At 35.4% G+C, this 72089-nt stretch overlaps 4 protein-coding genes, 1 long non-coding RNA gene and 1 pseudogene across 6 annotated transcripts; 3 read left to right on the forward strand and 3 right to left on the reverse strand.

The window, feature by feature from the left end:
* Positions 1–3636: 3636 nt before the first annotated feature.
* LOC116120423 lies at positions 3637–5643 on the reverse strand. Its single transcript, XR_004126540.1, has 4 exons — positions 5454–5643; positions 5297–5363; positions 4112–4251; positions 3637–3960 (listed from the first exon to the last, which is right to left on the reverse strand). It is a non-coding gene; the product is annotated as an uncharacterized LOC116120423 (long non-coding RNA).
* Positions 5644–15543: 9900 nt separating this feature from the next.
* LOC116120424 (ATPase family AAA domain-containing protein 3-B-like) lies at positions 15544–21285 on the forward strand. Its single transcript, XM_031406375.1, has 8 exons — positions 15544–15963; positions 16355–16450; positions 17524–17634; positions 17712–18021; positions 18327–18417; positions 19060–19390; positions 19897–20045; positions 20416–21285. The coding sequence occupies exons 1-8, from the start codon at positions 15658–15660 to the stop codon at positions 20927–20929; spliced, it is 1908 nt and encodes a 635-aa protein (XP_031262235.1). The 5' UTR covers positions 15544–15657; the 3' UTR covers positions 20930–21285.
* A 376-nt stretch (positions 21286–21661) lies between these two features.
* Positions 21662–25783, reverse strand: LOC116120425 (NADH dehydrogenase [ubiquinone] iron-sulfur protein 6, mitochondrial-like). Of its 2 annotated transcripts, XM_031406377.1 has the most exons (4): positions 25630–25783; positions 22147–22231; positions 21910–22055; positions 21662–21790 (listed from the first exon to the last, which is right to left on the reverse strand). In XM_031406377.1, exons 1-3 carry the CDS (start codon positions 25741–25743, stop codon positions 21946–21948), a joined length of 309 nt encoding a protein of 102 aa, XP_031262237.1. In that variant the 5' UTR covers positions 25744–25783; the 3' UTR covers positions 21662–21790; positions 21910–21945. The 2 variants fall into 2 exon arrangements, with proteins under 2 accessions (XP_031262237.1, XP_031262236.1); XM_031406376.1 differs by having other exon boundaries at positions 21662–22055.
* A 1382-nt stretch (positions 25784–27165) lies between these two features.
* On the reverse strand, positions 27166–37883 carry LOC116120429 (annotated as a pseudogene).
* A 1224-nt stretch (positions 37884–39107) lies between these two features.
* On the forward strand, positions 39108–48512 carry LOC116120430 (ABC transporter A family member 2-like). Its single transcript, XM_031406382.1, has 12 exons — positions 39108–39500; positions 44721–44846; positions 45058–45217; positions 45335–45558; positions 46055–46172; positions 46280–46356; positions 46480–46569; positions 46787–46930; positions 47019–47327; positions 47409–47489; positions 47744–47920; positions 48038–48512. The coding sequence occupies exons 1-12, from the start codon at positions 39108–39110 to the stop codon at positions 48302–48304; spliced, it is 2166 nt and encodes a 721-aa protein (XP_031262242.1). The 3' UTR covers positions 48305–48512.
* A 20093-nt stretch (positions 48513–68605) lies between these two features.
* Positions 68606–69213, forward strand: LOC116120431. Its single transcript, XM_031406383.1, has 2 exons — positions 68606–68937; positions 69042–69213. The coding sequence occupies exons 1-2, from the start codon at positions 68606–68608 to the stop codon at positions 69211–69213; spliced, it is 504 nt and encodes a 167-aa protein (XP_031262243.1).
* The last annotated feature ends 2876 nt before the right edge of the window (positions 69214–72089 follow it).

Below are 72089 nucleotides of genomic sequence, written 5' to 3' on the forward strand. Positions count from 1 at the left end.
ATATCTTTCTTTCTGGCAAGATGCTTTCCTTTTCCATGTTTATAACACTTTCTTTTCTTTTCTTGAGCCTTATCATTATTGCCTCTTCTTTAAGATCCACCTTGGAATTTACGCTTAAATCCCTTCCCACCATTTGAACTGGAACTAGTCATATACACATCAGTATCTGCCTTATTAACATTAAGGCAATCTTCCAGTTCTAAATGTCGTGTGGCATCATTTAAATTTTTTATGCCCTCATTATGGGTAAGGTGTATCTTCATGTGTTCCCTATTTTGAGGCAATGATCTTATGACGGCTTGAACTTGTTGTTCATTAATTAGGACATGACCTGCATCTCGCAACTCACTAATCATGTTTGACAAGTGCATTAAGTGCACTCTTATAGTATGTTCAGGCTTTTTCTTATATGTGTCAAACTTGATTGTAAGTGACCGGAGTTTGGTAATGGATGTACCTCCAAACTTTGTAGCAAGGGTGGATCACATGTCCTTTGCTAATTCATATTCCAATACTTTTTCATGAGATCATTGTCCATGCTGCTCAACATAGTCTCTTCTATGTTGAGTCGTGGCTTCTTCTTCAGGCTCTTCTATGGTTGTGGTAAGAGCTTTAAGAACCTCTTATTCTTCTAAGACATATTGTATTGTTATGCTCCATATCTCATAATTTTCGCCGTTAATTTTTTCTCTTTTATTAAGTTCGGCGATAATTTTCTTAGATGCAGATATCATTTCTAAAACAATATATACACGGAGGATAATGCAAGTTATTCAATGCTCATAAAATACATATATTTCCTTAACATCAATTAATTATATCAACAATTATCTCATATTAGATTTAGAATCAACTATTCACTTTTTTTTTTTTTTTTTTTGTCAACAATCATCATCTAGAATACTAATATCTAATTATCATTAATATAATTAATTAAGGAATTCTTATAAATGATGATTTAAGAATATTTCTAAAAATGTAAATAAAACTAATTTCATTGCACAAATGGAGTTCAACATGTGTCGACATAAAACAAACAAATTTCCAAAAAAGTATAATTGTAATGTCACGACCCGCAAACTGGGAAAGATCTAATAATCCTTATTCTAAGTTTTATATCTAACTTTTAATCTATCTTAGACAAGGGAACTCCTAATATCTTGTGATGCCCTTTACGAGTTGAGACTCCAATAGATGCACCAGCCATCTTTTGGGCACCCCAATCTATGTACTCCTTGAAAAGTTTGTTAACTAAACGTCTCCAACCTTTATTAACATTTTTAGGGTTTTGATCTTCCAACTTGTTCCAAACCAGATCGAGGAGACCAACGAGACTAGCTAGGGTGATTAATAATATGTTTAAAGACATTGTATTTCATCTCATCTCTTATTAATCCTCCTCGCTAGACAATATCCTACATCATTTCATTCACATGAATGAAATGATTCACTATTTACACCAGCTCATCCTTTGTGTCTTTTAATATTAAAGTGTGAGTTTGTAGAGTTCAAATTATGTTTATTATCCTTTCCTGCTGAGCGGGTGTTTTATTAGCCCTCACACGTCTATAACATAACATTTTTTCTGTGACAAATAGAAAAAAAAAAAATTTCTACTCATTTATCAAATAAAGTTATTTACACGTATTTATAGCTTAAAAACTAAAAATATACCAGCAATTTTATATCAAGTATGCATTCTATTCTTTTAAAAAAGAAAATCATATATTGTTAGAACCTATTCACACACCGCCACGCGTTGGTATCAACTTGCCACATGCTAGCTACAGTCCCCACCAGCCCGCACGTGCCCCCACTGTAGGATCGTCAACTCATCCTAACTTTCAGGTTGGGTTGACCCGTTTATCCTTTGACCAGGTATTGGGCTTGGGCTATTTTATAGATAGTAATCTCAACTCTAATATAAGTTAAACTATTCAAGATTGAATAACAAAAAAAATTTAGCCCAATGGTCAGTAGGTTGGGCTTTCATCCAGGAGATTTGGGTTCAATTCTCAGTAGTAAAATTTTAACTTTTTAAATATGATATACTGAAAATTCAATCCAGACTTAAATAAAAAATTCTAATCAATTAAATGACAAACAAGTCAATTTGCCATATGGAGTTAAATGACAAACAAATCAATTTGCCCATATGGTTCAGGGTTGAGTATAGGAATTAAAAGCCTACGTTTGAGTCTTCAGCATGGGTTTTTTTTATTTTTTTTTTTAAATGACATATCATTTTTTAGGACTTAAATAAAAATGACATGTCGTTTCACTCAAATTCAGTCATCTTCAACCTGTGGTTGAGTTTGCAACTTGATACCCGTCCTGAAAAAATAACTCACTACGAACCTGAAACTTAAAATGGCATGTCTCAGTCATTTTAACTTCATTTTTTGCAATTCAAAAACCATTCTCTTCATAATTTCACAAGAAATTTAATTTTTTAATTAATTTTACTAGAAAACAATTCCTCAAACATAAATATGAAATATTTAGAACTGAACAATAAGCGTAAATATAATTCAACGTATTTCATCATATCATTTCTTAACACTAAACAAAAAACAAGAACTATGTTCTGATACCATTGTTAGTAAATTAAAAAAAACACATATTCCTAATTTATCCCAAAATCATATCAACATATCATTATTGCAATCACATTACGTGTATAGAATTATACTGAATTGCAAAAGTAATTAATCACAGCATAAATACCTCTGGTAAATATCTCAAATCACAGAGATCATTGGAAAGCAATTGGAAAATATTGTTCACCGATTTGTGAAAGGAAGAGAGAAAGCAAGTTACTTCTTTTTGCTAAAAACAAAACTTTCTGTACGCAAACTTTTCTTCAAACCTCCCTGCAATTTATACATGAGTAGTTGTAGGGAAGTTGTGTGTGGTAACTACCAAGTAGTTACCTTGACAGTTGCCACTAATTGGATATAGATACGGGTGGGTCTCATCATGGGTGTCCCACCCATATCTAATAAAATTTGACAAAAACTCATAAAAAGAAAAGAATTTTAGGTTTAAAAAAAAAAAAAAGTATCATCTCACCTAGGAAAAAGATAATAGGCCAAAACCAATACTCCCACCCATTGCCTTAAAAGACAATTTAGAATCCAAAAAGTTTAAAAATGACAAACACTCACTTTTTGTCACGTTTTATTAGTAAATTTCATCTATTGAAAGATTATTATGAAAAAAAAAAGACTGAAATGTCCTTGAAAGTTTGATTCCATATTTATTTACTAATTTATGTCAATTCAACTTATTCAATTATGTAAATACCCACCTCCTAAGTTAAATTACGAGTATGCCATCAACTATTTATAGGTTTTGAAATGACCAGTTTGTCCCTATCATTTTGTAATACTGAAGTTGCCGTTGGGACTTTTGAAAATTGAAACATGTCAAATGACCAATTCGTCCCTGTTTTGCCAGCAAAATTTTAAAGTTGGTGGAGAGTTGAAACTTCTTGTGCAGTCCCGGACAAGAACAAGAACAAGAACATTTATGGTTGAAGGTAAACAACATAAAAGAGCAAGATTCATTTGTAATGAAGTTCTTCATGAGTTACAAAGAACCAAAACTACGAATTCAATACAGCAAAATGTCTTAACAGTTAAAATATACAAATTACAAAGAAAGCAGAAGCAATTTGCAAAATGCTTCTGTTACCAACTCTTAATTGTTGCGTAAACAAACCTAGGACAGGCTAAACCACCCAAAACAATGCCCACATAGCAGGCTATTCTCAAATCAAATATTAAACAGGCACCAACTCTAATTTTTTTTTAACACAGTTTAATTCCTGAATGCTGCAATCCCTGAAGCCGAAGGCCATAATATCTGAAAGAGGTGGATGAGATGCTTGAAGTGTGATGCCCACCTGATAGTGCCAATTAAATTTGACGTCAACCTAGTTAGTACTATGCATCAAACCTGGAAAAAGGAAGCACATGTAATAAGACACTCAACAGAATAAATTGCCAAAACAAACTCAATAATATCAGAGAAATAATAATTTAAGCTAATATAAGAAGTTATTCTTTTTGAAGACAATGGTAATGAAGAGAAAAGAAATCATTATTACCAGAAATAGAACAATGCTTAGACTAAAGTCCAAACACCACATCTATCCACCAGATTTCCCCTTTAAGATCAAGCAGCCCTTTCTCCTTCATGCGGAAACGACCAGAATCTAATCCATGGTCTCATCTCTAACATTCCTTTCTGTACGCAAAAATTGTCATATTTAATGTAGTGGATAAATGTATTTTACTTATTTCACATAACCATGTCTTTCTGTCTCCAAAAAGGGAACAACCATCCCATTCCATGGATTTTTATCCAAGAATAAAGCGCTGTCAATAAACATGTGCAACACAATAGCATGGGTTAACATAGGTCTCCACCATAGCAACTATAGAAGAGTTGCCTAATTATGTCCTCTCATATGGAGAGGTGAAACTGCCAAAAAAACCACATATCACACATGTGCTAAACTTGATAAATGTCAAGAACAAAAATAAAATCACACAGCTTTATATAAATTACTGAAGTGAATACACCCTCTAAATTGTTGGAGTTGTCGACTACTTCAGCAGTAATGGGTAACGGAGACGCACTCGGGGGTCCCCCGAGCCCGTAGGCGGTTTTGGGCTTTTCTATGTATAACCGCTGTAAGATTTCTTTTAAGTTATTAATTCCTTTTTGGGTTGGGCTTAGGAATAAGAATCCTTGTAAAACTAGGTTTAATCTCTTAAACCTAGTATATAAACATACTTTTCTCTTGTTATGAGTGTGAGAGCAATTCATTCATTGTAAACGAGAGAGGTGAGGCATATTGCAATAATATTGACTCAGTTGGACGTAGCCCACATTGGGTGAACTAGGGTAAATCGCGCGTACTATTTTTCTTTGTTTACTGTTTGTTTTGTTTTACTATTATTATTTTGTTCATGTTGTTGTCTCTATTTCGTTCATAAATAAGAAAGAGCACATATCACCTAAGCTTTAGCCAGACATTAGAGAAATCATATATGAATAAAAGAAATATCACATATGTTCCTGCACGTTGCCCTTGATCTTAAATCATGCAAAAATAAGCTGCTACCCTAAAATCCTACTGGTCTAGACTTTGCTCCAAATATTAAGGTTCCAAGATTAAACAATTAACAGTATGCTTATAAGCAAAAACATTATTTACTTAAAGAAATACTCAAAGATTTTTGCTCAAGTTATGACATCTTACATGGAGTGCAGCTCAAATTATTACCTGTATAAGATGCCAAGCACGATGCCAGGCAGATCTCGAAAAAACTGGAGCCATACTTCCCACAAATCTGCAAAATATAACAAAAATTAGACCAAAAAAAAAAAAAATTTATTGTCAGCATCAATATTTTGATGCAAGATATCTTACAACATATTACCGTCAACATATATCCTTGGAAACCAACTAGAAAGATGGATTGCGAGTGTGTTTGTGCACTTTATCGTGTATCGAAGGAGAAAATAATGTCAAGCAGCGAGGGAGGCAATGCCCAACACTGCAAGGTTCACAAACCCCACCCACTCCCTCCCCCCACAAAGAGAAAAAGAAAGAATGGGAAAAATGAAATCTATAGAATCCGGAGGGTTTTCTCCTTCACTCATTGTCGATCGTTTGCCTACCATGCCGTTGCTATTCACGGCCCTCACTCCGCCACTTTTGCCGGTTTTATGTCGTCCTCCACTATCGCCGATTTTTGTTTATCTTCTCGTCGTTGATGGTTTCTCGCCGATTCCCTCCTAACTGCTCCTCCTAACTGCTTCAGATATAGAGAAGGAAGACGCAACACACGAAAAGGCAAATGACTTTTCGTTTACTCTTTTCTCCTTGCAAGGACTGTGCAGAGTCTAGGGCTGTAAGCGAGCCAAATTTGGCTCGACAAAAGTCGAGCCGAGCTCGAGCGGCTCGAGTACCCTCTCGAGCAGCTCGAGTACCTTCTCGAGCCGAGCTACAAACCACCCACTACTCGGCTCGTTAGACTCGTGAATATCGAAAAGGTATAAGTGCTATTTTTTTAAACATCAAGGCGTTATATATAATTTATTATATCCAATATAAATTATCCCACTTCCTAAACCCTATCTTCTTTCTCCAGCGCCATTTTCTCCTTCCCTTTTCTTCATCTTTTTTCTCCTTTGTCTTTTTTCTCCACCATTTTCCTTCTTCTTCTTCACCTTTCTTCTTACTTCTCCTTTGCTCTTCCATCTCTTTCCTTCTCCCTCTTTGCTTTTCTTTTCTCTCCTCTTCTCTTTTCTTCTATCTCTCACAGTCGATGGAATTTTGAGTCATATATTTATGGCTATTTGGCTTTGGATCTGATGATGGTTGGTGATGATTAGTGGGTTGGCTTTGTATTGGGGCTATTTTAAAGGATTGTTGATGGATTGCTTTGGATTGAGGACTCATAAACAAGCAGTTCGCGAGCTAAATTCGAGCTCAAAATATTTAACGAACTAGAGCTTCAAGCCTGGTTTTCAGAGCTCATCGAACTCGAGCTCGAACTCGAACTCGTTAAATTTTCTCGAGCCAAGCTCAAACACCGTAGTGTTCGGCTCGGCTCGGCTCGTATACAGCTCTAGTGCAGACACATGTCAAGCACTAACTAAATCTTCCAAGAGAAGTTAGCTCCGCTAACCAAGACAATATTTTAAAATTGATTCGGGTGCGCTTTAGTATTTTGAATAATACTTTAAAAAAAGTAAAAAGTTCGGTGTAATAACGACATATGATTTTAAAATTAACAAAAACACTTCTTTAAGTTTGTTAATTTATTAATTTATTAAACACCCTTGTAATAAAAATATTAAAAATTATAAAAATACCCTCACTCACCCATTAAATACCAATTGTCAACCATCATCATCGGAGGGTGGTCGAAGTCACCATATCGACACACAATCAACTGGATCTGGTCGGTCGTGCACCGAGATGACTAGCTAAAAAATATCAAATATACGACTAGATCTTGCCATTGACGATCAGATTTGGCCTCGTTTGGTTGTCAACGATAGCCAAAGATATGGTCGTCATTGACGACTAGGCTACGGCCAAAGATCTGGTCATTGATGGTCAGATCTTTGGCCATAGATCTGACCTTTTTCAACTAGATCCACCATGCATCTGGTCAGAAAAGGATACATCAGTGCATTATCGGCCAAATTCAGTTGGTGGTGCGCCATTATACGAGATTTTAGCCACCTTCCAACGGTGGTGGTTAGAATCTAGCAAATGTGGGTGGGTGGGGGTGTTTTTGTCAATTTTTAAACTTTGTTTTGGGGTGTTTAGTTAAATTAACAAACTTAGAGGTTTTAGAATTAATTGAATAAAATATAATAGTATTTTCAAAATAGGGAAACAAATGTGTATTTTGGAAATTATAGGAATATGATAGGGAAAAATTGGGAAACAAACACACCCGAAGATTTTACTACTAAAGGAGAAATTACCACACTGTCCTTCAGCAGATGGAATTTACTAACAGAACCTGACAGAAGTAATTGTTTGTCATTTCCAAACTTTTTGGGTACTACTGTAAACCCCGCATCAACGTTCCAATGCTAGAAGGTATGTAATTCTACCCTTAAAATGATTTTTCATCAATAAAAGAGTAAAATGGTCATTTTGCATGCATTATGAGACGTGAATATTGTAAAGTGTTAGGAATTGATGATACTAATAAGAAATATGATTAAAAGGTCATGACGGAGGTTAATAGGGTTAAACGGCATAAATGGTTCCCAATGGGTATAATGGTTTTTTCACAATAATTTATAGGAATCAAGTATCCATAAAAGTGTATTATGGGTAAATTAGTTAATTATCTTATGGAATTACTTGATCACCAAGTAGAAAAGAGAAATCAAATGGCATTAAAGGAGTATAATAATTATATTATAGTAAAAATGACCAAAATGCCCTTATATGCAAAATTTATACCAAATGACCCTTATATCTAACTTTTGATGGCCAATCCCACTTGGGAATTAAAAAAATGAAATGTTTATAAGTTTTTTTTTTTTTTTGGTTAAGTCGGCCAACACTCTTAGAACACCAAAATTCAGGCTCTCTCTCTCAAAATTTTCATAGGATTTCAAGTTGAATTTCGAAGGAGATCATCATCCACACTTAGAGAACTTCAATTTCAGAGTTTAAGGTGAGTTTTAAAACCCTAGTTTGTTGTGATTTTCAATTAAAAGAGAAATTCATAAGTGGTTATGTGTGTAAGGTAGAAAGGGTGAACTTTTGAAACTAATGAGGAGTGTCTTTGTGCTTTGAATACTAAGGTAAGAAAAAAAAAAATCTCCCTTATGACTACAATTGATGACACCTAGGGTTGATGAAACTTACATTTATTTATGTTAATTTAAGTATGATGCTATGTTTTGGTTATGGATTGTTTAAATGGGTGTGTTGATTGGTGTACGTGTGCATATGGAGGATGATTATGCCAATTAAGAGATTTGTAGTTGGATGATGTCTTGGCACATTTTGGTTTTTTAAAAAGGGAGTTTTTTATGGCCTTTTATACTTAGAGTGATATGGCAAATACTATGAATGTACAAATGAATGTGACATGGTTAAAAATGAATAGAATTTGGATTTGACCTTTTAAGACTTATATTGTACATGCTTCACTGAATCAGTTATAACTGAAGTTATAAAAGTCAGATTGAGCTGATTCTTGAAGTATTAAAGAGTTGAGAAATAGACCTAAAACTTTTATGTTTTAGCCAAAAATCAATTCGAATTGGAAGATAAGGAAAAAATTGCTTGAAAAGTGATGAATTGTATGATATCTACCTCCTTAATAAAAAATCCCATCTTTTTTATAATCTCTAATAAACCACTTAATAATCTTACTGTTGAAATTCCTTGTGTTTTATGAGAAATCGAATGAATTAAGTTAATGAATTTAATAGGAAAATATTCATGTCAAGGAGTTTCGCTAAATTGATTGATGAATTGTACAATTGGCCAATGGTACATGTTAAATGAATTAATAGTATGATTGAACATGGGAGATGTTATCCCATATGTTTACGTTCGTAATGGTAATGCATATAGCTTATTTAGTTGACTTATGAAAAAATTTATGAAATGTTAAAGAATGAATTCCATGAGTCTCTTAAGGTGTAAACCAAGATCAGAGGAATGACATCTTTGTGGAAATCATGAGTTTTTTGAGGTGACGACCAAGAACAAGGTAATGGTTCAAATAAATCCGATCGAATAATAAAGGCTAATGAAAAGGTCAAGTACAAAGACAAAAGGAACATGCCATGTTTATGAATATTGCAAAAGTCATATATGCTCTATGTTATATTATGTATGGTTATGTTATGACTTATGTTCATGAGAGAAGTCCAAAGTGTATGACATATTTTATGAACTTGATAATGTCAATGAATGAAGGTCATGTCTTATAGGTAGGTAAGGTCCTGAGTAATATGCTTGTATAATGAACCTTAATAGTTTATAAATGACCATATTCTTTTACTGAGCGATTAGTGCTTACCCCACAAAATTTTTTAAAATGTTTTACAGATAAGGATTAAAGCTTGAAGCTGTGAGAGGCTACTAGGGAATTACATGCACATGAAGGAATGCTTTTACTATGTTTTGAATTTTGATGTAATTTAACATCAAATAGTTTTTGGTTTATGGATATTGAAGTAAATATGTTTTAATAAAATAAACATAGTATGATCATTTCTTTGTCAAATGAATGAAAAAGGTTAAATGATATTAGTAAATGATATTATATACTTATGTTATTAACTCCGTAGGAAGCTAAATTTCTTGAATCATTTTATGGATATGAGATGTTTAATATTATGCTTTAAAAAAAAAAAAAAAAAAAGGACAAAACAAAACAAAAGTACAGGTTTTGAAACAAACTCATTTCCTATGTGTGTCTTTTATAGGTTCTCAATGGCCAAGAGATACTTAGGAAATACCCGACTAGGGGGGGCGGAGAGGGAGGTTTACAACTACATTGTCTTTAAGGCAAAGTTTGGGTGGGAGTATGTTGTTCGGCCAAGATAATATGAGAGAAAATGAAGAAGAGAGAAAAGTTAAAAAAGTGTTAATAAATAATTCATTTTTGTAGGGTTAACATGAATTTAAGTAGGATTAAAATTGTAAGTTCCATAAAATATAAAGACTTTTTTTATTTTTTTAAAAAGTTGAGTGGGTTTAATTGGACCCACATGTTTGTATGTGACTACGTGTCAGATTGTGGCTACTGTTCTTTTCTTGGTCTTTTAAAGGGCCTTTTTATTAGGGGTGTTCAAAAGCAATTAACCGGTTTTTCGGTTCGAAAAAATTCCCGAACTGGTTTGGAGGGAAAACCGGTTTTTCCTTTTTTTTTTATAAAACTTTTTTTTTCCTAAATTAAATTGTAAATATAAATAATACATATCCAAATAAAAATTAAACATTCATACATATCTATTGACCACTACTAACAATACATTAAAAATATTATTATTTTTTATTTAATATATAATTTATTATATTTTTATTTTTTGTTTAATATAAAATTTATATTTTTATTTAATATATAATATATACAGTAAAACCTCTCTATAGTGATACTCTATATAGGAATAAACTTTACATAGTTATAAAAAAATTTTATTTTCAATTTGGGATAGTTATAAATAAGAATAAACTCTACATTGTAATAAGTTATAATTTTTTTAATTCCTGTCTTAAGGAAAGTTGCCTCCACATAGTAATAATTATCTGTATATTGTAAAAAAATATATGGTATGTTACATTAAATGTTTAAGATGAAATAAAATATTTATCTGAAGTTATTTGATACAATAATTTATGCTTTGGAGTTGGCACCACATCTTTTAACTTGGGGGTACATTATTCGCTAGCATGAACATTTTCTTATTAAAACAAAAACATTTATAGCTTCTCAAGCATGTTTAGAGCTTTTTGACATGAAACTTTTTGTATTTCCATACTATTATCCTCATAATTATTTCTTTTCTCTTCTTGTTTAATTGTAGAAATGATTTCTTCTTTTGTTAAAGCATACATGACTTGTTACTCATTTGGATGATTAAGGAAGATATTAATATTCATTCGATTAGTGTAGTGAAGTTGTCGAATCTGATCACTCAATTCTACAATGACTCTTTGATTCTCCTCATCCACTTCATTTGTAACTTGTAATTCATCGATATCGGGGGTCCTAATTTTGTAATGATTAAAACAATTAACAATGGTCTGTGGCTTCACGTTAGTTGCCATGCAAGAACTGCATTGACAATTTCATCAAGGACAATTATTTTTATTTGTTTCAAAACAAGATCTTCTATCCATTTCACAAGTAGGTAATTGAAGCGTTGAATTGAAACCCTAATATTATTAAAACATGAATTGAAATTCTAATATTTTACTACTAAAACATGAATTATAAAATAATAAATTTTTGTAACTACACCTCTATTAAGTTATAACCTCCTCATAGTAATAAAATTAGTTAGTCCCACTATTATGACTCTAAAGAGATTTTACTGTATATATTTATAAAATCGGTTCAAAAAACTGGTTTCAGTTAACCATTTTTTAGTTTTTCCCAAATCGGAAATTTGGTTTTTTGAATTTTTCAAATCGTTTTTTCGGTTAACCAATTTTCCAGTTCGGTTCGGTTTTTGTATTTTTTTTTTTAACACCCCTACTTTGTATAGCCACCCTTGGTTGGATTTTGGTTGTCCTTGGGGGTGTGGTTAGGTGTGTAAAGGGTTTATATATCCCGGTTTCCATTTTGCTCTTTTTTCTAGCGTCGTCCCTTCTTGCTTAGGGTTGTGTTGTCTTGGGTTCTTCCCGTTTAAGTGTAATTCTTTACTTTTTTTAAATAGAATTGCAATTGGCTAAAAATTCCATTTATTTAAACTTTTTCCTTGTTCTATAAAATAATTATTAAAAAAAAAAAGACCCAAACCTGTATAATTATTCTATAAAAAGTGAAAATTATTCAAGATTGGTATTGTTTAATATGAAGCATGCTCAAGCTTTTTGAAAACAATAAAAAAATCTCTATAATTATTATATACCCCTTAAATTGTAAAAATCTCCCTACCACAAAGTGATTTTCAATAATTACAAAAGGGTTTTTAATAGACCTGGCAAAGTTGCACCTGTACTCGCGGGTCCACGAGTACCTGGGTAAAACGGGCAGGTATGAATAACCATAATAATTACTTGTACCTGAGCCGCCCGCAAAAATAATGGATGGGTCGCGTGATACCCATGGGTACCCGCATTTAATTTTTTTTAAAAAAAAAGTCCCAAACCATTTGATATTTCTCTCTCACACAACCAATGCCTAGTAGCTCTCAATCTCTCTCATGCTCAACTCTTGTCTTCTCTCTCACTTAGATCTCAATCTCTTTCTCTTTCTTTAGGCGAAGTGAGTGTTGAGTCTTTGCCTCTCTCTCTCTCTCTTCTCCAAACGGACCAAACCTCTGCAATTTAACCTCTCTTTCAATTTAATTTTATTTATTGCTTGAAAAATTAGACTTCTCTTTAACGTAGATAATGACGAAGGTGCATGTCAGCAAGGCCAACACAGCCCATTTGAGGTAGGCCCAGGTCTACCCTCAAATTTTATTAAAAAAAAAAAAAAAAACCAATTTTTCCTATAGAAAAGTCTTCCCTAGATTCTCTCCTTATCCTTGGAATTCTACCTGTCTTTATTAATTTGATCTTTTTGTCCTCCCCATTTCCCCTAATTTAGTCCATATAATATACCACACAAATCACTATTAATTGTGAATTTTAATTCTATAACCTAGTCTCACTGTCATTTATAGGGGTGTTGAAAAAATGCAGAAATTGAATTGAACTGAACTGAATTTTTGGTTATCCGAAAAATCAGTTCAATTTCAGTCCAAAGAAAATTAAAAATCGAATTTTTAGTTCGGTTATTGATTTGGGAGAATATGGAAACAAGTTTTACTAATCGATTTATTATAAAAATATTAATTAAAATAAAAAAAATCCAGTTTATTATAAAATTATTGAATTAAAAAATATATTAAATATTAAATATTAAATTAAAACTAGTTCAAAATCAATTAACCAATTTTTACTAACTAGTTTTTCCTTTAACATGTTCGATTTCGGTTTAGGAAAATTCCTGAATAAAAAAACTGGTTCAGTTCATAAAATTGGTTAACCGATTTTGAACACCCTAGTCATTTCATTTGTACTTACCTTTCTATCTTTCATCCATTTACCTAATTACTTAAGAGACGTCGATTCCCTCTGCTAATAAAAGATTCCATGCAATAACTTGTACCCCTTTTTAATAGAAATAAAAATTAATAATTTATATAATTATAAAATAATAACCTACTTAATAATTATCATTATCTTTCCTTGATTTTAATAAATTTCAAATGATTATGTTATACTATTTTCACAAATCTATCCTCTAATTAATGACAATAATGTGACATAATTAAAAAAATAATCATATTGTAATTCAATTTGAATCACTCATTGAACTTTGACCATAACAATCTAGTGTCAAGAGTTAGCAAAATTGTTTACTCTTTGTATGTCTCTTTGTAAGGCTAGTGTTACTCAATAAACAAATACATCTCACCAAAAAAAAAGAGGCGCTAAACAAAAACTAGTTCTTTATAGCACGCATTTGGAGGCTAACATCATATTAGAAGTAACCACAAACTTGATCCCTGCAATATTCTCAACAACAAGAGGTCGTTTGATTCATTATTTTGGCACTTTTTAGGATAGTCTTTTAGAAAAAGTTGAGATGAGTAGTAGTCTGGGAAGTTTTTTGTACATTTTTTAATAGTATTTTCTGAAAATATTTAAATTTTTTTAACCCTTTAAGTTTGTTCATTTAACGAAACACCCTCAATAATAAAAGTTTATAAATTGATAAAAACACCCCCATCCACTCACGTATTGCCGATAGCTGGCCATCACGACCGGAAGGTGGCTAAAATCTAACGTAATGGCACACTATCGACTGGATATGGCTAGTAGTAAGCCGATTTGACATTTTCTGACTAGATCCACCATGAATCTGGTCAGAAAAGGCTATATCTACGGTCACAGATATGACTGTATTGACAACCAAACGACGGCCAGATGTGGCTAGATCTGACGGCCATAGATCTGGCCTTTTTTGGCCAAACCCATGGTAGATTTGGTCTAAAAATGTTAGATCAGTGCACTATCAGCCATATCCAACCAGTACTATACTATTATGGTAGATTCTGACCATCTTTCGATAATGGTAGCTAGAATCTGACAAATGTGAGTGAGTGGAAGTGTTTTTATCAATTTATAGACTTTTATTGTTGAAGGTGTTTAATTAAATTAATAAACTTAAGGAGTTAAAAATGATCTAAATTTTTTAGTTAAATAGAATGGTATTATATTTTGAAGAAAATTTTGAATATTGAAACAAACATATATTTTGATAAGATAGTCGAATAGAATACGGTAAAAATGTTGTACCAAATGGAGCCCTTATTATTGAAGAGCCCAATAAGCCTAAGAATCAAAGATTGAAGCGGTGTAAAGATTGAAACTTTACTCATAATCAAGACTTTCAATGGGGCAGACATAAGAGCCGACGATGGCGACTTGAGAGCTAGAATTAATGGAGGATCTTTGGCCGCAAAGTAAAGGGATGGTGATAGATTCTTGATCTTGAACATGGTTATGGTTATCGTCATGGTTGTTTGAACTTTGAAGAGTTAATAGTGGAGGAGATAATTTCTAAGATTGGGATTTTCAGTTGGTGAGGAAAATATTGGATTATGTGAAGAAGAAGAAGACGAAAAAGGATAAGTCAAAAATAGTAAAATTTGGGGGCGACCCACGGGTCGACCCATACTTGCATAGTGTATTTCTCTTCATGTCCAAAATTTTTTACCCGTCCACCCACACCCGTGATTACCCGACCTGTACCCGCCCGGCTATCCGTTTGCCATGTCTGGTTTTTAATAATTTTTCGAAAACCTTGAGTACGCTTGAGACCAAATGATTATGTAATGGATATATGAAATAGACTCAAATATAATGAATTAGATAATAAAACAGTAAATAATTTAAACATATATAACAAAATAATTATATTTTTAAATAATTTAAACAATTTGTCTCTTTAAATAATAATAATATGTAGTAAATTTTAAATAATGAGTAAAATATGAAATAGACTCAAATATAATGAGTAAATATGATTATTTAAATAATAATATGTAGTAAATTTTAAGCAATTTGTCTCTTTAAATTAAAAATATAACTTAAATATAATGTATCCTTAAATAGATGTTTTAAATAATTAATTCTCCTTCACTTGTTCAGCAGGCTAACCGGTTCGCTCCCGAACCGTCTCAAACCGGTTCAAACCCTCCACATAAAAGAAAACCGCCATAAAACCTAGCACACAAAACACAAACCCTACAAAAACCCTGAAACACCTTCTTTTTTTCTATGGAGAACCTCACTTTTTTCTTTCTCTTAAACCCAAAATTTCCCCAATAAGCCCTAAAATTTAGCTCTTCAATCCACCACGAATCATGTCTAAAACACATGCAATAGGTCTAATCTCAGCCCTCGCGGCAGCCACTTCTACCACCGCTTTTTCTGATGGCCCTTCCAACTACTCTCCCTTCTCATTTCTCACTACTCAATCTGGGCAGTCTCCACCGCCGCCCAATGCACCTCCACCGCAGCCGTCGACGGCTGGGGATGAGCCTCCGCCTCCGCCTCCGAAAGTGAGGAATGATAATCCCAGGACGAGCTCGGCCGGGTTCGATCCTGAGGCGTTGGAGAGAGGTGCCGAGGCCTTGAGGAAGATCAACAAATCTCCTAATAGTAAAGAGGTCTGAAATTTGGACGGTTCTTGAAATGTGTTTGGTTTGTTTGTTTGTTTGTTTTATTTATTGCTGGTTTTTTTTTTTTTTTTGGATTGGGAGGAGTATGGTACTAGCCCGATACCATATATTCGTGTTTTTGGGTACTAATTAGTTTTAGAAATGTTATTATGCTGTGATATAGGAAAATGAATGTTTTGAAATGGAATAAAAATGGTAATTTTATATTTTTATTTTAGTTCTGCATTGAATTTTTTTTTTTTTTTCTTTAGGGATTTTTGTATAATGGAAATTTCAATGATGCATTTGCTTATACGCTAGTTGGTTCATGGAGCATTATATTTTTCTTGGAAAAAATGTTGGAACTACAAAATGTTGACGTTATGTGTTTTTTGTGTAGGCATTTAAGATTATTTTGAAGCAAGAGGAGACAAGACAAGCAGAAATAGCTGCAAAGGCTGCAGAATATAAAGCAATGCAAGCTCAAGCTGAAACAGTAGGAAACTATTCCGTCTTTCCCATTGTTAATGTGATTCTATTTCAGCTTGATTAGTCAAGAATTTACTGGTTCTGAGATTTGTTGGCAATTGTAATTAGTTTTCCAAACTCACCCTTTAAAGGCACCTAATCTCTCATTTTTCTTGCAAGTGAATCTAGAAACAGACATGCAATGCAAATAATAAGAAAGAAAATACATACATCTAACCAGGAGAAAAAGATGAGGTTAACCCTTAAAATGCATATCAAAATGAAAAACTAAAGAACATGAATATAAATCCAGAATAAATGTGCAATTCAAATAAAATATGGCAATATTCAATTTGTGTCTTTTGATACTTCAGTGAGTAGAAATTATGAGACCTAGTCTTGTCCTTGTTATTTGAGTTACTGAGGATTATCTGGAGAATTAGTAGTTTCAGCCCTTTTGGAAAGAAAGATAATTAGAATAGAATTTGAATTTAAAGTGGTGATTATTTCTTTGTTAAGGATTTAGAGAGAGAAAAATGACAGGCTGCTCCGAGTGCTGTAGTTTTACAGCCTGTGATCGAAGTTCAATATATTTAAACTCTGCAGCTGTGATAGCAATTTGGCAGTATTGTGAAAGTTGAATATTTTACGGAGTTGGCCGAGTGTTCTCATGCCTGTGCCTGTGCTTGTGAATTGAATCTCATCTAATCTAGTCATATCTGCCTGAAAAATATCCTTGATGGTTCCACCCGGTATCTGTTCCAACTTGCCAAATTAAATTCCTCTTTGGCTGGTTATTTTAACCCTGTTTTTGCCTTCACTCAAGTTAAGTGACTTGTGCTTTGATAGGAAATCGGAGTTAGTTTAAACTAAGCAAGATGAGCTTTTTTATCAGCTTTTAAGATAAGATAGTAAAAAAGAGAAAATAAATAAAGAATAAAAATGCAAAGGCTGTGACCTCCTTTATCAGTGTCGATTACCAGATTTTTGAATGAGGAATTTATGATACATATATACTTGCTTTTCTAAGCTATGTGGCCTGTGAAACTGCTTTTATGGGCACATATTTGTTTCCTGAAATCATTAACTATTTTCTGGCAGGATAGACAAAGGGTGATATATGATGAACAAAAAAAGCTAGCTCAGCAGCAGGCACAAACAAAATCCCAGATGGCCCGTTATGAGGACGAACTGGCAAGGAAGAGGATGCAGGCATGTACATGAATATATTGAGATTCACATAGTAGTTGTATTATGGAGAATTATTAATCAGGTACATCTACTTGCAGGCAGAAAATGAATACCATAGAACAAGAAACCAAGAGCTTGTAAAAATGCAAGAAGAGTCATCAATTAGGCAGGAGCAAGCTAGGAGAGCTACAGAAGAACAGATTCAAGCACAAAGGCGGCAGACAGAAAGGGAAAAGGCTGAGATAGAACGTGAAACAATCAGGGTGAAAGCTATGGCAGAAGCAGAAGGGAGAGCCCAAGAAGCAAAGCTAACTGAAGAGGTTAACAGGAGAATGCTAGTAGATCGTGCAAATGCAGAAAGAGAGAAATGGGTTGCTGCCATAAATACCACCTTTGACCATATTGGGGGTATAAATTCAATTGCATACTCTTTATCTCAAGAAAGCTTATGCAATTGATTGTTTAGTAAATATTACCTTTTGTAACTTTAAAATATCTTCTAGTGTTTTCATTAGAAATCAAATATACTTGTTTAATTTTACCTTTGTGACATGCCACATTCCAAAGTTTTACCTTTGTGACATGCCACATTCCAAAGTTTTACCTTAGTGACAACATGTTGGCCATACCATCCTGTTATAGTGTTAATCTGATGCTACTTGTTTAATTTGTTGCTTTAGAAGGTGCGGCTAATATGGATCTGTTTTGTGTAGGGGGTTTGCGAGCTATATTAACTGACCAAAATAAACTTGTTGTTGCGGTTGGGGGAGTGACTGCTCTGGCAGCAGGAGTATACACAACAAGGTAACCATTAAGTTTCTACTTGAGGATTCTCATCTGAATACTTCACATGTATGTGTGGGTTTTACCTGTTGATTCTAAGGAATTATTTTGGTATTTTGAATCTTTTAGTTTGTTTGACTAATAGATGGTTCATGGTGTACACCCCTTGATGTTAGAAGGGTTGTGTGTGGAAAAAATTGCCATCTTTTAAAGAATGTCACCAATCTCTGTAGTTCTGTTCAAACAATCTTCCTGGTTACTGTTTTATCTAGCTATCATAGAAATCCACCTATCTCTGTAGTTCTGGAGACACCTTGTTCTCATCAGATGATGTCTTTTTAGGAAAGCTAGTCTTTGCTTTGGGAGTGAAACTGTACAAGAGTGGAAGTATGGGCTGTGTGTGTGACTATGGTGTAATGCCTATCATTATTAACTCTTAATATTCATTTTCACTGGATGAACGGTTTTTCACGCATTTAGACAATTTTTTGTTGTTTTGCAATCTTGAGATTGGTTTTGGGCTTGTAGAATTCATGTCTATTGTACCCAATGTGAGTTTGTAGAATTCATGTTTGTTGCTCTGCAGCCACTAATTACCAAGCCTTGTGAACTATGGCATTTAAAGTTTCATTGGCTTATTACTTTATTTTTTCTCCAATGCAGAGAAGGTGCAAGGGTGATTTGGGGATATGTGGATAGAATATTGGGACAACCATCTCTAATCAGGGAGTCCTCCAGGGGAAAATATCCTTGGTCAGGCTTGTTTTCACGTGCCGTAAACTCTTTACGTGGTAGTAACAAAGAGCCGGCTTCGAAAAATGGAAACGGATTTGGTGATGTGATTCTACACCCATCTCTTAAGAAAAGAGTTGAACAGCTGGCTGGAGCAACTGCCAATACAAAAACACACAATGCACCATTTCGGAACATGCTCTTCTACGGCCCTCCAGGAACAGGGAAAACAATGGCTGCTAGAGAGCTGGCTCGTAAATCTGTAAGATCTTTCATCATTATGCTCTGTTATTGTCAGAAAATTTCTGTTTAGAGGCTTGTATGTTTGGTTATTCTCCTCTTTCTTCCCCCCTTTCTGGGCAAGTTCACATCTTTTTGACAAAGTAAGACGGATATGTGATTTACCAGTAAATATTTTGTTGCTTTCATTTTTCTGTTCCACTCGTCAGAGTAGCTTCAAAATTCTGCTTTGCAATTCTGGATTTGACCTTGACGCTTAGGTTGCTTGTAGAAGTTTGATATATACACATTTTATCATTATTTCAAACTTTAAATGGTGGTTTAACCTTGGACAATTGTGAAACGAGGTCTAATTCAACTAGGAGAAGTTTATGAATTGTCAGGACAACTCTTCTCTGTTTTTGCTTTCATATGCTGTCATCTGATAATTTAAGGAAACTTTGAGTAATAGTGCCAAACTATTAATTCTTTTTTCTTTCTTCTATAATTGTTTTCATTGATTGATTTATTTTTAAACCATACGTGCAGGGGCTAGATTATGCATTGATGACAGGTGGAGATGTTGCTCCACTGGGGCCACAGGCTGTTACCAAGATACACCAACTGTTTGATTGGGCTAAGAAGTCTAACCGGGGTTTATTGTTGTTCATTGATGAAGCAGATGCTTTTTTGTGCGAGTAAGTGATACTTACCATTTGATTATATTGTGTAAGGAAATTCCATCGCAAAACAAGTAAAAACTTTGCATATTACTGTATAAATAATTAAATGATTTTTAGGAGCATGAGCCAGATGGCTCGACACATTGGGGAAGCTAGATAGTTTGGAATGCCATGGAAAATATAAATACACTCATTAGGAATGCCACGTACAGAAATACAATGATCCAACTGAATGCTATGTATATGTCTCTGTGAGACAGTTTTTAATAGAATTTCACAATTAAGTTTTTTGATATTGTTGATATTAGTTAATTAGCAAGTCTTTTTCGGTTGGAGTACAATAACCCTGACCGATGGTTGATTCTGTTGACCAAATATTTTGCAGGCGGAACAAAACTTACATGAGTGAAGCTCAAAGAAGTGCACTTAATGCTCTCCTTTTCCGAACGGGTGACCAATCCAAGGATATAGTCCTTGCACTTGCCACTAACCGCCCTGGTGATCTTGATTCAGCAGTGGCCGATCGAATTGACGAAGCCCTGGAGTTCCCTTTGCCTGGGCAAGATGAACGGTTCAAGCTGCTAAAGCTCTATCTTGACAAATATATTGCTCAAGCTGGATCAAGAAAATCTGGCGTGTTCCAGAAACTATTCAAAGGTGAACAGCAAAAGATAGAGATTAAAGGATTGACTGATGATGTCTTAATGGAAGCAGCTGCTAAAACTGAAGGATTTTCTGGAAGGGAAATAGCGAAACTGATGGCTAGTGTCCAAGCCAGTGTCTATGGAAGTGAGAATTGTGTGCTGGATCCAAGCCTTTTCCGTGAAGTCGTAGATTATAAAGTAACGGAGCATCAGCAAAGAAGTAAACTTGCCGCTGCAGTTGGAGGTAGCTCTTAAAGATGGTTTTAGCATCATTCTTATTATTATTCGACAGTTTTGCATAGGGGCTGAAAAGGAAAGGTAGATGAGTATGTCGATTTATGAATACATAAAATTTGATGAGCAACTCTTATGTAATTTAGGTTGGCCCATGTCTTTTAGTTTTGGGCATATGTTATCAATTTTTTGAGAAGAGCCTCATGTTATCATCATCATTTATTCCCCGTTTGTGGGGGGTTTTGGTATCCCTTACCTTAGATTCTTCTATATTTCAGTACTGATGAAGTTACTTATAGGTCGTCAATAACTCATGTTGTTATCATCATTTATTCCCCGTTTGTGTGGGGTTTTTTGGTATCCCTTGCCTTAGATTCTTCTATATTTCAGTGTTGATGAAGTTACTCATAGGTCGTCAATAAATTCTGTTTCTCGGAATTCACATGATGTATTCTCCTTCCATTCCCCCGTTTGATCAAAGTCTTAATATATTTTGCCGTCTTATTCTTCTTCCTTTATGCTTGTACTCTAGATAAGATACTTTAACCAATCCTAGTTCAGCAATTCCATCTTACATTCGTGTAACTGTCGTGGATTGGATGCGGATGGGAATGAGAATAGGAATGTATAAATGAATCAGACTTCAACCTTCCCCAATTGAAACCAGATTCTGGCAGTGATCCTAAATGGTCACCTCAACTTAAATGAAATATTTGAATATAAATCAGTAGTGGAAAACACAAGAAAAAAATAACTTGGCAACTATAGCAGAAAAAATTGATTAATAAGGTAAAATTTCATAAATCTGTGTATGCTGCTGATGGTAATTAAGCGCATCAAGTCCTTATTTTGCCAAACACTAAACACAAGTACAATCAGTAAAATGGAGACTTGAAACAAGTTGAAGATCACAAAGTTATTGCTCGGTAACATTTATATCTTCCCCAGCATTTGCCATAGCAAACCATCATAGAAACTTAGATAATGAATGTATCCAGTAAGCATGACAATGGCTCACACTAGCAATTGTAGAAGTCCTAGTGATGGTGATCCTGAACATAACGTAGACCACAATATTTGCAAACAGCTGGCTCCTTTAGGTCAAGGCATATGAACTCAATTGGATGCCCAAGTGCCGGGTCGGTATCTACAAACAGAAACGACGTCTATTACTTGTTAGAGAAATGAAGTTAAATCACCCATTTAAGCAATAATAGGAAATATTGAAACAAACTAACCTCCTTCACATGCAACAATCCTGCCTTCGACCTTAATTGGTGGAACTTCATTGATCAACTCCATTGGTGATTTTTTGCTAATATCCTATTCAGGAAACCGCACAAATGACAAGTTATTACAATAACTATAAAAAAATATTTGGGATCGGAAAAAATTAACATAGCACCAAGGATTCCCACAAATGAGAGGATGTTGATGCTTAAGATTCTTAGGCGAGAAGAAAACAAAAATGGCACAAGGGTTTACTGTAAATTCAAAGAGAATCATCAAAATAATACATCATTAGAACAACAAAAGATAAGAAGCTCCTGAAAATTTAATAGACTTCAGGAATTGCTATAAGCTAGAAAGTAAAAAAGTGTGTTATTCTCTTCTTGACTCAAAGTTAACGAAAAATTACCATCTCCATGGGAAAACAAATAGCAGTAACATTATTGAATCCACTACCTTATGCATTGTAATAACAAGAAATTGATAACATTGAACATGTCTGAGGGGCTATAATACAAAATGACCACTTCCTCACTCTCACCATATTAACCACTGAGTTAGCTTTAGACCAAAAGTATCCATACAACTCTCTTCTATATCTTCTTAACTTTCTTCCTTTTCCACTTTTCAACAAAACTCATCAGCCCTCTCAATATAATCTCTCTTCTTATTATTATCTGAATCTACAATAAAGAAATTTAAATATTCATTACAATATCATATAGATAGAGATATTTTTCTGTTGTAAGTTGGGCATTTTTTTTACTTTACATTAAATTTATAATATATATTGTTCATGTTTAACCTGATTATTTAAAAAATGAATCACATCATTATATTTCACTTTTAGTATATCAAAAACGCTTTAAATGACATTGATCACAACAAAACCCAAATTGTTATTGAAATTTCTAGAAAATTTGAGAAATGGTACAATATAATAAACCCCCTCGAATTATATCAAGTATGAACAAAGCCCTCAGAGTTTATGAACACTAAAAATATATGTTGTGTTGACATGCAATATTGAAGGTTACCATGAAATTTTAAAAAAATTGAAACTTTGCTAATATTTGATATAAAAATAAAGTGTCAACTGATATTTTTCCAGTCATTGAAATCTTTGAATTTGTTTGAGGGATTCTCTTCATCAAACTGGTCTGAGGTTCACCAGAAAGGTTTTCAAACAAATGCAAAATTTTGTATTACAGAAGGTATTAATTTAACCCCTATTATGTCAAATATGTACAACCCTAGTATCTGCTGAAAGTTCAAAACAGCGCAGGGTATATTTTTAATTTTTTTTTTTCCAACAATTAGTGCTTTATAAAAATTGGTATAGTTATAAGGCAATTATTATAAGAACAATTTGGGTCTTGGTCTGGTCAATTAGAGGGTTTAGTTAAAGACATGATTCATTTTTTATAAACATTATATTTTGTAGATCTAATGTAAAAAAAAATAAAGTGAAAGAAAAAAGCAAACTTGCAATGAACATTGATGTCAGTAGATTAGAAGGTAACCAACACTTAAATTTTCTTGCCGTACATTCAAACAGACATGAAAAGAGATTTTGGGTTTAGAGAGATGGAAGAGTTTTATCATGAGTGGAAAAGGGAAAAAAAAATATCAATGGAAGGAGAAAGGGAAGAAAAAATAGAAGAGAGATGTGAGGTTATTCTGGTTCTAAACCTAACATACTAGAAAATATAAAGAAGAGGGTGAGGAAGTGGTCATTTTACATTACAGCCCCACAAATGTGATCATTTTTACCAATTTCCCAAAATAAAATAGTATGTTATCCAAAATTTCTGGCTAATTTATAATTTCAATTAAGTAGGCACTTGAAAGTATATAAAAGTGATGTAAGACTACAAACTTATTTTTCATCAACTTCAACATCTGAATTACTAAATTTGACCACCATAACTATTTTCACTCAAAATACAACAAACAATTAATTTCATTGAAGCCTAATCAATGTTCGCAACAAAGTGAAACAAATTGGGGATGGAAGAATATGTATGATTGCACAGTCAGCACCATCACAAGTACATGCAAAATGAAATCAGAATAACTACAAGCAAGATGGTATAACATATTAAAGCATTGAAGAAAGACGCTATTTCTCTTCGTCTCTATTAGCTAAACATATTTCCGTAAATCTAATGCAAATATCACATTCTTTACCAAAAGGAATGTTTGAAGGTGTCTCACACTTGAACATACGAAAAAATAAAAAGAAACTCATCAAATGGAATTTAAGTTACACTTCCAAAACATGAGAAAGAACTTATCAACTAGAGATTCTGATTCAAGTTTTAGAAAGTGAGAAAATAAAAGAATTGGGAAGAAAAAAACATGTGCAAACGCCTAGGGCTTCCTCTTTTCGAGTTAAGGGAATGCTAGTCGCAAAATTAACAAAGACATTTCATAATGTGTCTAAGTGTGTGTGTGTGTGTCTAAGTGTGTGTGTGTGTGTGTGATAATGTGTCTAAGTGTGTGTGTGTGTGTGTGTCTACGTGTGTGTCATAATGTGTCTAAGTGTGTGTGTTAATGTGTCTAAGAGTGTGTGTATGTTAATGTGTCTAAGTGTGTGTGTTAATGTGTGTGTTAATGTGTCTAAGTGTGTGTGTGTGTGTAAACGAACTGCAATAATAATTCACAGCATAAATACCTCCTTTCCTTGTCAATCAAAAGCACATACCACCGTCATCTTGGTTCCAATAAGAATAATGAAAGAAGAGAGAAATATATATTTGCGTAAAAGTTGTGTGGAAGAGTTTTTTATCAAATGAAAAACTCTTATACAGGTGCAGAGATAGTGGTAACCGCCTTTGACAGTTACCACAACGCAATAATCAAATTGGGTGGGTCCCATCATGGGTGTCCCACCCATATCTAATATCTCCCACTCACACATGATGGAACTATTTGTCTCTTCTTTCATTATTCTAAGTGAAACTAAGAGGATGGTGGTCTATGCTTTTGATTGACAAGGAAATAAGGTATTTATGTTGTGAACTATTATCAATTAGGATGTATGTTATTCTCTATATATATATAATCCAACCGTTGAATTAAACACTGTCACCAATTATATAAACAGTTAAGAAACTCTTCATTGGGATGTAGTGCATTTCTAGAAAGTGCCTTTTCAAAACACATTTCAGATAAGCAGCTGAAATAGCTCTTGAATAAACACTTTGCAAGTGCTTTTCCACAAACTGCTTTGGCAAAAAATTACTTTTACCCAAAAGCACTGAAAGCCCTGTCTACAACAAGACTCCCAAACAAACCCTAAAACTAATTTACTCTAAATCTCTATCTAAACCTAGTGCTACAATTTCCCAGTACCATCCAGAAGCAACGAATTCTTAAATAATTTCACTAAATTAACGTAAAAAGATAATCAATTATCACATCTCTTAAAAAAAATTGGTTAAAATCGTAAGACCAAAAACTCAATTAACGGTTAATGATAAAGTTACCTGCATCCATTTGGCGGTATGGTTGCTGATGACAGCGGTGGTCGAACTCAGATATCTAGCCGTTGATGGCGAATTCGACGACCTTATTAGGGTTTTGAAGAGAGACGACGCCATTGACCCACCTTGGTATTAGATATTGTTTCTAAATTCTAAGTACACACCTATGAGAAAATGTAGTTCACAATTTTGGTACCACCTTAAATTGCTAGTAGTATCACAAAACTTTAATAAATTGATTCTAGTTTTTTATTTTATTTTTTTAATAAAATAATAAAAATCAAATCAAATTGAAATAAAGTGTAATATAAAGGTTAAATTAAAGATTTAAATAAATCAACTCTGTTTTCTAGCAAACGAAAATGAAGATTAGTATGAAGTGTGGTTAGATCTAAAAGTGGGTGGATCAAGAGATGGAGAGTGGAGCTAGATTTGACACATCATAACATATATAATTGAATAATACTAAACTTATATATATACACACACACAAAGTAATGTGTCATATCTAGATGAAAAAGTGAATTTAACTTTAGTTAAAATACTCTTCCAACTATAATATGAGACATCACTTTGTATATATATCTTTGTATGAAGACTTTATTATTCTATATATTTTACAAATGGTTAGTTTAAAACTATCATAAATTTTTAAAGGTTTTTTTTAACTGTAAATACTTTTAGGTTTCACTTAATTTTACTGAACACCCGCTAGTTTTGTTATTAAATAAATATTAAATAGCCTTCAATTTTTTATCAATAATACTAACCTAACAAACCCCTCTCACTAATCCCATGTAGGAGTTTGTAATTGACTTGGTCAGACGGAACCTATTATTAGACAGACAGGATCCATGTAAACTGATAAATTGTGAGCTGACACGTAACGTTTGTATGAGAAAGTTAATGAGAAGTATTTATGAGTGTAATGCTACTTATTTTTCATGGTCATTATACTTTCCTGCTACAATGAAAGGTAATTTAGTAAATTAACATTAACTAAAAAAATCTTCAGATTGTCTCTTTGTCAGTTTCTTCTCCAACTGTATTGTCTTCCCCATTCTCTTTATTTCGGCTCTTTCATTTTTTCTCCACTTCTTCCTTAATTCTTGAAGTCTCTTTTTTCTTTACAGTTCACACAACAGGCACCTAACATTATCCTCCCATATTTTGTTCTGAAGGCCTTGAACTCTGCAAGTGCAAAGTGGCCGCCAGCACTTGCAATAGATTTATATATTATTTGTTGTGTAAGTATAACAATAAGATAAACGAGCCCTTCAATCATGCTTTCCACCAAACCAAGGTTGAACTTTTCTTCAAGTCAGCCACCAAAAAGGACTCCATGCCTCGAGCCCCTTTAACTTTTTTCCCTTTTAAGTTTTTGCAATCTCTCAGATTGTATCGTTTCATATTAAATTTAAGAATACGGCTGATCTTTTTACTCTTCAATCAATACTTATCCATTCCTTTATAAATTTACATAAAGAGGCTTAATCCATATGGAATTGAATACAACTTATTCCAACAGGAAATCCAACAAACCAAACCAAACTGATTTTATATCGAAACAAATAATAGTTTTGATGGTCTTCTACAAGGTAACTATACTACCATCGATTCCGTGAGAGATCCTTATATTTCAATATTCCATCATCAACCGGTATTTTCAGAAATTTCTGAAAACAAAGAGTAAGGATGAGATTTAAAGTTTCAACAAGGTCTAAGTATGAGATTTAAAGTTTCAACAAGGTCTATGATAGTTTCCCCTGCTAAAATATGCTTTTATGAAACAAGTTATGGCTCTCATTGTTGCAGATGCTTACAGGGAAGAGACTCACTGCTGGCAAGTTCAACGACACCATGAACCTTCATTGCAGTGTTCAGATGGGGTTTTCCAAGCGGTCCTCCGATCCAGTGGACAGATTACACCAGTTATCCTAGGCGAACTCCTGTAATAGTAAAAAATAAACAAATCAAGAACTAATTCCTCAGAATGATCCAAATATTAGAAGAAATGATATACTCTCATCATGAAGCCTCCAATGCTACCATCACTCACCATTGTCTAGAAAAGGCTGAACACAACTTGAAAAATACAGGTTTTGAATGCTAATTTATGGAGAATTGTAACTTAAGTGTTAAGGCACTCTATATTCGGAGTAAAAACACTGAGAATAAATTATCGTGCTGATTTGCTAGAATAACTGTACTAGCATATAAACTAATGATTGAAAGAGCAAATGAATGCACATCCACCATTCAGACTATTATTCCATTTTGGTCAGTCTAGACAGTTTCTTGAGGTGCATTAGAAGGATTGTTACCATAAATTTGATTGCAAGGACAAGAATTGTTCAGATAATCCTTCACATATAAATTTTCGTATAAGAATGCACGGAAAATATTGAAAAAGTTCTATGACCTTAACAGAAACAGTCTATAGATTTTGTAGAATCAGCAGAAAACAAAACAATCCATTGGATACAGCAGCTTGCGTTCTACAAAATCATGAGCACATTAATTATACATTAGATATATGTACCTTGAGTTGTATTCCAATGCATGTTAAAATCACCACTGCTAGATATTTCACAGACGCAGCTGTTGATCAACTTCTTTATCAAGCTACAGTTACAGCTTCTCACGCAAATACAATGCAGCACCAAAAGATAAATACCACCACCATCTTTGAAACCTAACGCCATATTTAAAAATCTGAAATTCAGTAGGCCATATTATTATTTTCCATATATCAGCCACAAACGATGCTGATGCATACACCAGTATGACCGGGATGGCAATCCCAGTTTAAATTAGCAGGTCCTTTTCACTCTATAAATGTAAACTTCTCAAGGTCAATGACTTCTTCCAGCACTGAGTTTGAGTTTTCATATGCTAGAATGCTCATCGACTCTTGAGAAAGGAATGTTATTAACAGAACGACCTGATCCCGCTGCCATGTCACTTCTTGAAAGCAACTATACAGTATTTGTCCATCAACCTCATACACCAGACGACATCTTAGCACTTTTGTAGGTCTTATCCAACTACCATGTCTCCAGAGGTAATACAACTAGCTGGTACTTATTGTCATTAGCCTGTCTTCCCTGATCAAGTATTAGACTTTGTTAAATACTTGTCGAAACAGGTATTATGAGGGTTTCATCTTTGATCCAACTTTCAGGTTTTTCAGGAACGAGATCCCCAAAGATTTCATAGAATCCAAAATACCATTAGCTTCAAGTTCTTTGTTTGCATACTTGTACAAATGCACAGCTGAACTCAAAATAAACCTGTCTGGTTCTGCAGATTCCCTAACCTGTTCAAAAAAGTTTATTCCTTCTTCAACACATCCATAGTCCACGTAGCCTCTCATCATAGTCCGATAACATGCAAGGTCAGGACTTAAACCAGCTGTTAGTAGTTCCTTGTACACCCTATTAGCTTCCACTATCAGACCTGCTTTCAAGAAAGCAGATAGCAAGTGATTAAAATGTGAACAGGAAGGGGGAATGCCTTGCTTCAGCATAGAACTGATGGTTTCCTCTGCTTCAGAGTATTTCAAACTTTCTGTATAAGCACGAACAAGGGAAAGATATGTGAAAGAGTCAGGTGCGAAGCCAGCTCTCTTCATGGCTTCAAAAAGTTTCTCAACTTCATGATAAAGTCCCGCGGCAGCATAAACATTGATGATAATATTGTAGCTAACCTACAGTTCCTCGGTAAAGACAAGTGTAACCACCATATTAATCAACCAGTCAAGAAACATAAATATAATGTATAGCATTGTTGTAAACGTTGTAAACTCAACTAATTTAAAAAACACAAGGAAAAAGGGTAATTGGAAACCATATGTGGAAATTACCAACAAAAGTTTTGTTTTGGTTCAAAGATCCTTTTTATAGCATGGCATGACCAAAAAGAAATCTTAGTCAAACTAAAGATTCAATAAATAAAAGGAGATAATTGTAGGAATGATCCTACTAAACATAGTATTGTCAAAGCAGAAGAGAACATAATAACATGGTCACATTCAGGTTTATACTGCCAATCAATTAAGGTCCCAATAGGAGTAAGTTATTGTATGAAAGAAAATTGTTTACACAATAATTATCAATTAGTTAGTGTTCAAACTGTATTCGATCAAATTATATGCATACCAGCCCAGGGTTTATCCCTTCTTCCTGCATTTTAGAGAATAGAAGCGATGCTTCATGCGTTTTACCTGCAAAATGAATAAAATATTAAAGTTATAGCATATTACTAGCAAATATAAAACATGATACCTGATCTAACTACCATGTTTCTATATATCTAAGTGTTTTACCTGCAAAATGAATAAAATAATAAAGCTATAGCATATTACTAGCAAATAAAAAACATGATACCTGATCTAACTACTATTTTTCTATATATCTAAGAAAATGAGTTAGATATCATTATAAAGGCAATTCAAAATATTTTACATATTTGTCTCAGTAGTTAGTATACTAAAAAGGGATAATAAAAATTATCCCTTTGAGGTTTCGCTAAAACACAGACAAACCCCATTGCATTAGTTCTTTTTGGTGACATTTCTAGAAAATTTAATGAAACTTCCAGGGAGATACTATATGAACTCTAAGAGAGGTTTATGATGATTTTGAAACTTCATAAGAGGTTTTTAATGAATTCTAGAACAAGTGGTATTTGCTTGTGTTTCAGCTAAAACTTAGGATAGTCTAATTAATTATCCTAACAAAACAATTAAGTATCTGAATATGCTTATCTTTTAGGTATCAGCTTTTATTTTTTGAATTTTTTATTAAAAAACAAAGTAAATTCTATCAAATATAATGAGATATGCAAAAGCATAAATAAGTTGTCCACCGAGATAAGGACATACTTCCCATAAAGACCTCAAAAGGGTTACAAAAGAAAGCTTTACACTTTGAGAATTGAGATCTTAACATATCAAAAGACAAGAAAAAGAAATTGATCAAATAGAATCCTATCAGATCTTCGAAACGAAAAATAACAAAAAATTGTGGCAATCTCCATTCAAGCCTTGCCTTCCAATTAAGATAAATCAAAGAGGAAAGCACATCTCAAAACTTCGAGAATCTGATGCCCAAAGAAAAGTAAAACATCTAACTTTTATGTTTACCAGTTGATTTATAAGTTGTTAAAAGTACTCAAAACGTGTTTGGAATAGTTACATTTCATACTCCATGTCACCAAGAATTAAGTAAAAGTAGAATAAACCATGCATACATATTGTATGTCATTCTTTTGGTTGTAATAGGTAACCTAACTTTTGGAAATAAAGGGAAGGACTTCATTGCTTTAATTTATGCTCTAAAAAAAAAAAGAAAAAAAAAAAAAAAATCTGGCAAATATATAGATTTTTAAAATGTTACAGGTTCACTTGTTTCTTTAAGAAAGATAAAAATAGATTTTTACCAGCCTTCCCGTAAAAGCTGATCAGATTCATGTATGCCTTCTCATCAAGCGAGATACCCGAGCTTCGAGCTGTGTTGAACATCTCTAAAGCTTTATCCAGTTTTCGACCTCGTCCATACACACTACACCAAAATCAACCAATTTGAACAGCAACATAACTAACCAGAATTGTATATATGTGTGTGCACACGTTTAGAAATGCATATATAGGAGGCAAAATCAAATCATATTGACTAGTATTAAAACTTTTCTTGCGATCGAATTCTGGCATGCTTACCCTCGTCCATCACACATGCAATCAATCTTATTAGTCAAATAACAGAAACCGGTAGATACATAGCCAGATAGACTCAACAAGACACAAACACAGGAGGGAGAGAAAATGCAACTTCCACTTTAAAAATACTAAAAACCTCATGGTTCTTATTCTCCATTCTTTTCATGGTGAGATGACAAGTGTGCGAAACTGATGGACCCAAAATACACAGCTGGTACTCACGCAGGACAGGCAAGGGAAGGCAAGGGCAAAAGGGGTAAATCACCAAAGACAGGTGTCCTGTTGGTTAGGATTTAGTGTCAGAATAAAGGAGTAGTGGTACCACAGAGGAAGATATCATTTTTGTTGTTTCATGAATTGAGAGTGGGAACTGCATGGGTTCCCACGAACGATTGTGTCAGATCGAGATCAACTCTTCATGAGCCTTTTTTGGGGCAAGATATTTAAACAATCAGGTACGAAACTACACAAGAGCACCGCATATCACCCTCAATCTGACGGCCAATCAGAAGTGGTTAACCGTTGTCTCGAGACATACCTACGTTGCTTTGCAGGACAGCAACCAAAACAGTGGCCTAAGTGGCTCAATTGGGCAGAATACTGGTTCAACACAACCTTCAATCGGTCCTCAGGCATGTCTCCTTTTCGAGCCTTATACAGCAGGGACCCCCTAGTCCTTCTTAGATATTCCAAACATGCCTCAGTGGTAACGGCAGTTGATCAGCAAATGATTGAACGGAACCACATTTTGGATGAATTAAAGCTCAATTTATCTCCAGCTCAAGGTGCCATGAAGGCCTATGCGGATGGTAAGAGAAGAGACGTTCAATTTCGATCAGGTGACTTAGCTTACTTAAGGCTCCAACCTTATCGTCTCAAATCACTGGCTCGAAGACCCAATGAAAAACTCAGCCCCTGATTTTATGGACCGTATGAAGTGATCGAAAAGGTTGGTCCGGTCGCTTACCGTTTGCAACTTCCTACTACAGCCCGCATCCACAACGTGTTCCACGTCTTCCAACTAAAAAGGTTACCTGTCAACTAATCACCTCACTTCCACTTCCTTCCTTTCTTGATGAAGATATGGTACTCCAAGTGGAACCTGAGCAGGTCTTACGGAAGCAAAGGCTGATAAATGGAGACTATGAGGTCCTAATCAAATGGAAAGGCCTACCGACGTGTGATAATACTTGGGAGTCCTATACAACCATCTGCCACCAATTTCCTTCTTTCCACCTTGAGGATAAGGTGGCACTCCTTGGGAAGGGTAATGATGGCCCCGAAATACACAGCTGGTACTCACACAGGACAGGCAAGGGAAGGCAAGGGCAAAAGGGGTAAATCACCAAAGAGAGGTGTCCTGTTAGTTAGGATTTAGTGTCAGAATAAAGGAGTAGTGGTACCACAGAGGAAGATATCGTTTTTGTTGTTTCATGAATTGAGACTGGGAGGTGCTGGCCCTCGAAGACCAGCTGGTGTTTTTGTTTACTATTTCATTCAAACAACCTATTGTTTCCTTAACTCTTTATCATTATCAATATAGCATTTTCCATTATTTTGAGCTGTGGTTGGATTTGATGCTGGAATATTGCTGAATGTGTGCTTGGTTATATTTTACTGTTGCATTTGAGTTGTGTGTGTTGCGTGTAAGTTGAGAAGAGATCTGTGACGGTGCTGGGTTTCATCAGAAACACTTAGAAGCTGGTAAACCTGGACTTCATGCTTGATTATCAATACCCAACAAAGGTCATGGTTGATTGGAAGGACTACAAGTTTCAATGAGATGAGATATTGGGTTCATTTCTTACCAATGACCAGAAAAGAAAATGTAAATATTATTGTTTCATGTGATGTTAGCCAATTTTTCAATGCATATTCGGATCCTAAATGCATACACATATTTGTCATCTCTTTGAGTCATTCTTATCCACAAAGCTCTTACCTAATCATTGTATTGTATGTCTGAATTGATGCAGGAACTCCCAAAGAAAGCATACGGTCATAAATACTGGCTGCGAAATGTAATTTACCTGCAACACCATACGTATAGCTCATTGCAAAATTTCTCTCATGTAGGATCTAAATACATAAAGGTTGATTCATCTTGTACCGCTTCTAGTCAGTTGCACTTAATAAAGTATTCTAAGCCACAATGTCAAGGTCCATGCTTATCTTGGAAACTCTTACTAATGATATTCTTTGCTTCTCATATTGCCTTGAAGATAGGGAATTACTAATTATTAACACAAACAGTAGCATTTTTGTAAAGCGCTTTAACTGAACCATGAAAAGACTCTCTTCCAAATCTCTAGTGCAGAATATTCCGCTATAAAATGTAGTTGATAGCATTTCCAGTCTCAATTTATGGGTGCCCTAAAGACCTCAGTCATCTGAACACTGTTTAGAAAACAAAGAGACAAACCCTTTAGGTACTCTAGCAAAATCAAACTTTTGTTTTTTTGATTTTTAGGGTACATGGATTTGGAAACAAATTTGACTGTTTTCACAGGGCCTGCAATTGTACAGAGCACAAAAGTCCTGGAATACATTAAGCTAAGATATGCTTAACTAAAAAATTCCTAACTAGTATGGTTTGACATAAAACAACTATAAACAAATTAGAAACCGTTAGTAAATTAGACGATTATAAAATGTTTCATAATTACGATGGTAAAAACTTGTGACGTTAACCCAAATTCATTAAGTGCATACGATCCCTAATTCCATGATCAGCTGTGAATATTTAAGAAGATTTTCAAATAAACTTTAGCTCCTAAATTCTATGATCCAGCAAATAGGAAACAAAAAAAAAAAAAAAAAAAAAAAAAAAGGAACAAATGGTTTACAGTTTGGTCATACCGCAATAGTCAACGTGCACACGTATGTGATAGCAACAGCATCCGATCATGCCCTGTGCAGTTGGCTCTTCATAAAGCAAGTACGCTCTTAGCTGTACCACATTGGGCCATAGGCAGCGATAATTGATGTCATTATCAATTTCCCGGTTTAGCGAATCTGCAACTTCTTGAAGACATCTGACTATTGAGCTTTTGTTGCTTCCCAATATACAAACCAAATCAAAAGAGGCGGATAACGTCATCCTCCAACGCAGGCCTAGTTTTGTCACGATCTCTTAAAATTTGTGCCTTTAGATACATCACCTATGTAGAGCATAAAAAGTGGGAGCACAAACCCACTAATTAAGTTATGGCTTCATCATCAAACAATAAATAGATGAAAAAAAAAAAGAGAAAGTAACTGGGTAAGAAGTGACTATTATTGTCAACAGATGAACTTAAAATAACAATCGCACCTTCTCTAACAAGTTGCTAATGAGTTGATTCACTGCAGAGGAGCCACCAGCCGCTCTAAGCAATAATTTCAGAATTGCCTGTCTTACTGAAATACCATCCGCAGATACAGACTAAGATCAGCCCCCAGTGCCTCTTTTTTACCATCACATTTTGTCTACTCTTTTCTCTTAGTACCGTTATAGTCAAATTGGTGGAGCAAAAGTTGTCGCAGATTGTATGATCCCAGAAATCCCCCATGCATAGGCTTAAAAAATGTTTGAACAAAGGAAGTATCCTTGAATGTACATTTTACCCTCTCTTCCGTACTTCTGTCAGCCGCTTTGCCATGCCATTCTTGCAATAAATTATCATCAAAGGTCTTAAAGCTTCACCATCAAAAAGCATATTTTCCTTATCTGGACATTAAAATCTTTGGCCTTTTCTGTTAAGTCAATCTTATATACAAATCAGAATGTCATCACAAGAAACAGCATAAGGAAGTCCAGTCTTGGAATTGAGAGCCTGATGTGACTTCAGCAGAGGCCAATCCTCTTTCATGGCAATAACATTTGTTTTTTTTTTTACAACAAGACAATATAAGCAAATGGTGAGACAAATGTTTTTGGATTTCATAACTGCAAAACATCCCCCAAAGCTTTCTCCACATTCCCAGTTTTTTAGTGAGAATTGTGCCATTGCCAAATAAGTTTTCTCGGCACTACGTAGGCCTCAGCCGCGTGGTCTCATGAAATGTTTTCTGGGCATCCTCATAAAGACAAGTTTTCCATATATGCGAATGAGAAGACCGAAAGACTTCATCGGCAGCGCCCATTTTATACTTCTCAATTTCAGAAAAGAGAGGAAAGGGCTTAGAATAATCTTCATTCTTGTAATACAAAGTAAAAGGAAGGCACAAGTGTAGTTACTAGGAAATGATTTCACGATATCTCATGTCCTCGTTAAAGTTTAGGCCTCATCCATTACATGTTCTTGTACTCAAAACTAATAAGCTGGCTATAGTTACGTCCTCAGAGCAAACCAGAGTGCTTCACTCTCATTAAGGGTCATCAAAGCGCTTCATGAAGACTCTTTAACTAGTGAAGATGACTACTGTATAACGTAAAATCAGTAGGTGCAACCTGTTCACCCACCATCTGCCTCTCATAAGTCTACACCTTTCCATGGAACGAGTTCTTTTGCAAAGACGACAGCATAAAATTGTATTGCAGGAGAAAGTGTAATTCCCTTTTTGTATGGCAGAATGAAATGTCAACATTCGCCTAATGGCGTCCCCATATGGCATAAGTACAAAGCATAGTACCACAAGCAGATTTCATCTGGTTCACCTCTGCTTCAAGCATCTCAAGAAAGTCTGTTAAGCCAGCGTTATCTTTCCACTTGCCGTATAAGCGCAAAAACAATGTGTATAAACAACAACTCGGGGCGATAGCTTAACTGTTAAAGCAGTATTCTCTCATTACACTATACTTAAATGTTTCTGTTTTAGAAAAAAGAAAAAAAAAAACACAATCTGCCGATTTAAGAAAATAAATTGCAAACTGAGAACATTGAACATTGCTTTGCCATAAAGAAAAATGAAGCACTAATCAATAAATTTGGTGTGCATATCTTCTGACCTATTTCAACCATAATAAAATAACATAAATTTAATACATAATCATAATAAAATATTAAACTTAAAATTCAAACACAACTGCAACTTCATCCAATCAAACAAATCCCTACCGTTCAACCCTTTGCTTTTCACACCACAACATTGCTATAAAAAACTCAATTTTCCCACAAAAGCTCCCCATCACAACCCTCATGTTATCACTTATAATCTCCTCTCTCAAGCCTTTATCGCCGCCACCGTGCTCCATACAAAGCCCATTCGATCACCTCCAAATACTTACAATCTGCTCCGGCGTCCTCTTTAGCCATATGGGCGTATCGCTCTTGCCCATGGTTCCGCCTCAGATCGCTCAAGTCTTGCGCCTTCGCCTTTATTATGCGCCGCGCGTTGTCGTTTGAGAGAGGGTTTTTAGAGGTTTTTGAACGGGGTGGTTTCGGCTTTGTTATGGCGTTCCCGTCGTAAGGACCATGGGTCTGGCTGGATCGTGAAGAGGCACTGATGGGATCGGGTTTGTTTTGGAGACTTGTTGGGAAGGCGGGTTGGAAGGAGGAGTGGGGTGGTGGTGATAAAGATAGTGGACGGAAGGCGCCATTGGACGTGTTTGGGTTGGAAATGATGGTTTCTGAAAACTTTTGAGTTGTGATGAATTTTTGCGGGAAGTGGTGAGGTTACAGTGGCATAAATGTAGAAATTCAAACGGTTGTGAACGAGGTGTGAGCGGAAGAGGAAATTTTAATTGTTTAATTTTATTTGCAATTGTATACGCGTAAGAAAATACTTGTTTGGGTAAATGACAGGTAGCTCACGTAGGTTGAATATCTTTAAACCCATTGCGTTGGAAATATTAATTTCTCGTTGGTTTCACTATTTAGAATAGCATTTTGGAAACAGTGGGTGGCGTTTGGGTCCCTTTTCTATTGTATTGGAAAGGATTTAGGGAAATGTGTTTGTTTTGTACTCAGAGAAACAAATGGTAAAATGGGATTCTTGAAGTAGTTAATGACTGTTCTGACAAAGGTGCAGTGCTTTTTTTTTTTGTTTTTTTTTCTGCTTTTCCTCTATCTGCTTATTTTCTTATTCTTTTCTTTCACCATTGGTAACACAGTTGAAGACATTCAAAAACTCATCTCTTCCTTATTGTCTTCTTCTTCTTCTCCCTTCACCACGGTAACACAGTTGAAGGCATTCAAAAACCCATCTCTTCCTTATTTTCTTCTTCTTCTTCCTTCACCACAGTAAGACAGTTGAAGGCATTCAAAAACCCATCTCTTCCTTATTTTCTTCTTCTTCTTCTTCCTTCACCATGGTAACACAGTTGAAGCTTCTTCTTTTTCCTTCACCACGGTAACACAGTTGAAGGCATTCAAAAACCCACCTCTTCCTTATTTTCTTCTTCTTCTTCTTCTTCCTTGACCACGGTAACACAATTGAAGGCATTCAAAACCCACCACGTTCGAGCACCACCTACAGCATTGACAAGTCTGTAGATCCACCAGCAAAAGGAATGTTTTCTTCTCCAACCCGAGCCCATATCCAAAACCATCGTTGGTAAAACCTCCCCCCACCCGAGGCCAACAGCTTCTTTAACAAGTAGCAATTCCACCACCATCATTGGCAAAAGGTCATCTAACCCGAGGCCACCACATTCTTTAAGCAGTAGCCTATGTTTAATATTTTGTGAAATATTAGTTTATGTTTGGTTTATGTTTTAGGATGCATTTGTGAAATATTTGTTTTATTATGCATTTGTTCTGGATTTAGTTTATATTTATTTTATTTTGCATTTGTATTAAATTTGATTATGTTTTACTTGTATGCAATGCAGTGTATAAATTTCATTAGTTGTTTGTGTTTTTTTCATAGTTGGTTAGGTTGTAGTTAATATCGATGTATATGGCTAAAAGTAATTAGCCTAGTTAGTTGAATTGGTTATTATACTTACTGTCAACTACAGTTAATTAACCATGGTTACTTGAAATTTTGGGCAAATTCAGCATCGTTATTTGATCGTAACAACAAATTATGATCGTATGACCAAAAGTCATTATAATGCCCAGCGTCGTAGTATCAATTACTACTTTCAGCAGAAGAGGAAGTTTCGACATTTTTCCAGACTTGGAGTTTGTCATACACCCTGTTGGTCAACACTGCCCGTATTTTCCTTTGCATTGACGGCTTCAAGTAGTGTTAGATCGAACGAGATAACAATTTATCTGTGTTTAGTTTATGAGGTTTAAGTGTGCACATGTTTGTTGGTAATGTGTTTTCTGATTATTATGGTGTCCCAATCTTGGTTGTCATTCTCACCGTACTGTTATTAGATGAGTGATAATGTGAACTGGTTGGCTGAGATGACCCACAAATTTCTGGTCCTATTGTCTGAGCGGGTGAAAACTTCCCACGATACTTCAATAAAAACAGTAGATTACTCAGATATGTTGGATGACTTATCATCATTGGTTGGGAGGAGACTCAACGTGACACAACTAGCCTCTAAGTACTTTCACCTGAGAAAAATTTATCAAGCATGGCGGAAATTACTTCAACACACGGGCTTTGGTTGGGATCATGAGTCGTAAACTCCAACGTGTCCTATACAGGTTTAGCAAGAATATATCAAGGTAAATTTCAAAAAATTTAATTCATATTAATCTATGACATCGTTCTTTTACTAATTTTTTTTTGGGCTGACATATATCAATATATGTTTATTTTTCATTACCAGCAAAACCCACAGGTGTAGCAATTCTTCCACAAGGGACTTCCTCACAGGGAGCTTTATGAAGTCATATTTGAGAAGCAAACTACCACAGGGAGATATGCTTACACATCTATGTTTCAACCGGTGGAGAACTTCACTTCTTCCGATCAGGGACTGGTTGACATTGATGATAGTGACTTTGAACCTGATTTGGATCGAATGATAGGGGAAAAACGGTCAAACACATCTAGTCATGCAAGACCGAGAAATAGGAGGAAGAGAAGCGGCCCAGGACAGGCACTTATGGATGTCATTGGCAAATTGATGGACATGCTTGTAGAGAGGAGTATGGGATCGAGGGCTAGCAATCGCAGTGGAGATGAGGGGGACGAAGAGAACACTAGTGCTCCATCTGATCCGTTTTCCATGAGCCATTGTATTGACATTTTGACGGCCATGCAAGTACCCACAGAGTTTTACATGCCTGTTGTCAAGTACTTATATCAAAATCCAGGGTGGCGAGAGGTATTCGTAAAACTCCCGCTTAAGGAAAAGGCTAATTAGATTTATAATGACTTTTGCAATTTGTAGATGACCCTGTATGTCCTAGGTGTTTGCCCACAATTTTGTATGTGCTAGTGGGCACTTATTCCTTTTACAGCTAACCTAAAATTTTTTTCAGCACCTTGATTTGAAAAATGTACCCAACTGTCTGCGACTGTATGAACTTATTCATTGTGCTATTGTTTTATGTGAGATAACATGTTTCATATGAGTTTGATATTGTAATTAGAATTAAAAATTCACTGTTATATTTTGCTAAGTACTACAACAACTGTTAAATGTTGATCAATGTTTTACAAATGTACAAGTTTAAATGGCGTCGTCTAGGCGTACAGAAAGAAGACGACATATTACAGATGACGAAAAAGAAATACTGACAGATATAACCGTTGCACTATGGGCTGTTGCTGCGTTGGAAACAAATGGGCGTCAGTTACGATATACATCCATATTAATTGGTCATGATTACATGTTGGAAGTACTAAATGGTCATGATGACAAAATCTTTGACAAGTGTCGCATTGGCAAAGACTGTTTTACAAACTTATGCTACATTTTGGCACAACAAGGGAAATTATGATCAACCAAGAGGATGAGTATTGAAGAAGAAGTCATGATATTTTTTACAATCGTTGGTAAAAACGAGACAATCAGAACCATGATGAAGGATTTCCAACATTCGGGTGAGAAGATCTTTAGTTATGTTGGAGAAGTTTGCGAGGCGATATGTAGTTGAAGACAGAGTTTATTAGGCTACCTGACTTCAGTGATGTTCCACTAGAAATATCGACCAATCGAAAATATTACCCTTTCTTTAAGGTACTTCTTCATTATGTTTTATATTAGTGAGTAGTTAAGTTCATTGTGTTATTAATGTTGATAGTCGGTTAATATTACTAAAATTCAATTTTGATGATAGGATTGTATTGGAGCGATGGCACACATGTGTACGCTTCGGTTCCACAGGAGTTTGGCGATAGGTATTAGAATCGCAAAGGAACGTTGTCACATAATGTAATGGTTGTATGCGACTTTAGGATGATGTTCAATTATGTCGTCATTGGGTGGGAAGGATTTGCGCATGATTCAAGAGTTTTAAATTCAGTTCTTGATGATCCTAATTTTGGATTCCCACATCCTCCACCAGGTATAAGTATCTTCTTTACGTATTATAGCGTATTGGCTCCATTTTTTAGGCCCTAGAATTCAAATAACACGTGTGATTTTTTTATAAGAAAATACTATTTGGTTGATGCGGGTTATCCAAATAGAGAGGGGTTCCTCACCCCTCATAAGCGAGTGGCTTACCATATTCATGATCATCGCCGTAACCGAAGGGGGCCGCAAGAGTTGTTTAACTACAGACATGCATCACTACACAATGTTGTCGAGAGAACCTTTGGTGTTTTAAAAAAAAAAAAATTTTGTTTTCTCAATGGAATGAACAATTACCCGTTGGACAAACAAGGGAAGATTGTTATGACATGTTGTGTACTTCATAATTTTATTAGAATGTACAATATGGAAGACCCTATCTTCCAATGGTATACTGAAAATACAGGTAATGAACAAGTATATTTTGATGGCCAAAATGGGGCAGAAGATGGCGGAAATGGAGAGGGATTGAGTCAACCGCAACAAGGTATTATAGACGACATGACGATTGTATGGGATAACATAACGACTAAACTGTGGGTAGCACATATGACCATGTCGTAGTTGTTAATGGAGTATAGGTGTACAAACGATTTTAAGGGTTGATAATTAGTAGCTTTGTCATATATGTATTAATGTGGTGTTTTTAAATAGTTGGATTAGTACTTGAAATTAATATGAGAATTTTTTTATTAATTTAATGGTTACAAAATTACCAATCAAATGTTTAATATTATTAAAATGTAAATTGATAAGTTTTTAGGTGATAATAATAAATTATTTTAACAAAATGCACCAAAATATTGTATTAATAAATCAGTTATAAAAAATATACCAAACAAATATTCAACAATTTATTCAACACAAATAACAAGGTCAAAATACTCTACCAAACACATTTTATTCAAATCCTACTCTTGTAATAATAACCCAACTCAACTCCACAATACTATTTCAAAAATCATATCCAAAATAACAAAACAAACACACCCAGTATTTTTGGAAAATATGATAGGATTTTGAGAAGTTTTTGGTACATTTCAGAATAGCATTTTCTGAAAATATTTAAATTATTTTTAACAAACAAGGTTTATTAATTTAACTAAACACCCCCCACAATAAAAGTTTATAAATTGACAAAAACACCTCCACCCACCTACATATTGACGACAGTCGGCCACCACCGTCGGAAGTGGCCGGAATCTGTCGAAATGGCGCACGACCTGGTGTATCTGACCGATCGTGGCCTTTTCTAGCCAGATCTATGGTGGATTTGGTCAAAAAGGCCAAATCTATGACCACATATCTGGCCATCGTTTGGCTATCAACAATGGCCAAGATATGACCGCCATTAACGAATAGATCTAACCATCAATAGCTAGATCTTTGGTCATAGATATAGTTGGAAAAGGTCATATCGACGCATGATTGGTCAGATCTAGCTGTTCGTGCGCCATTACCGCGATAGCGGTCGACAGTCGTAGCGGCGATGGCGGTGACTACTGGCAGGTGATAGTGGCTTGGGTTTGTGGGGGGTGTTTTTGTTAATTTTTAAAAAATTTATTGAGAAAGATAATTATTAATGTTTTGAGTTGAATATAATATGATTGGATTTTAAATAGAATTTTGAATATTGAAATAAATGTGTATTTGGATAGGATTGCATAGGATAATATGATAGGATAGTGGAAAAAAAAAATGAACCAAACAAGCCTAAGAAAGATTGTGATTGGGCTTGGATCAATTTGTGTTACGATAGCTTGACCCTATTTAAATATATAACATATCATGCACATCCACGATATGCAAGAATTTCATAACAAAGAAAAGTATATACATTTATCAAGGAGGACACAACGAACCTTACCCTCAAATTGTATATTTTTGTATTAGAAAAAATAAAAACCTCAAATTGTATATTTTTTTATTAGAAAAAATAAAAACATAGTAAGTGAACATATAATATAAATAAAAAAAAAAAAAAACAATTTCAGTTATATAATTATCAAATATTTAATATCAAAGTTACTTAAACTCATCTTAATATAATTCATCAATTATCAAATATTTAATATCAAAGTTATTTATACTCATCTTAATATAATTCATCATCAATAATGGAATCTAATAACTTCATATCTCTAATATATAAAATTTAAACATTACTTTATATCTCAAAAAAAAAAAAAAAAAAATTATATTAATAAACTTAAACAATTCAACCTAAGTTAATTTTCATCACCTTGTTCTTCAAACATTTAACTATTAAAGGTTTTTTAAACACATCTCAATATATAAAATATCATCAATGAAATCTAATAACTTCATATCTCAAAAACAAAATAAAAGAAAAATAAACCTAAACCAATTATATAGGAAACTTAAACAATTTAATCTAATTTAATATTCACCACCTTATTTCACGAATATTTAATTATCAAAGTTATTTAAACATATCTTAATATAATTCACAATCAATGTAATAAGATCTAATAACTTCATAACTCAAATATAAGATTATCAAATATTGTATAGAAAGTGATGTGACACCACTCTTTTATTGATACGTCATTCATTTATATTTATTAATATATTTAATGAATTGATTTTTTTTATATGCATTCATCCATTTACATTATCACATATCAGTTTTTATAAAAGAATTTGTACAAAAAGTTTGTAGATCTAGTATTATTCTTAAATTAATATAGAAACATAACTGGCCTGCTGTCTTACAGAAATTTATGGGCTCCAAAACTTCTTGAGATATTAGAAATTTGAGTTGATTATCAAAAACTAGTATGCTATCTTATTTAGGCTTTTATATATGTGTTATAACTATTTATTCATTTTGTGGATATTTGCTGTAATTGACATTAATTCATCAATAATATCCGCAAGTTATTTTAAGAAGTTAATTAAATCTCTTCCTGTCTTGTTCATTTAATACTAACCTAGTTAGTAAATTCACATATTATTTACGAATTATACGCCGTATAATTCACATATTATTCATGAACTATCGTATTTTATAAGTCCAGCCGTATTATTTGCAAATTATATACCTCAACCATATTATTCGCGAATTATTCTCGTATTTTTTCTGTATCTGAATTTTTGCCGAATTTTTACAGACGTATTTTTCACCGTTTGTCATATCATACCCGTAAAATTCCCGTACCCTTTTTTAGCCGTACCCATATATTTGAAATGCTATATAGATTTTAACCAAATGACCCATAAAAATTGCTAAAACTAAGATTGATATTATCGTATTTTTCAAAACGTATTATTGACAATGTACCGTATTAAACCCGTATATACCCATATCGTATTTTTTCTGTATTGGAATTTTATGACCGAATTTTACAAACGTATTTTTTACCATTTGCAGTATTATACCCGTAAAATTCTTGTACCATTTTCTTTGTCATACTCGAATTTACTAACTAGGAATAACAAGAATGAAATAGTTGAGATCAAATTGAGAAAAAACGGTTGACGCTTGAGAAAATCAAGGCCGCTTAATTTGATAAAGTCGGTGCATGCTTAATTTGTTAGATTCTTTGAATGCATCTTTTACTAATTAGCTACTATTCAATTCAACTTTGTATGTTCGTATATGCAACTCTACACTTTTGGGAAAGTTTTTACGTATCCCATAATTTATATATAGAATATTATGGTGATGTTTGTTTCAATTCAGCGAACGTTATGTTTGATTGATAATAAAAAGAATAAAATTAATTTTGATATACAAATATATAAATTAATTTTCAATTAAAATATTTTGAATTCAAGTTTAAATTTAATATTTTTCTAGTTGTTTTGAAAATGAAAGTTTATGTTGATGCTCGTCTTTGGCACCAACTAATTGTCACGTGTGTATCACTGATTGGTGGAATAGCACACGTGGTAATGAATATACGAAGTGAAATAAATGCCAAGAAGACTTTTAAAGTGGTTCGGATGCTAAGGTAGCAAGTCCTACGTCCACTGATTTGTATTGATATTAGTGTGGGTCAGGTCNATCTTCTTGCCGAAGCCCTAAAGCTGCTTGCTGATGCAACTTCCTCACCTGGAGATATTGGGATAAGTTGGAGTAGACGGGCAGAATGTGCACCAAATGATACAGAGTGTGTGATAACAATTGTATGTAAATATTTTGAAGCTCAAAATCCTAAAATTCATGATAGTTCACTCTACATCTGCAAAGAAATCATCTCTTCTTTGATTGCTACTCCGTTAATCTTTTCAAATTTTTATCCTATATTTGTTTTACCTATTGATTTAATCTCCTCACTCAAAACACTGATTAACTACATTACATCTCAATATTTATGGCTTTTCATGTTCTTGACAGAATGATATCTACATGTGGCTTTTGGCAACATTTTTTGCATGGTTTTTATTGGCTATCTACCTCGATAATGTAATTGCAAATGAAGCTGGTGTGAGGAAATCAATGTTTTACTTTTTAAACCCCTGGTATTGGACAGGGAAAGGTGGAAGCAAGCCCGAAGGTAACCAAGTTTAGAATTAAATCTATGCTTATCAGTTCTTGTTGGCTAGTGTTATTTATATTTAGGTAATAAAGTTGGCTAATATTATGAAATTGCTATTTTGTCTTCCCTTCAAAGAGGGTGGCATTTGTAGTTGTATCGGTTCAGTCCCTCCATTGGAACATATTACTCCAGATGACGAAGATGTTCTTGTAGAGGAAAACATTGTTAAACAGCAAAGTAGGGAAGGTGTTGAGCCAAATGTGGCAGTTCAAATACGTGGCCTTGTAAAGACATATCCTGGGACGAGGAACATAGGTTGCTGTAAATGCAAGAAGACTTCACCTTTCCATGCTGTTAAGGTAAGAATGACTTTTTAAGTGATAATCTTAACTTGAGAAGGTAGAAGAAAGACATTTATTCTAGTTGGACATACCGCTGTATTGCTTCCATGGAGGAGATTCTTCTTAATATAATCACAATATTTGTTAATGCACTTGGTTTTGTTTTTACATAAACTTCCTTCAAATTTATATTTCATTAAATGTTTTTGGTATAATTGATTGTAAGCAGTATTTCTACCAAACAATTTGATTCATTTGGTTGTTGGCCAATAAGGGTCTTCCTGCTGAATCAATGGAATTTAGATGGATGGAAGGACACTTTTTTTTTTTTTTTTTTTTCTGATGACAGTATTTTGTTCTTCTTAGATGTTATCACAATCAAATTTCCTTTTTCTTTGGTCATGAGTTATCAAATGTCACTATAATGTGAAAGATGACACTGGGGGTACAAATTTATATTATTGGTGACTTGCATGAAATTAAAACCATTGCTTATTTTCTTATTATCCGTCAGGGTTTATGGGTAAACATTGCAAAGGATCAGTTATTTTGTCTTCTTGGACCCAATGGTGCTGGAAAAACTACCACAATCAGCTGTTTGACTGGCATAACGCCAGTGACTGGCGGAGATGGTAAAAATCTTGTCTAAGTGTGTGTTGTGTTTTTGTCAATGCACAGTTCAATTACGTTTAATATGACTTGAAGTGGAAGTTTACAATAAAATCTGGTTTATTATCAGCACTGATTTATGGGAATTCCATTGGAAACTCAGTTGGCATGTCAAAGATTCGGAAAATAATAGGCGTTTGTCCCCAGGTGATTCTCTGTCTTTCTCAGTAATATGCTTGTTTTCGACAACAGTTGGGCATGATTTCCACAGTTTGTGACTTTCAAAATCATTATGAAGCTAACCTTTGTTTGAACTTTTTGTCTTCAAAGTTTGATATTCTTTGGAATGCATTATCTGGTGAAGAGCACCTCCATCTCTTTGCTAGTATCAAAGGCCTACCTCCTGATTCAATCAAATCGGTATGTGCTTTGCAAACCTGCAAGCTACTTTTCTGGTCATTATAAATGAAGACTCCAAATATGCCTTGAGATCCCTAAGTAACTGTCTATCTACATTTACCCTTGAAGATTTTCATAGTATTAACTAATGATACCCCTGCTTGATGAGCTCATTTATGTATAAATGACTCTTTGCTCTGTCATTTTTATCAAGACAAATGTTTCAACTCAAATACAGGTTACTGAGAATTCATTAGCAGAAGTGAGGCTCACTAAGGCAGCCAAAGTAAGAGCTGGGAGTTACAGTGGAGGAATGAAGCGTCGCCTGAGTGTTGCAATAGCTCTTATTGGTGATCCGAAGTTAGTAATTCTGGATGAGCCGGTAAGCAGATTAGAATAACTTTTCATCATGAGTAATGCATCTATTTATGTGAAGGGTTTTCTTAATTTTCAATTATTTTGATCTGCAGACTACTGGAATGGATCCAATAACAAGGAGGCATGTGTGGGACATAGTACAAGATGCAAAGAAAGGGCGTGCCATTATCCTTACAACACACTCAATGGAAGAAGCTGATATTCTAAGTGACCGCATAGGAATCATGGCAAAGGGTAGGCTTCGCTGTATTGGAACCTCAATCAGATTAAAATCGCGGTTTGGTACTGGTTTTGTTGCTAATGTCAGTTTCACTGAAAGCAAAAGTGAACAAAGTCCTTCTAACAGGCCAGAAACAGTTGCAACACCTCATCATGATGCAGTGAAGCAGTTCTTTAAAAATGTATGCAGAATAAATAAAAAGATTTATAGTTTTCTTTAACATTGAAAGATTTGGCATCTGACTTGGGCAATATATTGACAGCATCTAGATGTAGTACCGAAAGAGGAGAACAAAGCATTCCTGACATATATCATCCCTCATGATAGAGAGGAGCTTTTGACGGTAAGCATATCTCACAGTTTGAATCATTTCCTTTACATGGAATCGTCCTCCTTTCATTGTTGTAACTTTGGTTTGGATGCCAATTATGGATTTGCATAATAGCCCAGTGAAAAGAGAAATAAGAAATTATGAAACTACTTGTCTTATCCAGCATAATGCATCTTGTATCGACACATAAAAATTAAGGGATTTACTGAAATTAAAAGCTTTAATTTTTTTTCTCTCCTTTCCTCTGACTTTATTAATTTGAGCAGAATTTTTTTAAGGAGCTGCAAGATAGAGAAAGGGAATTTGGTATAGCCGATATTCAATTAGGTCTTTCAACACTAGAAGAAGTTTTCTTAAATATCGCGAAACAAGCAGAACTAGACAATGCTGCAGCTGAGGGGAGGTTGGTCACTCTAAACTTGTCATCAGGGGCCTTAATTGAGGTATGTGCTATTCTGTTCATATTGAAATTTTTGCATATTATAACGCAATGGAGTGTAGAAAAGATTCCAGGGATTATTTGATTTATATCCTTTTCATTTTCTTAAATGATAATGCAGATACCTCCTGGAGCACGGTTTGTGGGGATCCCAGGAACAGAAACTGCAGAGAATCCTAGAGGCATAATGGTTGAAGTATACTGGCAGCAAGATGATTCTGGTGCCCTCTGCATTTCTGGTCACTCTACCGAAACTCCTATACCTCCTAATGTGCAGTCACTAGCTCTGTCCGCATCAACCTCCCGAAGAAGATTCTTAGGGCAAAGAAGACCAATTCATGGTGTTGTGCTTGATCCCAGTCAGATTGATGCTACAACGTCTTCGTAACGACAAGACAATTTTTTTTTTTTTTCTGTATAATTAATTTATATATGTGTGCTTCATACAATAGGTAAATATTATTTACATAGTTTTGTCACAATTTGTAATTCTTTTTTCAAATGTTACCAATAATAAGACAGTGAAATTTATGTTACAGTAGCAACATTGAGGAAATATGTTGTGATTCTAAACTTCATGCTTTTCAATTTATTCAATTTTTTTCTCTCTCTAGGGATTCGGCATTGATTTAGCCTTCTGGGTTAACTCTCTTTAATCTGCATAATTAATTCTTTTTCTAGTATAACTCCTCTACTATTAGCAAATTTATTTTCTTAAGTTTTGTTAGACAAGATAGATGCTATGACGTGTTTGTTTCAGAGAATTTTTTGCCTTTATGGATTGTTTCTATTTAACTAATACGGAGAAGAAAAGAGCACCTCCTTTTGCAATGCTTTTTAAAGACGCAAGTCTTTTGTAGATCATCTATGAGCAATTTAAGCTAAATTTACCTTTCTTTGTAATTTACGAAATATCCTTGTTTGCAATTTTCTTCAATAATGTATTTTGATCCAAACTTAGTTACTAAGAAACAATCACTGAAAATGCCATATAATTTCTTTCTGCACCATGAAAATCTTTAGCCATAACATGTACGTAAACACATGCTTCAAACTTGAAACTAATACAATGGATTCAAACATGCAGATCTCTCAATCGTACATCACAAAAGGAAAAACACGACGCGAATATTTCACTGTAACAGGAATTCTAGGTGCCGCTTCCCGTGTAAAACAACGCCACAACTATGTGTTTCCTTTGTTGAATTAAATACAAATGGTCTGATTCGAGATTTCCTAAGAATCGACTTGGTGCGCTGTAAACATTTCGTATTACGTTTGTCATTGTACATGTATGGCGATACCAAAACTTGCGCCGGTGTTTGAAATTAGAATACTAACTGTCCTATCGTTGTCGCAACCAGTTCAAGTGCACAAAGATGTCACGACGCAGCAACCCATTGTTTTGCACAAAACGACTCTACATAGTTCTCTGTTTTCTGTATGTAGGTTGTGATGATAGGTTGCAAAGAGAGGCCATGATGAGGCAAACCCATCGTTTTTTAGGGAAAGACATCGAATCTGGTATTGTTTTCATCAGGCTGCATAACTCTCTATGAATGGTACATTCAACCCAGTCTGGAGTAGTTTCTCTGTTATTGTTGCTGGAAATTAATGTGTAATTTGTGTAGGCAATTCGAGGGGTCTGGTCCTCCAATTTTTAACCAATATTTATATGAATTGAATAATCCCATTACTGATGAAATACTTATAGTGACTTACAAGTAGACTTGGTCAAATGGTGACCAACTGACTCAACCATACCACCCCACTAAATTAGGAACTGACCCACGTACAAATAAACTAACCCACTAAGCCATCATGACCCACTAACACATACCAGACTCTATCACATAAAGACAAATAACAACATAAAAATAAATAACAACATAAAAGCAAATAAAGATGAGTAAGGACCCCATTTTCATTGACCCAACCCACGTACTCCTGACAAGCCCCCTAAAGACTAGGGTCTCTTTCCAATCCGTAACATATCTATCCACTTCAGAAAAGCTTGCCCTCAAGCATAGGAAAGCGTCGTTTGAGCTCATCATGATCCACCTAGGTGGCATCTTTGCTAGCCATTCCTTTCCACTGTACTAACATCTCTACTCCAACTCTCTGTCCCTTGTTACTCATCCTTCTATTCAATATCATCTCGGGCTCAGGCTCTAGAGTGCTCTATGTGGTTACCTTCGACAGCTCAGTAAGTGGCCTGATGTGGTTGCCTATTGTCTTTTTTAAACAAGATACATGAAAAATAGGGTAGATCTGTGAGTTTTGTGGTAGATCTAGTTCGTATGCAATTTTTCCTATTCTTTGTACCACCGTGTACGGCCCATAATATCTCGGCGACAGTTTGAGGTTCCTCCTCATCACGACGGACATTTGCGGGTATGGACGCAGCCTTAGGTAAACTCTATCTCCTGCTTGAAACTCCCTGTCAGTCCGCTTTCGATCTGTATATAACTTCATCTTGGCTTGTGCTTCCTTTAAGTTTTCCTGGACTAATTTGTTGATAAGCTCTCTGTTTCTGAGCTCCTCATCTACAGCATGAACCCTTGTGGAGTCTGGCTCATAAGGCAACATCCTTGGGGGCGGCTGCCCGTAGACCACTTCATATGGGGAAATTCTAGTTGAGGTATGCTCAGATGTGTTATAAGCATACTCAGCCAGAGTCAACCATCGTGCCCAATCATGTGGTCTGTCTCCTAAAAAACATCGTAAGTAGCCCTCCAGTCCTTTATTCACCACCTCTGTTTGGCCGTCAGTTTGGGGGTGATGTGCTGAACTCAGTAGTAGTTTTGTGCCAGTGATCCGAAACAGTTCTCTCCAGAATTGGCTTGTAAAGATTGGATCCCTGTCACTGACAACTGTTATTGGAAAACCATGCAATTTAAATACATTGTCCAGAAAAACACGTGCTATTATTACTACTGTATATGGATGTGAAAAAGACATGAAGTGAGCATATTTGCCCAATTTTTCTATCACCACCATGATCACTGTATGCCCTCCTAAAGGTGGTAACCCTTCAATGAAATCCATGCTTATATCCTGCCAATTTCTGGTGGGAATCGACAAAGGCTGGAGCAGGCCTTTGGGTTGAATTGTTTTCACCTTGTTTCTTTGGCATATATCACAAGCTCGGATGAAGGCTCGAACATCCCATCGCATACCAGGCCAGTAAAATTCCTTTTTCATTTGAGCATATGTTTTATATACTCCTGCGTGGCCCCCTAACAGCCTGCTATGGAACTGCTGCAGGATCGCTTGCTGGAATGGCACCAAGTTTCCCAGATGGAACCTCCCCTTGTAAAAGAATAGGTTATTGCAAACTTGGTACTGAGTTTGGTCCAAGATGCCCTAATGATAGTTTCTCATCAGCTCCTGCAATTGGGAATCTTGGGGGTAAGTCTTTTTAAGCTCTTCTATCCATTGGGTTTGCATGATGCTTATGGCTTGTACTTGTGGCTGAATGGTCTGGTTGTTGTGGAGGATGGGTTATTGGTGTTCTGTTTGGGTGGAAAGGTTGGATTCTGGTTTGGCGTTTGGGTTGGTTGTTGGTTTGTCTATGTAAGGTAACCTGGATAGGGCATCTGCCACTTTATTGGTTTTTCCACTTTTATATTCCACCGAGAAATCATAGCCCAGCAACTTAGATACCCATTTTTGTTGGGCAGTACCCACTCTTTGCTCCAAAAGGTATTTCAAGGCCTGTTGATCAGTGCAGACCTTGAAATGCTACCCCACCAGATAGTGTCTCCATTTTCGTATGGCCATCATGAGGGCCAATAGTTCTTTGTCATAAGTAGAAAGCATAAGACTTCTGCCCTTCAAACCTTGACTTAGATAGGCAATAGGTCTTCCTTCCTGCATTAACACAGCTCCCAGCCCTTCACCTGAGGCATCACATTCCACCACAAAATTCTTAGTGAAATCAGGTAATTTTAAAACTAGAGGACTAACCATGACTTCTTTCAATCTTTCAAAGGCTGCTTGAGTCTTGTCAAACCACACAAAAGAGTTCTTCTTAAGTACAACTGTTAGGGGTGATGCTATGGTGCCATAACCCTACACAAACTTTCTGTAACAATCAGTGAGACCCAAAAATCCCCTTAAGGCCTTCAAATTTTTGGGCAATCGCCAACTCTGCATAGCTGTAATCTTGTGGGGGTCGGCTTTAACTCCATGCTTAGAAATCAAGTGACCAATGTAATCCACCTCAGTACAACCAAATACACAATTAGACTGTTTTGCAAACAAGTGATAGGAATTTAATGTATCTAGAACAATCTGCAAATGCTGTAAGTGGTCTTCTAATGACTTGCTGTAAATTAATATGTCATCAAAGAAAACCAAAACAAACTTTCTCAAATAAGGTCGAAATATCTCATTCATCAATCCTTGTAAAGGGGGCATTGGTAAGCCCAAAGGGCATTACCAAAAACTCATAGTGACCCTCATAGGTCCTAAAGGCTGTCTTGGGTATATCTGGTTCATACATTCTGATTTGATGGTAACCAGAACACAAATCCAACTTAGAAAATATTTCAGCCCTATTAAGTTCATCCAGTAACTCATCAATGTTAGGGATATGATACTTATCTTTCACCGTGTCTTTATTGAGGGCACGGTAATCCACACACATTCTCCAACTCCCATCCGCCTTCCTAACAAGCAACATCGGAGATGAATAGGGACTTTGACTTCCTCTTATGATCCCACTTCTCAACATCTCAACCACCAATCTTTATATTTCTGTTTTCTAGTAGTATGGATACCTATAAGGTCGAACACAAGCTGATTTTGAACCCTCTTGCAACACAATTTTATGATCATGACTCCGAGGCGGAGGTACACCACTAGGTTCTGAAAACACAGGCCCAAAATTCTGCACTATTTTTAACACTACTGTTATGCTGGTCCCTTCAACTGTCCTCACTTCTCCTCCAATTAAATGTAACTAAACCCCCTTAGCAGACCCCTTGTTTAGCTTTGGAATATGTTCTTCTTCTTCTAAAGACTCTCGAGGTGGCTGCAGCCCCTGTAATTTAAACTCACTGCCCCTGAAATTAAACTACATGGTCAAATTAGTGAAATTCCATAGAATGGACCCGAGACTTCTTAGCCAATCTACGCCTAACACCACATCACAACCTCCCAAAGTCAACAGATAAAGATTAGCGTTAATCCTTAAATTTTGTAGTTGAATTGGAACTGCCTTACAGTAACCTTGGCAAGGAAGGCTATCTCCATTAGCCACTTTGACTATCATATGGCTCTCTCCTACTGGCAGCTTAGATCTCCTTACTACATATGGATCCAGAAAGCTATGTGTACTACCTGTGTCAACAAGAATTAAAACCTTGTGATGATTAATAAAACCCTCAACCCTCATGGTCTTAGGTGATAATGAACCTGCCATGGCATGCAATGATATGCCTAGCAGTTCCCCTAACTCATTTTACTCCTTTTCAGACTCCCCCTATTGGATAATGGCCAGCTTCCCTTCACTTGTTTTACTTCCTCTTCTTCCTCCTCCTCTAATCCTTCCAATAGAAAATCCTGGGTCGGCTACACTTATGCCCAAAATGGAACTTCTCATCACAATAGTAACAAAGCCCATTTTCTCTTCTTGCATTTGGGTTGGGGTAATTCTTTTTATGGGCAAGGTGGGTTTTCTGTTTGGGTTGTGGATAGGGGAATAGTTTCTATTTTCTAGTTTAGATGGTGGTGGTGGTAACCTCATTAGAGGTGTGGGTGTGGGAAGTTTGAAAAGGTAAGTATTTGAGGGTACAATCAGGTTGTTTGTTCTATTTGGTATCCCCTTATTTCTCCTAGTCACCTCCTCCTCTTGCAACTTAGCTAAACCAAATGTAGTTGAAATAGTATTAGGCTTAAGCATAGTTACCATAATTCTCAGGTCATCCCTTAAACCACTAATAAAAGTGCGATTACGAAAGTCCTCCGTAAGCCCATTAATCTTATTGGATAAGGCCTCAAATTCAGTTTGGTATTCTTTTACAGTAGTTGTTTCCTTAATTTAGTAAATGCTCCCATTGGATCCTCATAAGTAGAGGGTCCAAAACGCACCTTAAGTGCTGAAATAAATTCATCCCATCCTCTAATAGGCCCTGAATCCATTAACCAACAATACCAAGATAATGCCTTTCCTTCCATGTGGAAGAAGGCAATCTGCAGTTTTTGGTCCTTGGGTGTATTAAAGTAGGCAAAAAACTGTTGAGCCTTAAGAATCCACTCTATGGGTTCCTCTCCATCAAACTTGGGAAAGTCCAGCCTAAGAGTCCTAACATGAATACCCCCATTCCCTTCAAACAAAGGATTATGATTAACTGACCTCTTAGATTGGTAGATGCCTCTCCCGTTTGTTGATTATTTGCTTGAACTGCCAATTGTTCATAACTGGCTGCCAAGTTGTTGAGCTGCTACAACACTGCTTCTAGCATGTGTTTTTGCTTGTCTTGTTCTTCCCGTAGGTGCACGGATTCCCCTTTCAACATGGAAACTGCTTTTGCTAATTGGGCATGGCGTGTACCCTCAGCCATGGTGCAGGAACGCGGCTCTGATACCACTATTATTGTTGTTGGAAATTAATGTGTAATTTGTGTAGGCACTTTGAGGGGCTTGGTCCTCCAATTTGTAAGCAATATTTGTATGAATTGAATAATCCCATTACTGATGAAATGGTGAAACACTTATAGTGATTTACAGGTAGACTTGGTCAAATGGTGACCAACTGACTCAACCATAATCCCCCACTAAATTAGGAATTGACCCACATACAAATAAACTAACCTACTAAGCCATCATGACCCACTAACACATACTAGACTCTATCACATAAAGACAAATAAAAACATAAAAATAAATAACAACATAAAAGCAAATAAAGATGAGTAAGGACCCCATTTAGATTGACCCAACCCACGTGCTCCTGACAAGCCCTCTAAAGACTAGGGTCTCTTTCCAATCCGTAACATTCTCATATGCAACATAGGTTCAGTGTTGTCTAGGAGATGTGGCATAGAAAAATTAGTATAGGCACAATTGATAGACAGGAAACTGAAGACTGCATTTTGTTGGGTTTTGTTTGTTTGAAGAATCGGATGTTTTCAATTAATTGATTCATCACTAAGGAGTTACATCTTTTATATAGGGAGTATATGATCTCTTGAATTCCCTAATTATATCAATTATAGGTTATACAATATTCCGTCTGACATAATTAGGAGATTACATAATCTTTAGAATATTCTGAGATCGTATACTTGACATAACTAAAGGATTACAGAAGATTTATACAATATTCTGAAAATCTCAACACTCCCCCTCAAGTTGGTGCATAGATGTCAAATATGCCCAACTTGTCTAAAAATTGTGAGAATAAGTGTTTAAAGACAACTTTATAAGGATGTTAGCCAATCGATCCTTTAATTGAATTTTGGGCAATTCAATAATTTTTTAATCTAGTTTTTCTTTGATGAAAAATCTATCAACTTCAACATTTTGATCATGTTGAACTGGATTGTGAGCAATATCACATGCTGCTTTATTGTAACAATATAACTGGATTGGTTGATAGCCCAAATCTTGTAAGAGAAATCGTAGCCACAAAGCTTCACAAATCCCAAGTGTCATTCCTCTAAATTTTGCTTCAACGCTTGAGCGTGCCACAATATTTTGTTTTTTTCGCTTATCCACGTGACTAGATTACCACCTACAAAGGTGAAATAACTCGAAGTAGATTGTGTATCATCCACTTCTCTAGCCCAATTAGCATTAGTATATGCATTCACATTTTGGTAATCCATATTTTTAGTAAGTAGGATTCCCTTTCCAAGAGCATGTTTTAAACATCTCAAAATGCGCGTGACTGCATTCATATGTTATTCTCCAGGATTATGTATGAACTGACTGACTATACTCAATGCATAGGCAAGATATGGCCTAGTGTGTGACAAATATATTAATCTTCCCATAAGTCTCTAATCTCCCTTTATCAACTAGTACTTGATCAGTCTTGATACATAATTTTAGACCTTCTTTGATTGGTGTATCTGCTGATTGACATACTGACATACCAGTTTCCTGCAGCATATCCAAGGCATACTTTCTTTGTGATAGAAAGATACCTTTGTTAGATCAAGACACTTCGATTCCAAGAAAGCATTTCAAAGAACCTAGGTCTTTCATTTCAAATTCTTCTGACAAGTGCTTTTGTAAAGCCTTTCTTTCTTATGGATCGTTTTCAGTAACCAACATATCATCCACATATACAGTAAGTGCAGTGATCTTTCCTTTCTGTTTCTTTAGGAACAATGTGTGATCTGAATTGCTTTGATGGTAGACAAAAGACTTCATAGCTTTTGTAAACTCTCAAACCATGCCTGCAGAGATTGGTTCAATCCATATAGTGACTTTTTTAACTTACATACCTTTTGGTTATGCTTCCTTGATAAAAAGAGGATCCATATAGATCTCTTTAGACAATTCTCCATGTAGGAAAGCATTCTACACATCAAACTGTTGCAATGGCCAATCCAGGTTTGCAACTAAAGATAACAAGACACGTACTATGTTGATTTTCATTATGGGTGCAAATTTCTCTATATAGTCTATCCCATGAGTTTGGGTGTACCTTTTGCTACTAGCATTGCTTTAAATCATTCAATTGTACCATAAGCTTTATACTTCACAATGTAAACCCATCAACATCCAACTATCTTTTTTCTGGTAGACAATCAATGAGTTCCTAAGTTTCATTCTTCTATAACGATTTCATCTCTTCATTCATAGCTATTTTCCATTTTGAATCAATTAAAGCTTCTGCATACTGTTAGGAATAGATACAGTAGATAATTAATTCACAAATGATAGATTTGATTCTAACAAACGATGGTTAGACACATAATGACTCATGAGGTATTTGACCTTATTAGATAACTTAGGTTTGTATGTTGTTTAGATCCCTCCAGTACTCAGTGGTGGTAACTGTTTCCTAATTGGTTTAGACTCAATTGGTTTAGACTCTAAATCAGGAATATTTGCAACGAATGATGGTTGTAACATACCAGGAATGAGAGACTCGGACTGAGATGAAGTTTCTTCGGACGGAGATACCACCTCGACATTTTCATCATCCACTTCGACTTTTTGTTAATTAATAGGTCTAGTTTGTGACTCATAGTCTCCCACATCTTGAACAACATAGTCAAGAGTCTGAATTTTTTCTTGACAATACTCTCCCTGAAGTTCAGACTTAGAAGAAAAATAAATCAATTCTTCATGGAACACAACATCCATGGTTACAAAAATTTGTTGAGTTGGAGGATGGTAATAGCGATGCCCTTTTTAATGAACATCATACCCAACGAAAACACATTTCAATGCTTGAGGAGACAACTTTTTGCATTGATGTTTATGGAGGTGTACAAATGCAACACAATAAAAAACATGAGGTGGTAAGTTCATGACTGTTGAAGCATTCATTGCTTTACCAAGAGCCTGGAATGGTGTCTAGAACTCAATTGAGCTAGAGGGTATTCGATTCATTAGGTAGGTTGCAAAAGTGAGTGCTTTTCCCCAAAATGATTATGGTATGTGAGCTTCTACTAAGGAAGCATGAACAACTTCCAATAAGTGCTAGTTTTTATGCTTAGTAACACTATTTTGTTGGGGGTGTGTTGGGGCAAGTAGTTTGATGAATAATACCAAATGCTATCAAGTACTGTTAAAGATCCAAACTTTGATATTCTCCTCCATTGTCACTTCGTAGAACTTGAACTGATGCATTATACTACGTACGAACCATTTGGTGAAATCTCTGAAATACCACATTAACCTCCCCTTTAGATTTCATTAAAAAACCCAAGTCATCCTTGTACATTCATAAATGAAAGTAACAAACTAACGTGATCCACTTAAAGTATTAACTTGAAAGGGCCCCTAAACATCAGAGTGAATAAGCATAAAAGGATTTGGATTTTTATTCAATTTTATCGGATAAGAAACTCGATGACTCTTTGAAAGCTCACAAACATCACAATGGAAACAACTGATATCACTTTGCTTAAACAAACTTGGAAACAATTTCTTCAAGTAACCAAATAAAGCATGTCCAAGATGCTGATGCCATAACCAGATGGAGGATATCTGCTTGTCTTCTTTCGAGCAACTGACCTTAAAAGCTTGCTGTAACATGGCAAATTTTTTTTTTTCCCTAAATCCAAGTAATACAGCTTCCCTCATCTAATACCACAACCAATCATTTGCTTTGTTTAAATGCTCTTAAACACACAAAAGTCAAGCCAAAAAATCACCACACAAGATAAAGTTTTGGTTATTTGTGAGATTGACAACAAGTTGTAATTTAGGCAGGGAACAACCAAAATTGAATCTAAGTTTAAAGAATTTTGGAAGGTTATTGATCCTTCTCCAATGAATTGGGTGGACTCACCATTGACAATAGACACATATTTTTGTGAGGATGGTTTAATGTGTGAAATATGCATAGAATCAAATGTCATGTGATCGATAGCACCATAATCAATTATCCAAACACTATTAGAAACAGATGTACATATATGTAAAAACTGACCAACATTTCTAGTAGTTGCTACAAATGATAAGCACTGATCAACATCTTCTTTCTTTTCCACAATAGCAGCAATAAAGTTTCTCTTGGAATTCTTCTTCCTTTGATTGTGATTGTGATCCCATCAGTCTGGATATCCAACCAATTCAAGACATTGGTTCTTGGTATGACTAGATATGTTGCAGTGGGTGCACTTCTTGTCTGTGTTGTTTGGTTTGCTAGATTTGTTTGCTAGATTTTGCATCCTGACCTCTATTATGGGCTACCATTCCTGAAGTCTCAACATTTCCTAATTCACCTTTCAATGTAGTTTGACGAACTACCTCTCATCGGACTTCCGAGTAGCTGTATTCAAGATTTGGAATTAGATTTTTTCAAAGAATTTCTCTACGAATTTGTTCAAACTCTCCATCTAGTCCTACAAGAAAAATGTGTAGTCGGAATTGCTTGACAAATTTTTGATACGATATTATGTCATTTGGATCCTTCATAACCACTTTATTTCAGTGGTTTAATTCTTGAAATATTTTTGTCAACTTTCCATATTACAGAGAGAGTGGCCTTCCGTTTTGTTTAGTAGTGAAGGCTTTCTGATGCAACGAGAAGACAAGTAACGCATCACTTCTATCATAGAAAGCTTTGGATAGAGCACTCCAGATTTTGTGAGCAGTTGATAAGCGTAGGTAACTCTTCATAATCTTAGGAGACATGGACATTAGTAACCATCGCTTGACTTTTTGGTTTTCAGCATACCATTTTTCGTACCCTTCATCAGACTCTGTTGGTGGTGGTTTCTTTCCATGAATGTAGTAAAGTTTTTCCCTATCAACAACATGCATTTCCGTGGGCTGAGACCATACATCATAGTTCGATTTGATAAGTGTAATTCCTGCATTGAAAGCTCCATCAGATTGAATGATTATGGGTTTTGAGCCTTATGGTTTAGTTATTTTTTTTACTTTGACTTTTTTTTACTTTCTTGATGTTTTTACTGTTGACTTTGAGATATTGACTCTTTTTTTTTTTTAACTTGAGAAAAGAAAAGAAATAAATAAATAAAAACTTAAAGGAAAAATAAGGTTAACACAAACTCTATATGGACACAAAAAATTGACGAGGCATAGCAGTGGCAGATCAATCATCAGTGACAGATTGAAGTGCATGATGCCAGATCGACGACGTTAGCAATAGGCAGAGATGTTGGCAACAGCCAGTGGCATCAGCGCAACTTTGGCAACATGCAGATTTGTTGGGTGAAAGCCAGTGGCGTAGGTGTCAAACCTATGGTGTTCCGACTTTGGGCTTCTGCCGACGACGTTTGGAATTCGGTAGTGGGGTTGGGACTCTAGTTGGATTCTGCCAGAGAAGAAAAAAAAATTTGGTTGTTTTCAAGTGTTATGGGTTTTGATATCGGTTGGTTTCCAATGGATGATATGGGTTTTTTTTATATGGGTATTTTTGTTGGATTTGAATTGATTTTCGATCGGTATAAACTGGTGGTATTAAGAGGTAATGGCAGTGGTGATGCGGTTGGATTGGTGCTTGGGTTGATTGGTTGATGTCGTTTTCTCCTTTTCGGATTGACAACCAGATGAATGGTTACTCGTCAGTGAATTTTCCTTCTTTTGCTCTACAATGAGAAATTTTTTGGGTCAAAGAGTGGCTCTGATACCATGTTTATATGAAGAATTGGATGTTTCCAGTTCATTGATTCATCACTAAGGAGTTACATCCTTTATATAGGGAGTATACGATCTCTTGAATCTCTGAGATTACATAATCTCTAAAATATTTTAAGATCGTATACTTGACATAACTAAAGGATTACATAAGATTTACTGGATTACAAAAGATTTACACAATATTCTAGAAATCTCAACAGGTTTATTATAAATCTCCCCTTTACTAGCTCTAAAGTAACATGTATCATTCTGCCAAAATAATATAATTTACTAGCTCTAATTAGACATACTGTTGCTAGATTAAACTTACAATATGTTCCAATCTCAACCCAAGTCATTAGATTAATTAAAGAAAAGAGTATCAAACCTTGTAGTCCTCAAGTGAATCAAATGCCAAAGCAACATCGGCTAACTTTCCTGGTGTATAATATTTAAAAAAAAAAAATTCAGAAATGTAAAGATTAGCTGTTGGCATTAGCTAAAGCCAAAGCCAGCAACAAAAAATTACAAAACAAATGTAGCTTGGCCATTGTGTATATATATATATATAGATAGATAGATAGATAGATAGAGAGAGAGAGAGAGAGAGAGAAGATAAAGATGTAACATAGAAAAGATAGGAAAGAGAAGATGTTTAAACGAAAATAGGAGTCTTCTGATATGATAAATATTCACTTCATGCTTTTTGAAAAGGTAAGCCTTATTATATGTCATTGTCAAATTTTTTGTTCTTTCCTTTTCTATCTTCTTATTGAGATGAGAATAATTTAATATTATATTAATGAATAATTCAATACTAAATATTCTCTTTCTATTTAACAAACTATTTCTTAATTTATTTGCTTCAATGTAAATGGTAAATTGTTATGGGTTTTTAGTTATGTAAACTTTTCATATAAACTCATAATAGTAAATTGTTATGGTAAATTGATACAAGTCCGAGGCATTCAAATTGGAAATATATTTCACCGTTTGTTTGGGTTTAAATTTGACAATATTCTGTTCAACACCTCAAGAATTTATAATTTATCACAGCAAATTAATAGGAAACAAGTATTGTGTTGTGTGCGTGGCTGGACTATCTCGTAAACGGAAGGGCTTGATCCCACAGGCTAAACATGTTTGTAGGTTTACAGATTGAGTGAACATAGTGGAATATAAAACTTTCTCCGATCTACAAACAAAAACCCTAAGATCCTTATATACATTTTACATTGTTTGCACATGAAATAAATATTAAACAATTAATATAGTTTCATACCAGCGTTTGGAGGCTCTTTCAATTGATTTGAATTGCTTCCACTCTAAGATGGGAATGAACGATCAGTATCCACACGAAGACAGGACAACAATCACCAAATGATTCGATGTGTTACCGATTGATTCAAGGATAATGGTGCAGAATTTTTCACTTGAAAAATTCACTGCTCCAACCTATGGGTGTCCATGGTTTTGGGAGAGAGAGAGAGAGATAGAGAGAGAGGGCGGCTAGGGTTTGTGTTTTTTCAATAATTATTTTGTTTTCATTTTTAAGTTGCACTTAAATAGTGTAACAATTAAAACCCTAATCTAATATGGAATAGTCTTATACTAATTCCATATTTAGATTATATTTATTCCATTACCAAATCAAGGTAATTCCAAACATGGTATTTTAATTTCAAATTTGAACTTGAAATTATATTACATTTATTAATGTTAATATTATATTAAATATTAATATTAATTAATAATATAATATATATACACACACACACACACACACACACACACACAAAATCTCACTTATTTTAATTTCCATATGAAATTAAATTTAGGCAATGACCTCAACAAATTTAATTGCATTGTGAGATTACTAAAATATCATTTCATCTTAAAAGATGAAAATGTCCTTCTCACTTATCCTTTATCTGTTTTCTATGTATGTGACCCAAAGGCTCCTCATCATATCTATAGTGAGTAGTATTACGATTGACACTCAATCAATCGTCTCACTAAACACAGATTAAGATTGACATCTAATAAGGTATCATGACCACCTGATAGAATTAGATTTAGTGAAACAGCTACCTATCAACGATATGGTTATTATGCAATCAAATCATTCCATTATATATTATTTCATCAAGACTAAGGTACAGAAGTAGTGTCAACCTCATATATCATTGATCTTTTTGTATTCGGTTATTGAACAACCAGAATAGATTAGATTGAGTTGCAACTCAATCCCACTGTAGCCATGGATTTAGTGTCGTTGCTATTTACCGAATTGCTCAATGAGATAATTTCTCCTATACTCGGGAGTGTTGAATCCTCTGTCAATACACTATAGTCTTGATACATTTCTTGATGTAGCTGATCACTATCGTTCTAATAGTCCTAAATAAAACTACGTTGGGCTAGTGTCAAAGTACACCAATTGGTGCACAAGACGCTCTGGTGATCTCAAGTCTAAGGATCATATACACCACTATCTGTTAGATGATTTATTCTACAAATACTAGGGTTACCATTTATGTGGAATTTTTTGGTGGGTCTGTCCGGTCAACTTGCCTATGGCAAGCACCCATGTGTTGCACCAGGTTGTCGGCAAACAACCTTGGCAAGTGAGATTAGTCACTGTCTTTTGACATGGTCTTTCATTACTATGATAGTCTTACCGTATAATATTTGTCTTAAGTAAGAATAATACTATGAAAACGAACATTCCTAGAAGGGCCACCATATGTGATCATAAGGTCCTCACTATTGAGATTTGAAATACTCAATACCCTCGTCATAGTTCTATCACTCTAAGGACATATATCACAACATACAATGAATATGAATTACATAATGTAGACAAAACTTTTTTATTGATTATAAACATTCTTACAAAGAGTCAATATTACAAAAATGGATTGGCTTTAGAGTATCTACTCTAACAATCATGTCACCTTAACACAACGAACGCTACTTGCGACTGCCCTTGGACTGGTTTCTTTCCCCAATTTTTGCAATGCTTCTGTAGAACAATAATGCATAAAAGGGGCGATAGAGTTTACTTCGAGGGAAACTACCTCAGAAGCCAAAGCTTTATTGATTGAAAAAGATGAGAACCCTACTACAATCTACACACTTATTTATACCAAATTCTCCTTTTCCAAGTTGGAGTAGAAGTGATGTGGATTACCTAATTGACCCTAAATGAATTAAAATAACTTTAAGGAAAATTGGAAACATAAAGTGGATGGCACACCCTTCATACTAAGGCTGCCCTGCCCTTATTCTTAAAGGCAGCATCAAAAAATAAATCATAATAATCCTAATACCATTTGGAGTCATAACATTCAGCCGCCCTTAAATTTTTCCCTTGTCCTCAAGGGAAACTTCAGGGAACTGCCTCCTCAGAACCTCTAAATTCTCCTAGGTAGCATCAATTGGAACTGATCCTTTCCAATGCACCAGAACCTCCAGCTGTTGTTTTTAGATACAATTGTTAGGATCATTTGAGGCTCGACCGACATTCCATCTTCCACCCCTGGAGCCACTAGCAGTTCATTCTGAACAACAATCTCTGAACCCAATTGTTTTTTAGTTGGGAGACATGAAAGATTTGATGAATCCAGAATCCCTCTGGTAACCGAAGCTTATAAGCCACCACTCCAATCTTCTAACTTATTTCATAAGGCCCATAATAACGAGGTGACAACTTGAGTGTTCTTCGCAAAGCCATCGAAACTTGTCGATATGGTTGCAGCCTCAAATAAACAAAATCCCCTACTTCAAAGCTCGTGTCAACTCGGCCCTCATCATAAAAAATTTTCAAACGGTTCTGAGCTGCCTACAATTGATATTGGAGTCAAGAAAGCATCTGATCTTGATCCTTGAGTTCTTTTTCCACTAATTCCACTCGGGTTGTTCCTAGTACATATGACAAAAGGGTGGGAGGTGTATGTCCATAAACTACCTCATAAGGTGTCTTCCGAGTTGCTAAATGCACACTTGTATTGTAGCAATATTCCGCCCAAGGAATCCAACAAACCTCACTTCTTAGGTTTATCACTAGTGAAACACCTAAGTTACATCTCTAGCGTCCGGTTTACTACTTCAGTTTGACCGTTAGTTTGTGGGTGGTAGGCTGACGGAAAATTAAGGATGTTCCTTGCAATCTAAACAATTCTTTCCAAAAGGAGCTCGTGAAGACTGGATCTCTGTCACACATAATAGATTTGGGCATTCCATATAATTTGAATATGTTCTCGAAAAATACTTGGGCAACGGAAGTCGAAGTATAAGGATGGTTGATAGGCACGAAATGGCCCAATTTGGACAACCTATCTGCAACCACAAATACAGTGGTCTTACCATGTGAGTTTGGTAAGCCCTCAATGAAATCCATGGAAATTTTCCTCCACACCTCCCTCGAAATTGGTAGTGGCTAGAGGAGGCCAGCCGATCTCACATTTTCTTGTATGTGCCTTTGGCAAGTATCGTACTCACTAATAGATTGCTTAATACCCTTCCGCATTTTACTTCAATAAAAAAAACCTTGATCCATTATAGTGTCTTGTGAAACCCCTCATGAGTGTTGGAATGCATTTCTTTTACTATCATCGGAATCAAGGGAGAATCATCCACCAAGTAAATTCTTTCCTTGAACCACAATATTCCCCCTTTATAAGTCCACAATCCTAATGCCTCACCTTGTTGTACACTTTGCCTCAACTCTTTTAGCTTTGGGTTGTTTAACACTTTCTCCTTAATAGTATCCAACCAGCTTTGAACGGGTGTTGTTACTGCTAACAGCTTTCCTTTCTCCACCCTATGAGACAATGCATCAGTCACCACATTCTGATTTCATGACTTATATTCAATGGTGATATCATATCCAATGAGTTTTAATAGCCATTTTTGTTGAGCAAGAGTGGCTATTTTTTGTTCCTATAAATGTTTGTGGTTAGTTAAAACCATAAATTTACGCCCAAGGAGGTAATGTCTCCATTTCTGCACAACCCAAACCAAAGCTAACATCTCCTTTTCATATGTGGACACAAACAATTTACTTCCCTTCAAAGCCTAACTAAAGAATGCAATTGGTCTTTTTCCTGCATCAATATCCCTCCACTTTCCGATCCGAAAGCATCACACTCTATGACAAAGGTTTTGGAAAAATCCAGCAAAGCAAGAACCGAAGCTTGAGTCATGGCTTTCTTTAATTTTTCAAATGAATCCTAAGGTTGTCGATCCCACTTGAAACATCCCTTCTTCAACATGTTTGTTAAAGGTGCTGTAATTTTACTGTAATTCTGTATAAATTTTCAGTAATATCTTGTCAACCCCAAAAAACCCTGTGTAGCCTTAAGCGTTGTTGGCATTGGCTAGTCTGTCATAGTCGAAATCTTCTCAGAATCTACCGTGACACCCTCATGGCTAATGATGTGCCCCAAATACTTCATCTCAGTCTAACCAAAGCTACATTTTTCCTTTTTTACATATAGTTGGTATGAGCACAGGATGGATAGGGCAATCTTAAGTTGCTTCAAATGGTCCTCCCAATACTTACTATATATTAATATGTCATAAAAAAAAAAAAAAAAAAAAAAAACTAATATAAACTTACGGAGGTAATCTTGGAAATTAGAGTTCATAAAGATTGAAAAGTAGACGGGGCATTCGTCAATCCAAACGACATTACAAGGAATTCTTAGTACACTTGATGGGTGCGAAAAGTAGTATTTTCTATATCCTTGGGCTACATCCGAATCTAGCGGTGACCTGACCTTAAATCCAATTTAGTGAAGAATTTTGCCCCATACAATTCATCCAACAGTTCATCAATGATGGGTATGGGAAACTTATCCTTTACCGTTAACTAATTGAGAGCTCCGTAATCCACACATAATCGCCATGAACCATCTATTCAAAGTAATGATATTTTGCTTGAAACAAACCCTTTTTTATTGTTAAATTGAAGCTGGAAACTGGTGGTAAAAAGCAGAATTTGAAGTGGTAAAGTTGGCCTGGGAGCAATTCACCGAAACTGGTTTAGGCATGTTGAAGTGATTATTTTTGGTGAATTCAACATACATTAAGCTGCCTACTTTATATCAAGTTAATGTGATGTAATTTGAGTTGCTAAAGATGTATGGTCAAGATGTATTTTGGGATTAAAATATGTTTTATGTTAGGTACAACAGTAGGATTAAAATGTATAAACTTTGTTCTTTTTTGATGTATGAATATTATTGAATACAAGTCTTCCTCTCTCTCATCTCTTTTTTCCTTTCCTCTCCTGTGTAACTATTAGGGTACATGCTCCAATAACCAACACCATCATGCTTCTTGACAAGTAAAACGGGTGATGAATACAAACTCTACCTTGGAACTTATCACTCCTGAACTTAGCAATTCTCTAATTAATTTTTCAATTTCCGTCTTCTGATAATGTGGGTATTCGTATGGTCATATGGAGACAAGACCACTGCCATCCCTTACCAAAATCCTGTGGTCTTGGGGTCTTGGTTGCGGAAGTTCTCGTGGCTCTCGAAACACATTTTCAAAGTCCTGCAGAAGTTGGTTCAGTCTGCTGTTAATTTCTTCCTTAGTAATCCGGTCGTCCTTCTCACCTAAATCAAGCAAAGATAATGAGTTGATTCGGAGTACAAACCCCTCCCCATTTTTCTGTAACTCTTTGCCTAACCTCCCTGCATCCACTATATTTTTTTCAAGTGTCTTCATCCCTCCAGTACCACTTGTTTGCCATCCACCACAAATGACATGTGCAACTTTGGAAAATCCCACATAATAGGCCCCTACATTGATAACCATTGTGTTCCCAAAACCGCGTCATATTCTTTGAGAGGAAGCAAATACAAATCCAATGTAATGGGAACTCCCTGCAACATCATTCGAACCTCTCGGCACAATCCTTAACTAACCAATTTCTCTCCATTAGCAACTACTACTTCGAACTTCCCCTCACAACTGGCTAATAACCCAACTTTTGTACGATTTTATTACTCAGAAAATTATGAGTACTACCTGAGTCAATTAAAAAGGTTACCAATTGCCTGCCCATTTTCCCCGAAGACGCACAGTTTGAGGAGCCTGCGTTCCGGCCAGTGCATGTATGGATATCTCCGGCACTTCTTCATTCGGAATGCAAGACTCAATGGCCGATGTCTCCTCCTCTTCCTCGTCAGACCAAGATCCCTTAATGAGAAATAATTTCTTGCAACGATGACCAGGACCAAATTTCTCGTTACAGTTAAAGCATAACCCCTTAGATCAACATTCTGCTTATTTAGCCAGGGTCAATCTTTTCACTGGTAGGTTGCTTCCACCTCTAGTTTTCAAATATGATTTTTTGGTATCCTACAAAATTGTCCTCTTTGTTGACTGATTATGTGCTTCATAGAGTCGAGCGAGGCCTATCGCAGCTGTCAATGTCTTCAACTTTGCAGCCTGTACATCCACCTTAATACTTTCTTAAAGACCACTCACAAAACACCCTACTTGTTGTTCCCCAGTTAGTCGCCCCGCCCGAATTAATAAGCGTTCAAATTGAGTCTGGTAATTCTTTACTGATCCCATTTGCTGGAGTTTGGTTAAATTGCCAAAGAAATCTTGGTATTGTGTTGGACCATACCTTGCATGCAGACCCTCTTTGAAAGCTTCCCACGACACAATTTCTTGCTCCTCTTTCATAAGTTGATACCATAACTGCGCATCTTCTTCTAAGTTGAATGAGGCGAGGGGAACACACTCCTCCTCCAGTGTCTGATGGAAATCAAAAAATTGATCAACCCTATAAACCCAACTTGTCGGGTCCTCTGATCCATTGAACTTGGGAAAATCCAGTTTCACCATTTTGAGAAGATAGGAACTGGATCTTGATGTCTATTGATGCAGTGATACCTTGCTGGAAATGCATCAAATATTCAAGTCTACAAGTTTGTGTTTGGAAAGCTGCTGAAGGTTACGTACAAAAGTGGTTTAACGTGCATGGGAGTGTTTTTGTGATGATTTGTTGCTTAGTGACTTAAAGGTATTTAAGTCAAGATTATTATGTGTAATATGATTGTAATATTAGTGGTTAGATTTGAATTTAAAAGCTGAAAATGTCTGTTGTAGTTGGTGTAATTAGCAGAGAGTTGTTAACTGATTTATATTGAATATATTCAATGAAATATATAGAACTTTTTGCTTAAGTATTTCTAAGCTCTGTTTTTCAACTTTCTCTTTGTGTTCTCTAGCTTAAACCTACAAATGGTATCAGAGCTGCTTACAAAAACCAGAAACTTAGCATTCTAAACCATCGATCATACTTCCAAAATACCTTACATTCTCAGAACGTTAACCTGCATCTGTTCTTCTTCTTCCTTGCGACAGACACAAAAACAGGGACATGGCAACTCAATCTGCCTTGATGGCTCCACTAGTATTCAATGGGGAACATTACCACATTTGGGATGTAAAAATGAAAGCTTTTCTTCGTGGACAGAGACTGTGGCAGTACATGGAAGAAAACAAGCAGCCACCTCCTCTTGGACAGAATCCTACGTTGAATCAAATGAGGTTGCATGAGGAAGAAACAACCAAAGCACCGAGAGCTCTCTCTCACATACATGCAGCTGTGACTGACCTTGTATTTACAAGGATCATGGCATATAAAAACCCCAAAGAAGCATGGGATAAATTGAGAAAGGAGTACATGGGTAGCACTACAACAAGGAATATGTAATTGCTAATCTAAGGAGAGAATTTTAGATGCAAAAGATGCAGGAAACTGAAAAAGTAAAGGATGATGTTGATAGACTGATGATTGTTATCAACAAAATCAGGCTAATAGGAGTGGAGTTGACAGATCAAAGGGTTATGGAAAAGGTTTTGGTAAGTCTCCCAGAGAGATTTGAGTCTAAAATCTCTTCTCTAGAGGACTTTAAAGATATGACTCAGATCACATTGACTGAGCTTGTCTATGTCTCTAAGCTCACGAGCAAAGAAGGCTCTTAAGGCAAGAAGACACTAATGAGGGTGCAATGGTTGCAAGCTACAAAGGCAAACCTGTACAAGGACAAACAAGGAAGTATGCTGGAGATAGAAAGGGGAAAGAGAAGACTAGTAACCAATGGGAAAAGCTTGGTGGAGTGAAAGAATTTCCAGCCTGCACTCACTATAAAAAGAAAGGGCATCCGGAGAGAAGATGCTGGTTCAGACCTGGTATACAGTGCAAGAGCTGTAAGCAATTTGGGCATATTGAGAGGGTTTTTAAGATCAAAGGAAACCAACCAACACAACAAGCAAAAGTTGGACAGGATCAGCAACAATGTCAGGAGGCTGAACAACTTTTTGTGGCCACTTATTACACTGCACAAACCAGCAATGAAGCTTGGTTAATTGACAGTGGCTACACCAATCACATGGCTGTAGACTTGTGAAATTTTTTTAGCCAGGACAGATCGTATAGCTCCAGAGTCAGGATAGGAAATGGTGAATTCATGGAGGTCAAAGGCATGGGGGACGTTGCTGTCTAAACTTGGTCAGGTACAAAGATAATCTCTCATGTGTTGTATGTGCCTAGGATTAGTCAAAATTTATTGAGTGTGGAACAAATATTAGAGAGGGGTTATTCCTTACATTTTGAAAACCAAGCATGTACTATATTAGATCCAAAAGGGGTTGAATTGATGTGTGTAAAGATGCTAGGGAAAAGCTTCCCGGTTGAGTGGAAAAACACCAATTATTTGGCTCTATCAACTAGGTTAGAAGAGTCAGAAACTTGGCACAAAAGGCTTGGTCATTATCATTATAATGGCCTCAAAAAGTCAAAGAATGAAAACATGGTTCATGACCTACCAGAAATTGAGAAGAAAAGTACTCTGTGCAATGCATGCCAAATTGGCAAATTGAGCAGACCTGCATTTCCTTCGGATCAGACCTAGAGAGCAATAATGAAACTTCAGCTGATTCATTCAGATGTTTGTGGTCCTATGCAGATAGAATCCTTGAGTGGAAGTAGGTATTTCATACTCTTCATAGATGATTATACACGGATGACATGAGTGTATTTTTTAAAGCAGAAAAGTGAGGTCCCTGGAGTGTTTAAAAGTTTAAATTGTTGGTAGAAAATGAGGCTAGAAAAAAGATCAAATCCTTTAGAAGTGACAATGGAACTGAATACACTTCAAAGGAATTCAGTTCACTTTGTTTAGAAGCAAGTATTAGACATCAATTCATTGCTCCATACACTCCATAGCAAAATGGAGTAAGTGAGAGAAGAAACAAAACCATCATGGAGATGGCTAGATATATGATGGCAGAGAAATAACTTCCTAAGAGATTCTGGGCTGAGGTTGTCAATACAGGAGTTTATCTCCTAAATAGGCTACCACCTAAAGCAGTCAAGGGGCAAACACTAGCTGAGGCTTGGACAGGAATTAAACCAACAGTTGGCTATTTGAGAGTGTTTGGAAATGTGTGTTATGTCATGGTTCCAACAGTGAAGAGAACCAAGCTGGATAATAAGGCAAAGGTTGGTATTTTCATTGGTTACAGCAGCCAATCAAAAGGCTTCAGAGTGTAAATTCCTGAGACAAAGAGAATTGTGATAATTAGGGATGTGAGGATAGATAAAAATGTAGTGTGGAATTGGGAGAGTAAGAAGATTGTTGCTGACTGTAAAGTATAAGAACCAACTGAAGATGTATTTGATGAACCTGAAACTGAAGAGGATGAAGAACCATCAGTTCGTGGGACAAGGACTTTGGATGATGTTTATGCAAGGTGCAATGTGGTTGTGTTAGAATCTAAAACATATGCTGAAGCTGCTGGATCAGATGCTTGGATGAATGTAATGCAGGAGGAGATTTTTATGATTGAGAAGAACAACACTTGGAGGCTAGTTGAAAGACCCAAAAATAGAAGGGTAATTCAAGTGAAGTGGATTTTCAAGTTGAAGCTTAATCATGATGGTACAATCCACAAACACAAGGCTAGGCTTGTGGCAAAAGGATTTGCACAGCAGCAAAGAGTGGATTATACTGAAACGTTTGCACTGGTGGCTAGACATGATACTATAAGGTTGATCCTTGCCATGGCAACCCAATTTGGTTGGAAAATTTTCCAACTTGATGTCAAATATGTCAAATCTTCCTTTCTAAATGGCTGCTTGGATGAGGAGATTTTTGTGGACCAACCTGAAGGCTACCAGGTGAAGGGTGAAGAAAGTAAGGTTACCTGCTGGAGAAGGCATTGTATGGCCTAAAACAGGCACCTAGGGCTTGGTACAGCCACATAAATTATCATCTTAACAGTTTAGGCTATGCAAGAAGTCCAAATGAGCATACCCTTTATGTTAAAGAAGCTGAAGGTGAGCTGATTGTTGTGCCATTATATATGGATGATCTGCTGCTTACAGAGAGTAATCCAGACTAGTTGAATAAGTTCAAACAGTCCGTGCAATCTGAATTTGAGATGACAGATTTGGGGGAGATGACATACTTCCTTGGTATGCAGATTTTTCAATCTAAAAGCAGAATCCTTGTGTGCCAAGAGAAATATGCAAATGAGGTTCTTGTAAAATTTGGAATGGAGAATTCCAAGCCTACAAATACACCCTTAGTCTCTAACCTGAAGCTGAGCAAGAATGATGGTGAGAAAAGAGTGGATGACAGTATGTTTAGAGGTCTGGTGGGATGCTTGCTGTACTTAACAGCCACACGCCCAGACCTGATGTTTGCAGCTAGCTATCTCTCTAGATTTATGAGTTATCCAAGTGAATTACATTATAGGGCAGCAAAGAGGGTGTTAAGGTATGTGAAAGGAACTTCAAACCTTGGCATTTGGTTTAAGAGGGCAGAAAAACTGGTTTTGCAGGGATACACAGACAG

This window comes from Pistacia vera, unplaced genomic scaffold (genome assembly GCF_008641045.1).
Source record: "Pistacia vera cultivar Batoury unplaced genomic scaffold, PisVer_v2 Contig932, whole genome shotgun sequence".
NCBI lineage: Eukaryota > Viridiplantae > Streptophyta > Magnoliopsida > Sapindales > Anacardiaceae > Pistacia > Pistacia vera.

Bases quoted from the DNA above. Each gene is read 5' to 3' on its own strand.
- LOC116120424 (XM_031406375.1), top strand. From the start codon at position 15,658: ATGTCTAAAACACATGCAATAGGTCTAATCTCAGCCCTCGCGGCAGCC. The intron at 17,635-17,711 runs GCATGTACATGA...ATCTACTTGCAG, and splicing joins TGGCAAGGAAGAGGATGCAG to GCAGAAAATGAATACCATAG. The intron at 18,022-18,326 runs GTATAAATTCAA...TGTTTTGTGTAG, and splicing joins CACCTTTGACCATATTGGGG to GGGGTTTGCGAGCTATATTA.
- LOC116120431 (XM_031406383.1), top strand. From the start codon at position 68,606: ATGGCAACTCAATCTGCCTTGATGGCTCCACTAGTATTCAATGGGGAA. The intron at 68,938-69,041 runs GTAATTGCTAAT...CAACAAAATCAG, and splicing joins AGCACTACAACAAGGAATAT to GCTAATAGGAGTGGAGTTGA.
- LOC116120425 (XM_031406377.1), bottom strand. From the start codon at position 25,743: ATGGCGTCGTCTCTCTTCAAAACCCTAATAAGGTCGTCGAATTCGCCA. The intron at 22,232-25,629 runs GTAACTTTATCA...TTTCCTGAATAG, and splicing joins ATACCGCCAAATGGATGCAG to GATATTAGCAAAAAATCACC. The intron at 22,056-22,146 runs GTTAGTTTGTTT...TTCTGTTTGTAG, and splicing joins GATTGTTGCATGTGAAGGAG to ATACCGACCCGGCACTTGGG.